Source organism: Phoxinus phoxinus (assembly GCF_949152265.1).
Source record: "Phoxinus phoxinus genome assembly, chromosome: 13".
Lineage (NCBI taxonomy): Eukaryota > Metazoa > Chordata > Actinopteri > Cypriniformes > Leuciscidae > Phoxinus > Phoxinus phoxinus.
Genome location: NC_136888.1, coordinates 9,138,274 through 9,199,221, shown reverse-complemented (window position 1 = coordinate 9,199,221; position 60,948 = coordinate 9,138,274). Strand labels below are relative to the sequence as shown.

At 43.7% G+C, this 60,948-nt stretch overlaps 1 protein-coding gene across 1 annotated transcript; it reads right to left on the bottom strand.

The window, feature by feature from the left end:
- Positions 1-231: 231 nt before the first annotated feature.
- Positions 232-19,217, bottom strand: cdc5l (CDC5 cell division cycle 5-like (S. pombe)). The gene is made up of 16 exons (XM_079633211.1): positions 18,912-19,217; positions 17,493-17,596; positions 17,180-17,341; positions 16,809-16,936; positions 16,611-16,710; positions 15,779-15,997; positions 15,552-15,696; positions 13,133-13,321; positions 12,899-13,047; positions 9,762-9,924; positions 9,489-9,653; positions 9,288-9,368; positions 5,940-6,182; positions 5,202-5,399; positions 2,216-2,428; positions 232-1,041 (listed from the first exon to the last, which is right to left on the bottom strand). Exons 1-16 carry the CDS (start codon positions 18,954-18,956, stop codon positions 937-939), a joined length of 2,409 nt encoding a protein of 802 aa, XP_079489337.1. The 5' UTR covers positions 18,957-19,217; the 3' UTR covers positions 232-936.
- Positions 19,218-60,948: the final 41,731 nt, after the last annotated feature.

Here is a 60,948-nt window from a genome sequence, read left to right as displayed (position 1 = left end):
GACCAAACACATCAGATACTGCAGATGAGCTCACATCAGCATTCACAAACAGATCTGATCAGTCTAATATACAAAGTGTGGTTTGTTACACACCATAATGCCTTTTATGATTGCAATGAAACGTTCTTGTACAGGTGTTTAAATTAAACAAAAGCCAACTTTGTGTTTGATGATATTTAATCAAATGTAATCTCATGCAACCATGATATTAGTTTTTGTTTTGAACTGAACTGAACTGAAGCTGTTTTTGCACTGATACCAGACTGAAAATAACGGAATAATGTCAAATAATTTGTGTATTTTATTTTTAGAATATTACATTAAATGGAGTACCCAGTAAAAAATGTGTAAAAAATAACTGAAATATAAACTACCTAGTAAAACAATTTAAAAAAAAATGTTAAATATAAAATAAAAATAAAAATGAAAGTCGAAATGTCGCATAGTCGATCACAGAAGGCCAAATTTGAAGCACACGTAAGATTTGAGAATGAAAGAACGTAAGATTTGAGAATGAAAGAACGTAAGATTTGTCAACAAATGTGCCACAGCTCAGAGCAACTCAGCGCTGATGATTTATTTTGTAAATGATGTACATTTTCAATACCAGACATTCCAATTTACACCTGAAAAGCAGCAAAAGCTTCTTATATTCAGAACAAACCTAAAAATGGCTTGACATGAGAAAAACGTACTGAAAAACAGACGATATTTACACTTACAACATTGTATTTGCACAAGTAAAATGAAAATCATTTTTAAAAACAAAAATCTGTGAATTCGATCCCGGTGGGACATTAAGAAGCTGAAAGCAGTTGATGACAGCAGAAAGAGAAGGATCCACACAGTACAGATGTAAAACATGCTGATGTGCACACTGAAGCGGGACGGGGAGGCTAGGCTTTAGGATACTGACTGCAGGAGGTGCAGAGACGCTCAGAACTTCTGCGAGAGCGTCTGTTTCTCCAGGAGCAGGTCAGCGAATCTCTGCTGCAGCTCTTTTTCTCTGTCCTGCTGCCTCTGAACATCCTCTCTCAGGGCCTGGATATGAACGACAGTGGTGGTCAGTGAGAATCAACTATTCACTTTGTAAGCAATTTCATTTCCATTTCCCCCCAGGTTTTTGTTTTCAACACCACACAAAAAAAATTACATTAAGTAAAGTACAAAATTTTACTGAGTGAGACTTGAGGGACCAATTAATGTATTCAAAAAAATGGACCCTGTACATTATTTCCTAAACTTGTGCAAGCAACTGAATTTTAGGGCTTCTTAGAACACAAATATATATAATATTCTTTCTTTCTTCAAAATGTAATATTTTATATTAATAAAATGATATATTGCATATAACAAATGCATATAATTCCTCAGATTTAATTAAAGAATAATATATGCATTATTTACATAAAAATTGTATATATATATATATATATATATAAATATATATATATATAAATATAATTGCAATTTACCCATGTCATTTAACCAGCAAAATACCGGAAGTGGTACATTTCACGGATAATCCAAGGACTGCATTATTAGACAGGTTTCTAAGGCTGCACGATATATTAAAACCATTTTATAATGTAATTGTGGAAACAAAGGCTGCGATTCAATTAAATAAATATATGCACTGCGGGTTTCGGAGTGATTTGGTGTTTAAGATTAAGTGGATATTTGAATGAAATGTTGTTTGGCCAATATTAAACAAGGATTTGATCAAGCTGTAAAGTGTAGCAACAACAATCACCAGGTCAATGACACCCTCTGCAGGCATTTATTATAATACATAATCTACAGAAGTTAGACTGTATTTTAGTGTTGTTCAATAAAACCATATGATTACTTGCTTTTGATACTTTATTTCAACCAATTATCATTGCCTCGTTGTTGTTATATATGCATTGTAAATCATTTTAAAGGTCTATTTTAATAACCACAAAAAATATTACCAGATTACTCAAAATAATCGACCGATTACCAAAACAACTGTTAGTGACAGCTCTAGATTAGTTAAAACATTTCAAAAAGCACCTGCATGGTTTTGCATTTTGTGACTTTCAGTCACATATTTTGTCACTGAAGATTTCTTAAAAATAGTGTTAAAATATTGTCTCGTCTCATTCTCATGAACCCAAAATCGTGTATCGTCTCGTCTTGTGAGCAAAGCGTTTTCACACGCCTAATCACAACATCTAATAGAGTTTTTCACCTCCTTTCTGCGGGGAATGGCGAGGTCTTCCTGCTTCTTCAGCTCCTGGAAGGTGTGGAGCTCCACGTTGGCCTGTTCCACCTGATCCCAGAGTTCACTGAGCTGTTTGAGCAGTCCCATGGCCCGAGACTGATACCCGCCCAGAAGAATCTTCATCTTCTTCTCCATCTTCGCCGCTCGCTTGGCTTCTGTGGTCATGTGACCTCTGTTAATCTGTCAGACACAGGAAGTGAGGGGAACTGTTACAAACAAGACTGCAATTAGAATGATTTAAAGACTATGATTTGTGATTGAATAAACCACATGCAAAGCCTGAACAACCTGCTGCATTAGTTTAACTGTTGAAAGTGTATCATTGAAACGGTTTTTGCACGTAGCCAGACTTAATTTGTCTAGATAAAAAGAAAATAATGGATGAGGTAAAATGTATAAAAAGTACATTAAAAAAAGAAATAATACTTGAATAAAAATGTTTAAATATCAACTAAAAAAGAAAAGCTCATCAAAAACATAACTATATATATATATATAACTATATATATATATATATATATATATATATATAACTATATATATATATATATATATATATATATATATATATATGAATTTAAGAACTTTTGATTTGTGTAAAGGGCGAAATAAGACCTGCAGAAACCCTGTGAGTGTAAAAAATTTAAATCTAAGAAATAAATAGTATCCAAAAACAACACAAAACCCCCACAATAAGCAACATTTAATCTGTGCTAAATTGAAACCGTTCTTGCTCTTGTCATGATGCGATGAGAGGTCTAAGAAAAATCAGGATTCAATTCTTGCCTTCAGACACTGGCACCAAGAAATATTGAAACCATCGCAAACGTAAACTATTTTCAGACGTTCAATTTTGCAATAATGTGTGACATGCATAAAGGCAGTGAATTCTAAAAAGTTATGAGATGGAAACAAAAACAATAAACCTCCAATGTCAACACAGGCCTCAGAAACACACGCCATGTCTTTGGGCTTTAACAAACCATTATGCAATTATAATGGATCTGTTTTCATTCGAGCGCCTGACGTTTTCCAGCAAGCGTCCAGCTGCCAGCTGAAAGCCCTGACTGGGCATCTCTGGCTGGGTAAAACATCCAGACGAGCCGAGGCAATGACACCAGCACAACATCTAGACAACAGCATCTTAAAGAGACTATCAGCTGATCAACTGAAATATATTATGAACATTCAAAATTTTGAAGAAAGAAAAACTTCCTTTATTACTACATTTCATTTTAAAGGTAGGGTAGGTAATTTTCAGAGAGGCTAGCAATAGCGATCCCACCCTCGCTTCAGAGCGTCTCTAAAGCCACTCCTCGTCCAAAACACATGAACGCGTGCCACCAGAGCAAACAAAAGCATCACGAGACGCCATTATACTACCTCATGTCTCATAGTAAATATTACAATAATAATCAAACAAACAACTTAAAGAGCTTTCGTTGTACCACCTGACTGCTGCATTCATTTCGGACCGAATTCAATGATTTTTCAATTACTTTTATGGCCTTCCACATACAATATATATACACATATAAATAGATTTAGACCACTTAACTTGTGTGTTATGTGAAGAGACTTTCAATCAGCATAAATAATAATAATAATTCATTACATTTATATAGCAGTTTTCTCTGCACTCAATGAGCTTTACATAGAAGGGGGAAACTCCTCAACCACCACCAATGTGTAGCATCACCTGGATGATACGACGGCAGCCATATTGCACCAAAACACCCACCAGGCCATGATGGACAGAGGCCAGGGGGGGAAATTTGGCCATTTTTGGGATTTGGGACACAATTTGAGATTTTGAATGACCACAGAGAGTCAGGACCTCAGTTTAACGTCTCATCTGAAGGACGGATAAATGTTTCTGGAACAAATAGCCTACCCTGCCTTTAACAAACTTAAACAGAATTGTGAGATATAAAATAAAAGTCTTTTTTTATTATGTGGCAGCATTTTTTTTATGTTAACTAAAATGTAAATATATAATTTTATTTCTCATATTTATATATATATATATATATATATATATATATATATATATATATATATATTAGTATAATTTTTTTGTATACAATTACTATATACATTTTATATGTAAATGCATACATTTCTTATATTTTATAAGTGTATATATAATATATATAAAACGCGTATATTAAATCTAACTACAGCTGAGGTCTGTTCATAAATGTGCAGTGCAGATGCTGCCGGCATAAATCTGGTGATTCTGTGAATGAGAGCCGTGCCACGGCTTCCCTCTTCCTGCAGGAACACCAGCTCCCCCACGGCTCTGAACGTGCTGCTGTGTGAATCGCCTCCAAGTTTCCGCCACACACTCCCAGCCAAGACATATGAACACAAACGCAGTCTTTGTGGAACAGTGGGAGGGGGTCCTAATGAACTGAAGCTCTGCACATGAGCACGAACTGAAACTGCAGGCAACTGGCTGTCTGTCTTACTGGTGGCAACCATTTCTGTTTGTGTTAAACAAAGCATTAATGCCCAGGAGAAGTTTAGAGCCATCCTCATTAAAACAGAATTAACGGATTTATCACAGTTTCTTTTAACTGGTTAATTACAAGGTTAACACTCTGGATAGCATTTAAGAGCACTAAGAGGAGATCGGAAATTAATGGTCTCTTGTACTAAAAGCAATAAGACACTCAAGTGATTTAAACAAAACACTAAAGTTTACTGAACATACAAAAACAAAAACAAAAGAAATTTAAAAGTTAAAAAAAAAAAAAAAACGGATAAAGTAAAAGATTAAATGTAAAACACGTATATTAAGAGCATAGAGAATGGATTGGAATAAACTGTCTCTAAAAGCAATAAGACACTGAAGTGATTTGATCAAAACCCTGATTAGTACTTTAAAGCCAGACGACGCCATCTACTGGACGCAAAGGGAGTGCACAGAACACACGGATGATGATCTTACCTCCAGCTTCTTCTCCATAGACTCGATTCGGTCCTTCTTGCTGGCCAGATTGGCTCGGGTGTAGCGGCTCTGTCCGGGCAGGTACAGGACCTGACTGTAACACTCCTCCCACACCTGATTATAGGCCTCCATAGAGAGATCTCCATGACTCATCCCATGTTTCACAACCTCCATCTCCTGGCCCAGCAGCTCTCCTGCCTTCAAACGCACACATACAGCTGAGTCTTCTGACGCATTGGGTTTGAATACATAAGAGTGATGTACTTTTATGACTGAAAAGAACTGATGCTGAAACGGACATTTTATTTGCAAGGTGACATTATTTCTGACAATTAAGCATATTTACTCAAAATTTTCAACACTGTAAAGTAAAGAAAATCATCTTTACTGTTTTTTTTTTTTAAACTCAGCATATTATGACACTTATTCTTAATTTGTACATACATTTGCAACCGCTAATAAAAAAGCATAAATACTTTTTTTCTTTACACTTTTGTGAGATTCACCCTTCTAAATAATTTGGCAGGCCACACTGAATCTGTACCGCAGAATGACAAAAGCTCCAGAGATACACACAGAATTTTAATGTCATGTTTAAAATTCTAGACCTCTCCAAAGCCCTGTGTGTTCCCAAGTATAATTTAATGAAATCATTTTATAAAGCACTCTCAGATTTTCCACCCAGATTAAAAAAGTGCCTATGCAATATGGGTCTAATAATTAAGCAAAGCAGCAAACCTTTTTGAGCTCTTCCTCTGAGATCTTATTGTAGGGCGTTTTCTCCAGGTAGGAGATGTGCTCGGCGTTGTTGGAGCTGGATCCCACTCCTTTACCCTTCCTGGCCTGGATGTCACTGAAGGGGTTATGCAGACAGTCGTAGTGGATCATGGTGATCATTTCCTTCTTGACGAGTTCTTCTGCCAGCTGCAGGTCCGTCAGAGGCGGCTCCACATTATGCGGCCGGAGTATCGTCTCATTCACCTGAACACACAGATACAGACTTCATCTCATGGTAGTATACATCACTTTTTTTTTTTTTAAGTACTATTTCTTTATCTATACAACCTAATGAAGCAAAAATGACTAGATGCACTTTTAAGAACTAGTGTTTAACAACCCATCAACTAGTCAATTTTTAAATTATGTTGTGTTGCACATCCCCCAGTTTGGCCCCACATTACTGTATTTTCCGGACTATAAGTCACACTTTTTTTCATAGTTTGGTTGGTCCTGCGACTTATAGTCAGGTGCGACTTGTATATCAAAATTTATTCTGACAGATGAACCAAGAGAAAACATTACCGTCTACAGCCGCGAGAGGGTGCTCTAGTTGGCGGAATTGTTCAGAAGCAACACAGAGGATGAAGAATTCAGTGTTGTGGAATGAGACATGGGAGCTTGGTGAACTTGCTTACCGGTAACTTGTTGGACTGAATGGACTCGCTGGGTTATGTTAACCCCCTGGGGTCGGCAATCACGCCGGCGTGATTTGCACGTTTTTTTTCACATAGCAGCTGAATAAACTTAAAATACTCTTATATACTCTACTTTTGTATGTGTCCACTTACAATCAAAACAAAACGCTGTGCTTTTGTAAAATAAAGAAATTAAACAGGGTGTGCATTCTGCCTCTCCGTCTCGTGAACTTTTTTTTTCTTGAGCACGTCTCTAAACATTTAAAAAACTCAGCGAATACTTGTCACACATTTGTGAGCTCTATATATTTATAATCATTTAAGTGTGTAGTTTTAAATTATCTGATTCAAAACGAAAACAAATATTCTCTGTTTAAGTAATTTGTATAAAACCAACAAGATATTCAGTTTCTCTAACCCTTCCTCATTAGTTTTAATGTGACCACACCCACACGCGCAAAACATATAGACATGCAAATCGTCCATGTGTCGCGCGAACGCCCCCATTACCTCAACAACAAAGCGGCAAACTTTATCAGTCATCTGCAGGCGTCGAGTTTGGAAGACATGCTGTGAGATTATTGGGTTTACATCTGAAGAAGAAGATCGCGATTTGAAGACAAGAACGATTTTAAGGTAAGAAATAATTCTGAATTATATTAGTTAGTGTTATTGTTGCATAAACTTCATATTGCCATTGAACTGTTGCTCGATGCTTCAGTGAATGTTCCCTGCACGCGCTGTGAGAGTTTGAGTCATTCGCGCGACGTGCGTTTGAAAAGCAAAACGCACCATGATTTTACTCCAATCTCATTTCATAACGTCATATCGATTGTAAACATTTGAAGTAATATGATAATCAATATGTTTTTCTCTAGTGTAGTGTTACTGAAGTGTTCCTTTTAACTATGCCTGCTATACTATTGTTCTTATTATTTGATTCAGCCCTGCAGGTATATGCCTACAAGGCACAACAAATGTATATATATGTATATATATATATATATATACATATATATATATATGTGTGTGTGTGTGTGTGTGTGTGTGTGTGTGTGTGTGTGTGTGTGTGTGTGTGTGTGTGTGTATTTTGTAAATTTTAAAAAGGAATTTTCACCAGAAATCTAAAATGTATTCCCACAATCATGCAGCCCTGGTTTCTTCTTGATATCAGCATGTTCACAGCTTTTTTATATATATATATATTTATTTTAGGTAGCTACCCGTCCTGCTGACTTCAACATGAGCATGAGGAGGTAAAGTGAAAAATCAAACACCTTGGAAATGACAGGTATGCACTATGTTTCAGGAAAGGAAAGGTGTGTGACTGGTTAAGTCTCTGTCTTTAGTTCAGTGTGTTAAATAATGTGCTTTTTGCCATTTGTTGTGTATCTTTGGATTATGTTGTGTTGTAAATAAATTCAAATAATCAAAAAGCCGTTCTTTTTTAAATCTCCTCATTCTTTGTGCAAGGTAATGTGATGATAGTGCCTGAGAGCTCCTAATAGGGCCATTATGGGAGGCTCTTTGTCTTTTCTCAGGTGTGAAACACTCAATATTCATGGTGGTTTACGCCTCCTCGCATAAAGCTTTCTTACACAAAACATGTCATACAAATTTTAAATCAATATATTGTCTTATCTGAATGAGTATTCAGGATGATTTTCACATAGTTTTGGAGCAAATATTCAAGGCTACGTGATACAATTTTCAAAAGCCTTGCGAATAAATAATTAGTTTGTATTTCATGACATTATTTCAGTGACTTTTTTTGGGTCATTTTCACAAACCACGCATAAATGTTATTATCTCAAAACTACAAACTTTTACATACATGCTGCTGACATATTATTGTAGCAGAGTTTGTGCTGAATGCAGTGTAATAAGACCTTAGCCATGAAAATATCACAAGTAACAGAAATAAGCACAGATGTTAGAGCATGTCAGAACACCTCCAGGACCCAGAAAACACCTCAGACCCCAGGGGGTTAATTTAGCCTATTCAGCCTCCCAGGTATATGTTCTTTATGCTATTGTGTAGCTGAATAACTGTTAATGTGTTACGTTAACATACCGGACGGACACCTATTCAGCCTGTTGTTCTGTGTGCTACTGTGTAGTTTAATAACTTGCCTGTCTGTTCTTGGATTTTGTGAAATAAACTTCTAAATAAATTAGACTTATAGTCCAGTGCGACTTATATATGTTTTTTTCCTCTTCATGACGCATTTTTTGACTGATGCGACTTATAGTCCGGAAAGAACGGTACTTCCCTCTGAAATGTGTAGCAAATCTTTAAGACAGTATGTTGCTAAAAAGTTTATTTAATTTATATAGCATTTTAAAAAAGAAAGCAAGGCTGATCAAAGTGCTGAACAAACCATAGATACATTATGTGTATTTATATAATAAAAAAAAGTATGTGCCAGTGTTGCTATCGCTAACAAAACTAAAACTATAATTACTGAAAACTAATTTTTTTGAATTAAAATTAATATATACAACTTAACTTTAAATGATGCCTTCATTTTTATATTTTGTCATCTTAATTTCCTAATTTTTGCAATTTAGTTTTGTATTTTTAAATGTCTTCAAATGCTGCAAATATATATTATTTTATTTTAGTACAATAATCCTGTTGGGACATATCAGCAAGTATGGATGTCCTCACCTCTGAAGGTCTTGGTAAATCTCTCTGAACTGCCGTGTGTCTCTGACGCAGCTCCTTCTCCCTCTCAGCATCTCTCACGGCCTGTGGAAATGTCACGCAAGGTAAATAACCAAAAACAAACAAACAAACACCCTCTGGGTCTTGAGCGACCACTTTATGAACATCCGTGTGTTTACAGATCACAGCGTTTAGTCAACGGACCTGTTTACGCAGTTCTATCTCGGCCGCATCCTCCACAAAACTCTCGTCCACCTCAGCTTCCTCCAGCTCTTTCTCAGCGTTTTCAGGAAGAACAATCTCAAAGTCATTTTTGGGCACCGGCAGAGACATCAAGCCCAACTTGAGCTGCTCACGGGACTCCCTTTGCTGGAACAAACAGAACAAATCTAACCATGATGCAAAAACACACTGCTGACACATCTGTACTTAAACAAAACTGCATTAAATCCACTGAAGGACAATAATTTAACGCACCAAGTGTTTGGCAAATGACGGGTCACTGTAGTCCACACTCCCCTCCTCTGTGTTGATGTTGAGTTTGTCCCGCAGCGGGGTCCTGCCCGGGGTCACACCCACCGAGGGTTTAGGAGTCATTCCACCTTGAGGGGTCATGCCCTCGGCTCCGTGGCTGGGGGTTCTGGGAAACCATATTCATAAAGGCATTATTCACACAGCTCATTAATCCAAAATTTAGCATATACTTTAAAATTATGATATATTAGATGCTAGGGCTGTAACGATTAATCAAAATCCAAAATAAAAGTTTGTGTTTACATAATATATGTGTGTGTATTGTGTATAATTATTTTGTATATATAAATACACACACATGCATGTATATATTTGAGAAATATTTGCATGTATATACTGCATATATATTTTTATATGATTTATATTATATATAAATAGAACTATTTTATATATAAATAACACATTTTTATTAAATATATACATGCATGTGTGTGTATTTATATATACAAAATAATTATACACAATACACACACATATTATGTAAACACAAACTTTTATTTTGGATTTCGATTAATCGCGATTAATCGTTACAGCCCTATTAGATGCAGATAATAGATCATATCTGATTTAAAAAACAACAATGTTCAAAAGTTGGTAAGAATTCGTTTTAAAAAGAAATCTCTTCAGCTCACCAAGGTGCACCAGCTGCATTTATTTCAATGAAAATATAGTAAAAACTGTGATATTGAACATTTTATAAAATGTAATTTATTCCTGTAATGCAAAGCAGAATTCAGCATCCTGACTCCAGTCTTTAGTGTAACATTGTCTGCTCAATAAACATTTCTGATTATTATCAATGTTGAAGTTTTTTGTAAACTGATACAAGTTAAAAATAACTTTAAAAATCTTTTATAACATTATCATGTCTTAACTGTTAATTGAATGCATCCTTGCTGAATGAAAGTTAATTTTATTTAAAAAAATAAATGCATAAAAAACCCAAACTTTTGAATGATAATAATATAGCTAACATTATAGCTCCAGCACTAAAATCTGAAATCTATACTAATGTGCCCAACCGTAACTTAACCATAACTTACTGTGTAGAAGGTTTATTGGTTTAATCTTTACTATTAAATATTTAATAATAATTTTAACTTAACACTGTTGTCTTGTTGCTGTTGGTGGAATTTTATTTAAGCAATAAGCTACTCAAGGACGTGTGATACAGTGATTTTATTTGCATCAAAAAAACAGAACCATAAGACCAAATCACTTGTAAAGCACTCTTAGTGGCTTAAGCTGTTCACACTACCAGTGACTTTGTTGCTGCATGCCACCAGCGGCTGGCGGTGAGGTCACTACTGAGTGTTCCCACTACTGGTTGCCAAGTAATGTTTGAGAATGACATTCACGGATGTTACTCCATGATGTAGACAACCAATCAAATTACCGCTACAAACAAACGTTTCGGAAGGAAAATACTAAATATTAATGGAATCCGTACATAAAATGCTTAATTTTAAAGATGACCGGGAAACAGCGAGTGCTTAAAGTCAGCATGGAGATTAACCCAACATGTACAGAGTTACATATAGGAAAGTTGTTGAGCACTAAAATATGATCTTGCCTCGACACTACAATACAGTATGTCATGATATACTGTAGTACTGACATACTGGATTGCAGACTGCGCTCCACTGACTTCTCTCCTTATTGGTTGTTGCTTCTGAAAGTCACTGTTCATATGCATTAAGTGAAACATATCTCAACTTTATTCAGGGTTCTTGCAGGTTTCAGTAAGTCAAATTTAAGACATTTTTAAGACATTTTAAGACCATAAAGATTTAAATTTAAGACCTACACGACGCATTAACCAGTAAATAACAAATACAATTAGCATTAATATGCACTTTTTGTTTACATAAACATTAAAATAATAACGTAAAAAATGATGGCTAGATTTTAAAAGAGTGTCTTGCAACATGTTATCTACTAACATGTACAAGTTCAAATAAAGTTTTGACAAAAAAGGTTTTATAAAAAGATAAACTTCACGTATTTCAGCCTTTAAATAATCTTTTATAGAATTAATGTGTCAAAAAAAAGATAAATGACTGACATTTACAATGCAGATTAGCTTATCTTTTATTATTAATAGTAAGATTTGGTCCGATTTTCCCGTTGCGTCTGTCGTTGCTATGCAACCATGCACTGCGCTCTCCACAACGACAAAGAAGTTTTAGTAGCTAGCTAATGGATTTCCACTGATAAACGCTTGCTGTAGCCATTATTTATTTACGGAGAAGAGAAAAACACCTGTAGTGTTTGGGTGCACGGTGCACCCCCATCCTTCATGTTGACTGAGCTTTCAATGTTGTTACGGAAAGGGTGAAGCTGATTGGTTGGTTCTTGTCACATGACCTGCGGTGCGCTTGCAGAATTCTGAAAAGTTGAGCTTTTTTTTTTTTTTATCTCGCTCCGCCTGGAAAAACGGCCGCATTGCTTCTAATATGAGTGCGCGCGGCTAAATAAAATAAAATAAAACGAACTTGAGCGCGCAAAAGACGCAATATGTGAACGGCCTCTTGGCGAGCTACCGCCAATCAGGCCACGAGCTGCTGGTAGCTCGCGAGCGCCGTGTCGGAGACCCCTGCTACAGCTCCGCTTTGAAGGCTACGGCTCGATACTTTTTTTGCTACTTTGTAATAACTTTCTGTGGCCAGCATTTCAGGAAATGAACGAGGGTAAAACCTTTTTAAGACCTGAATAAATTAAATTTAAGACCTCGGCTGAAAATCTGGCCGTTTTTAAGACGTTTTAAGGCCTTAAATTTAAAGTTCAGAATTTTAGACTTTTTTAGACTTTTTAAGACCCCGCGGGAACCCTGTTTATTACGTTGCTGGACACACCTACATCCCGTCATCAACGGTCGCAGTCGCTAGTCTCCGGAAATCGGCAGCTCTCCATTGAAATAAATGGGATGGTGTCACTTTGTCGCTGCCAGTGTGAACGCAGCTTTACCGTTTTAATATGGTATTTTATTTTTGAAGATGTTTTACAAAACTACTATGATTATAAATATGCTAACCTACATTTTCCATTTAAAAGTAGACATTTTCATGCATGATGGGTACCTGAAGGGAGTAGACAGCACGGTGTTGGGCGTCTGGACCACCTGTCTCTGTGGAGTGACACCAGAGAAGTCGCTCTCATGGAGGGGGGTATTCAGCCCTCCTTTAAGAGGGGTGTCCACGTTCGTAAGTGCCATCAAGTTCTGGGCTTCCTGTGGGGGAAAAAGAACGGAGCAGTGAGACTCAGGGCAGAACATTAAACAACCAGTTTGAAAAGTGTGTGAAACTGCACAACACCTGCAGGATCTTGTCCTGTGCCGCAGGAGTTTTGGGTGTGCGCAGGGCCATGGAGTTATTGGTCACGTTGTATTCAGACAGGAGGGCGCTGGAGGCCGAGTTGGTGATCCCAGACTCCTCTGCGGTCTGACGGGCGATTTCGCTGGCCTGACCCAGTTTGACAACCTCCTCCAGCTCAGCATCAGAGATCTAAAATCAAAACAAATCCATCAAATGTCATTATTCAACAAACTATCTGCAAATCTATAATAAAACACATTGAGTGGCTAACGTGTTGTGATTAGTGTTATTTTAGTATTATTTATATACTATTATAATTAGTGTTGTCAAAAATATCGATATTTCGATAAATATCGATACTGAAATATCTGAACGGTACCAATACTAATTTCCCGAAGTATCGATACTAGCCGAGCGGTCACTTTCACTTCTCTCCAAAGGCGCGTTGACAAACACCACACGTGACGCACTCGTCTCATTCGCTCTGGTTAAATAGCAAAAGTGAAGTGAATGGAAAGATGGCGAGGGCGGCGCCCCCGCGACTGGCTTTGGTTGATTGATAAAGAACATCGCGAGCGGGCATGTCGGAGAATAGCGCGGACACGCGTAGAAACACACCGCGAGCGGGCATGTCGGAGTTGGAGAATAGCGTGGACACGCGCTACACACCGCGAGCGGGCATGTCGGAGAATAGCGCGGACACGTGCTTCACACTGCGAGCGGGCTCCGGGCACCCAAAAGATTGTTTGACTATCAATAATCCCTCACATCACTCATTTTTAAAAATTATTTTATAGGTGAAAACAGACTTAAGGAACAGGCTCCATGGGTACCATTTAGCAAGCATAGGCTACGCTCAGCATCAGGGGTGTTTGTTTGTTGTTTGGACAGACCTGTCCCCACTGCTAAAAAAAATCCTAAAGGAAACACTAACTCTTCTCATTTTAACTTTTCTGAAACATTAACCAAGATGGCCTAGTATTGTTGTTGATATGAGTCTATGTTGTCTCGTTTTTTCACCGTAATTCTTAAAGTTAACATAATCTGACTGAGGAATCTTAGACAAGTAAATATTTTAACTGTGGTCAAATGTAAATTAACTTGTGCCTATTTAACTTTATTCAGAAAATTATTATTTAATTCTGCAATTTGCCTTCATTAGCGATTATCATCAATTTGATTACACAGTTATTTACTAAACAACTAAACAGCTAGACAATGGCATCTCTGAATTCAATAATGAAATGCCTTTAACTGAAAATTGAATGTTTAATCTTATTATTATACATTACTGACACTCTATCCACCAATTTGATACTGTTAAGTGCTTTTTTGTTACAGTAAGCTATATTTTAATCTTTGATAACAGTAGGTTATACAAATACAACGGGTCATGTTAGCCCTGGTCCAATTAAAAAATATTAACAGATAGAACTCAGGACATTTGTGTTCATGTAAAATATACCTCATTGTCATGTTCTAGACTTGTTATATTTAGCTTTAAATAAAAAAAATACCCCCTTAATATTGTGGCAGTTTTTTTCTCTGTGGTATCGAAAATGGTATCGAATATCGATATTTTTCAAGGTATCGTATCGAAGTTAGAAATTCTAGTATCGTGACAACACTAATTATAATATTTATAAGCAGCTCGTGAGCAGTCGCGTGAGCAGCAGAGAAGCAGGGGATTCGGTGCATAGTCTATTTTTTGCTGCGCTGCTCACGCTCAATTAAAGTGAAAGCACACTTTTGATGGACAAAATAAATATGATTTCACACAAAAAGTGCCCAAAATGCACATAATTTGCATGTCTAGTGTGTTTTAACAAGATCTGGAGTAGGCTATGTCAGAAAAGAAAATGAATATTTATAGACAATTTACTCAAATTTAAAAATGTACTAATTTAAACTTTTTTATTATTATTCAGTTTAGATAAAGGTATATGGTGTTTTATAAAAATTAAATAAAAACGAGTAAACTAGTCAGAATATACAATATAAGCTTTCTTTTAGTTTAATTTTAATTAACTTTTAATTTCCCACGGCAGGAGTAATTTATATAGTTCTATTTTATAGCGATTATCTGTTCACAAAATGTTCTATTAAAGAAAAGATAGAAAATAAATATTTGTGTGTGCTGTAAAGTGGTTAGAAAAAATTAAATCGGAATTGGCTAAAATCGGTATCGGCAGGTCAAACTCAATGAAAAATCGGAAATCAGAATCGGCCAAGAAAATTGTAATCGGTGCCTCTAAAAATTATTATTAATATTTTTAGTTAACAATAGGACTGGTTGCGATGCAGTTACTGGAATGACTGGGTGGCTGAGAAAGCGTTTGCATTTTGTGTTTAAGGCAAGAAACAGAGAAGTTAGTGATTTTTACCACGGTTAAGGTGCTAATGTTTGTGCTGAACTGACCTGTGGTGCCGGAAGCACCAGTTTGCTTCTCTTCTTTGTGAACTCTGACACTCCACTGGTCTGCAGGATGGCTGAAGGCAGATCGGACTCCTTCTTCTTCTTGATCTTCTGTCTGTCCTTCTTTCGGTCGCGATCCTCCTTCTCACTATACACAAAACAGCAGAGGGGTGATCAAAAAAATGTCCATCCGAGCCACTGAAGTTCCTGCAGAAACACGACCCGCTCACCTCCTGAGATCTTTATCCAGATGCTGCTGGCGCAGTCGTTTGAAGTCAGGCTCCAAAGGATCATACAGCTCCATGGACGTATCGTAGAAGCCCTGAGCGGGTTTCTTTTCAAACGGGATCTCAGCATTATAGTCGACACCTCTCTTCTTCTTGCGCTTCTTCTGGATGTCGATGCCTGCTGCTCGCAGCTCCCTGCGCTTCTGAAGTGCTGCCAGACGACTGCGGAAGACAACGCAGGGAAGAATGAACAGTGAAGACGGCTTTATAATTAACAACCAACACTGTGAGAACTAATAAAATCCTCATTATGACACTATCAATTAAAGGTTTTTTAGATCATAAAAACAACAATTAGAGTTCTTTAGTTAACTAAAACTAGTGATATTTGGCATTGGCCGATCAGTTTTTCAGTTTGGTCGATGTGTTGCAAGCGAAAAAGTATTACAGCATTTGCTTTTCTATTTAAACTATGCTGCACTCTATCCAGTTGGCCACGGTCTTATATTCATGTCACTTTCACTGTGTGTTGTATGTAAAATTTGAGTATATATATCATTCCCAGTGCACACAAACTTAGCAGATTACTAAGTGCCCTTTTTGTTACAGTGTTTACTTTTTATTCACATTTCTTAATTTCTTTTATAAATAAATGATAAAAAAAAAACTATACAGACATTTTAAATTATTACAAAATACACAGCAAAATAACAAAAATAAAATCTAAAAATAAAAACATTCAAAATATATATATATAAAAAAAAAAGTATAGTACTCTCTCAAAAGAATATTCAATATTACCCCCCAAACCTCTCCTAATGACACAAGATCTTACCGAGCTTCCTCCAGCTGTTTCTCTCTGGCCTTCCGCTTCGCCTTCTTGCCTTGTGTGTTGGCCAGTCTAGCTCTGGCTTCAGACAGCATCTCCAGCTCATCTGCACAAGCATTTGTGAATGGTATGCTTTTTATCTTTCATTGTAGTGTTAAAGTGTTTTTTTTTTCTTTCTTTCTGACATTAAACAGACACCCTCACCTTCATCCATATCCACAGGGTCCGGTCTGGCTGGTTTGGTCTCAGGGTTTGGGTCGATCTCTCCTGGTTTTAGTTTGCGAGGGTCATCGCCCACATCATCTTCATTCTCTCTCTGAGCAGCTTTATCTCTGCGGTCATAAATAATTAATTCAAGCTTATCTTATAAAAGGTGCATGCAAACATACAAAATGACATTGCAATTGCACAGCATTACATTTCCATAACCTGACTAAGACATTGAGGATTAGACTGAATTGTGAAAGGTTAACCTATAACATTAATGATTTATATTGTCAAACCATACAGTACAAACGGTTTGAATGGAAGTTATTACATGTTGTTTGTATTCTGCATCAAACAAATGTACTTACAGCAGATATTCATAATGCTCCAGACACTGAGCAGCCGTTCGTCCAATGATGGGGGCGATTGTTCTCCACTGAGTGGGCATCAGTTTGGCCAAATGAAGAAGTTTCTCCTCTTCCTCACGTGACCATTCTGTTTTCTTAATGCTGGGGTCCAGCCACTCATACCTGTATGAAACACATCATAAGTGAAATATATATGCATTCATTACAGTTGCTCCTTAAGGAGATCATTTAAATGCACATAGGATGTTCAAAAATGACATGATCACTACGTTGAGAGATCACCCGAATAAGACAGACTCAAAGATAAACTCACCATCTGGCTTTACACTGTTTGGCTGATTTGCGGTGCAGCAGGGATGCGATTCGAGACCACTGGTTTTTGCCATATTTCATTACAGCTGCTTTGAGAATCTCATCCTGTTAACAAATCACACAAAAGACTTGACTAATTAAAGAGGTTTTACAAAGAGAGCCCATGAAAATGGACAACAACAACAACAAGAGTCAAGACTCAAATGACAGATTATTTTACTATTACTAACCTAACTTGAACTTTCAAAAGCTGAAAATTGTAAATCAACTCTCAAAATTTTCTCCACCATAATAAAATAAAACGACCTGAATACATTTCACTCAAAAGTTAGAATACTTGTTTATAAAAGAAACATCAGTGTCAATGAAAAGCAAGGCAAATGTCACTTTTGAGCAGAATATATTTTTATGCGTGCGGTGAATTAATAAATAAAATAAATATTAAATAATAGGGATGCATCATATATTGGCCACCACATCGGTATCGATAGATATATGTTAATTTTAATGTCATCGGCCTGATAAGAAAATTTGGACAATATATTAAACATAATGGATTATATCCTTCAGCCGAGACATTTCAGATGCACGCTGTTTGAAATTATGGTTTTGAATTGCTTGAAATATGATTCAAAAAAGGAAAATACAGTAAGTGCCAAATCTGCACTCACTGTATTTACACCTACAGCACAAATCTGTCATATCGGCTACATAAAATTATAAGAACAACATTATAAATGTGTTTGGGGCATGGCTTTTAATGGTGAGACTTTTGTTTTTGTAATCAGGCTCTCGAAAATTATATAAAAATTTGGATTTAGATTTATCGGCCAATATATCGGTTATCAAATATAAATATTTATTGATATGGGCCTACATTTTCATATCAGTGATTCGGTGCATCCCTATAGTCTACACAAAAGCCATAGTTGAAAAACAACTATAAATTAGAGATATCTTGACAGTTAATACACTTGCAATTTTGATTATGTTATTTAACCCCTTAAGTGTCATAATGTTATATGATTATTAAAACAATTTATTGTTTGTGTTCAATCTTGACGTATAGCCTAATCATGTCACCCAATATTTATGTTGTGTATAATTAATAATCTTGCCTAAAACAATCTAAACGTTGTGGGTATATTACCTTTTTGTAAAACTACGGTGATTGCATTCATGTTTTGATATTTTATTAACTCAAAATACAATTCATAAAAACGTACAACACAACGCGAGCTGAAATCATTCTAACGTTACACCATCACCCAAAACATAAAGAGAGAAGTAAATGAACCCACAGCAGCGCGAATATGTATAGAATTCAGAAAATTAATACCTATTTGACGTTTGAATGCATTTAATTAACAAAATGCTCATGAGTTTTAATGATACAATACTGTGTGTTTTCTAAACAAACCTCAGTGTTGCGCCACACGCCTCCTTTAATCATAATCCGCGGCATATTGGCAATGTAAAGTCTTCACAGGAGCTCGCGCAGAAAAATCTTGTTCTGGAACCTCAAATATGTGCAATTCGAAACAAAATTAGAGAAATACACTGTGTTTATGCTGCAGCACGTTAAACTGCAGATGAGAAAACTGAAATGGCTGCGAGCGCACAGAACTGTGGGAAGCAGGCTCTTCTTCTATTGATTCATTCGGGATCTGTCATGTCTCTTAAACTCAATATCGCCCCCCACGTCAGAGAGGCGAATGACATGCTCAACAAATTGTGCGTTCAATAATTGTTTTAATTCCATAACATCATTCGCTTTAATGACAGAATTTGGATAATCTCATTTTGTGAATTAAAATGCAAAATAAATATCAAAGTTTCTGCATCTACCAGAACATATTGATATTTTTAAACATAAAATACTCGTGTAGTGACTTAGAAGTATGTGATTATTTGTTTATTTTATTTGTGTATTTACATTTAATTTATTTATATTCTATGTTGCTTTATCTGCCTTTTATTGTGTTGTTTTTAGTTGCTTGTCATTTGTGTCAGTTGCTTGTTATATGTAAAGCACTTTGCATTGCATTGGATTTGTTTCAAAGGTGTTATAGAAATACAATTTTAATTAATTGATTGATCTGTATAGGTTCCACTTTGAAATAAGTTCCATAGAAGCTAGCGGAGCCGTTCTTTATGGTCCTTCTTCGAGATGTGGATCTGCATTTCCTGGAACATCTAGAGGAAATCAAAAGACACAGTGTGACATCTGATGTTTCACTGAATGATTTTAGAAACTTGGAATGATTTTGATGTTTTTCGAATGGAAGAACCTCATGTTGAGCTTTCAGAACAAGCTAGATAGGACGCCCGTCAACTCTGAAACTTCTCTTTCTATGGAATCTCATTTATTCTGAACATATCATTTTGAAAGTCAGGCCCAAAAGTACCAGGAATGAAACCACTACAAACATTTGGGGACCACACATAAGAGGATATGTCCCAATGCTAAATATGCTGTTACATTCTTGTAAAGTATTAATATTTATTACTTAATGAGTGATATTTATGTCTTTAAATTGCATATAAAACTTCCATCCAGTTTTAAAGTTCACCCAAAAAGTTTAAATTCTGTCATCGTTTATTCATGCCAACCAGTAAGACTTTCCATCCTCTTCGAAATACAAGTGAAAATATTTTAAATCAAATCTGCCAGATTTCTGTTCCTCCAGTGACAGACCACAAAACTGACACTTTGTCTCTTTAAAAAGGTCATAAAAAGGTCATAAAGAGATCGTAAAACTAATCAAAGCGTTTTAGTCCAAATTTTCTGAAGAGACAAGATCACTTGATGAATGGATTTAATTTAGTTATTCTTCAACTCACAGATCAGTCATGATAAACAGAAGCTTAAGGGTAATTGCTTTAAAAACCAATGAGGTTCATTCTCGTGTTATGCAGCACGTTTGATCTCAAGTCCCAGGTCAGGTGATTATGCTGTCGACAACAACTCAGTGTATAATAAATGTCAGCATTATCACGAGGGTGCTTCTCTTCTTTCTTTCTTTTTGCACCTTCATCTGCCTTCACTCCAACTAAAGGAGCAATGTGCTCTGCATGCAAGCACTGACGAATGCAAGACATGGGTTATGTTTGCAGTGTAACATTCTTGCTCATGGTCATGTCTCCTGCACTTCAAGAAATCTGTTAAATGATGTTAGAACTTTATTCAGGAAATTCCTAAGTCAACTTGAATAACTTTTTAATCTGTCTAATTACAGTGAGTAACAACACAAATCAAACGCAAATAAGCATCCAAAACAAAGGAACAGAGAAATAATGTAGATGCACCATTGTATGAAACTGTGCTAGAGAAGTCATGTAAGCAGTGGCGGACTGGGACAATAATTCAGGCCGGGAATTTGACTCCACTGCCAGGCCACCTCTGCTGCTGCAGTCACCACCACCCTATTCATGTAATCTACTGGACTGATAAACTTGTAGGCTAACCCTATTAATGTAACAGGTAGACTACCAGATGCAATATAAATGAATAAAAAAATAACCCTTAAAAACGTACTCGGTTACTAACGTAACCTCGGTTCTCTCTAGGAGAGGGAACGAGTACTGCGTCGAAGACGCAACGGGAAAGATATTTCTTTTTCGAGATTGAAGCCTAAAAATTAATCCTTAATTTTGTAAATATTGTAAAACGCTTTTCTGTAGCATACAACCTTAGGCGGAGCAATATCGCTCACCCATTGGCTGCTCCGCCAGAAAAGCACAGCCTATGCGAGGCCAGTGACGCTGTCCAATGAGGGCGCTTCGCGCCCTTCTGCGTCATCTCCCGCCGAAACAGGCGTGGCCTAGGCCTATAAATACGAGCATAGCTGTCCTCCACTCTGATTTTCGTCACAAAAGCGACGCAGCGTGGGTACGCACGGCCTGAGACGCAGTACTCGTTTCCTCTCCTAGAGAGAACCGAGGTTACGTTAGTAACCGAGTACGTTCTCTTACGTAGAATTCTCTCGTACTGCGTCGAAGACGCTACGGGAACCCCTGTAACTCGCCGTGCGTGCTCTTGGATCGACACAGACACCTGAGGGCGCGCACGCCCTGGCATACAAGCGCCTACACCAAGAATGTATAGGGAGAGCGGCTAAAACTAGCATCATCCCTTTATAGTAGTGCCTCTAAGGGCATAATAACATGTATATGAAATATATATGTATATGAGGGGTAATAGCAGGCTCATGGGACACATTGTCAGTGAGTGATGCTTAAAACATTGAAGTGACCTGGGCCGCAGCGCGGGGCAGGAACACTAAACATAGTCTTCTAGACCGAGAGCAGTTTAGCCTGCAACGCAGGAACCTCTAGGTTATAGAACCGTATAAATGTAGACGGGGAGGCCCAGCCTGCCGCCATACAGATATCTTGTAACGAGATTCCGCTATACCAGGCCCATGAAGAGGCCATGCCTCTCGTAGAATGTGCTCTGATGCCCAGGGGGCATTCCAAACCTCTAGATGCGTAGGCTAGCACAATGGCATCCACTACCCATCGAGATAGACTCTGTTTCGTCGCAGCTCGCCCATTAGAGCGCCCACTGAACGAAACAAAGAGCTGCTCCGACTGTCGAAAAACAGCAGAGCGGGACACATAAGCTCTTAATGCCCTGACCGGGCAAAGGGAGCTATTTCCGTCCTCCGAGGCCGGCAGGGCCGACAGGGAGATGACCTGAGCCCTGAACGGTGTGTTGAGGGACTTAGGTACGTACACATGCTTCGGTTTCAACACGACTACAGAGTCGTTGGGCCCGAACTCCATACAAGAGGCTCTAACTGAGAGCGCTTGCAAATCCCCCACACGCTTCACTGAAGCGAGAGCCAAAATGATGCATAATCAAGCCCTTGGCCTGCGAGAGGGGGTCTCTCCTCACTGGAATCGGCCACGGGGCAGTACTCTTCAGTCGCATTAAAACTGGGAACCAGGGTTGATTCGTCCAGTATGGAGCGACAAGTAGCACTGAGCATCCGCTTTCCCTGATCCGCTCCAACACTTGGGGTAGGAGTGAGACAGGAGGAAAAGCATAGAGCGGACGGCGGGGCCAGATACTGGCCAGCGCGTTCGTGCTCTTCGAAAAGAATTCCGGGCAGTGAGCGTTTTCCTGGTTTGCAAAAGAGGTCTATTTCCGCTCTGCCGAACGTTTCCCACAGCAGACGCACTGTCTGTGTGTGTAGGGACCACTCTCCTGTAGGAACGTTGTTCCGTGAGAGTCTGTCTGGGCCTACGTTCAGGTGGCCTGGCACATGCATTGCTCTCAGCGAGCGCAGGTTGTGCTGGGCCCATACCAGTATGCGTTCCGCCAACCTGAATAGGTTCCGGGATGTCACGCCACCCTGGCGGTTTATGTAGGCTACTACCGACGTGTTGTCCGAACGGACCAGGACGTGGTGCCCTTTTATCCGAGGACATAAACGCCTCAGCGCAAAGTCCACCGCCATCATTTCCAGGCAGTTTATGTGCGGTAGTTCGGCTCGTTCTGCCCACTGGCCAAAGAACGGTCTGCCGTCGAGCAGCGCTCCCCAGCCTGAGGTGGACGCATCCGTGGACACCACCTTCAGGCTCGAGGAAGTCCCCAGGCTTACACCTGACCGGTACCAGTCTGACGCTCTCCATGGTGTCAGGGCTGAAATGAATTCCTGATTGACCTTGAGGCGATAGCGCCCGTGAAACCATGCTCGGCGCGGCACGCGCGCTTTCAGCCAGAACTGTAGTGGGCGCATGCGCAGCAGGCCCAACTGCAGTACTGTTGAGGCTGAGGCCATGAGGCCTAGCATTTTCTGAAATCTCTTTAGCGGCACTATATGGCCGCTGCGGAAGGATTTCGCCATTTGCAGGGTGTTTCGCCTGCGCCGTGCGAGTTCAGATCCAGTCCTAAAAAGGAGATCCTTTGACTGGGAAACAGTGAACTTTTCTCCCAATTGACTCTCAGACCTAAGCACTCGAGGTGATCGAGTATTAGTGTCTTGTGGTGAGCGAGTTCTGAAGGCGATTGGGCCAGAATCAGCCAATCGTCCAAATAGTTCAGAATTCGAACGCCTTGGAGTCTCAGGGGTGCCAGCGCCGCGTCCATGCACACTGTAAATGTACGAGGTGCTAGAGACAGGCCGAATGGCAGGACTGTGTACCGATATGCCCGGCCCTCGAAGGCGAATCTCAAAAATCGCCTGTGACGTGACGCAATTTGTATGTGAAAATACGCGTCTTTCAGATCTATTGCCATAAACCAGTCTCCTCGGCGAATCTGCGCGAGGATTTTTCTGGTCGTGAGCATTCTGAACCTTCGCTTTGTTAGCGCTTTGTTCAGATGCCTCAGATCTAAAATGGGTCTGAGACCCCGTCTTTCTTCGGTACCAGGAAATATCTGCTGTACAAACCCCCTTCGCTCTGAGCTTGAGATAAAGGCTCTATGGCCCCTTAGCTCAATAGCTTCGCTATTTCGGCTCGAAGTAGATGTGCTACTTCTGTTTTTACCGTGGTTTCGACTCTCTCCGTGTGACGGGGAGGGCGTTGATAAAACTGTAGCGAATAGCCTCTTTTTATAGTTTCTAGCACCCATTCTGAGACCCCAGGAAGTCTTTCCCATGCATCTGCACGCGTGACTAGGGGTTGAATGTAATCTGGGCCCTGGTCGCGAAATGGCGGCGACACGAGAGCAACCGTGTGCTGTAACATGGACGCTGTGGCGTCTGAGGCGGGGGGCATGCTTAACACAGTGTGCATCCCGCGCGCGCTCGACTCTCTGAGTTGAGAGAGAGCGCGCGGGGCGAGCCCCGTAGGGCTCGTTATATTTGTGAATAAATGTGGGCGCGTGGTAGCGGGCACATTTATAACACCGGGAGTACTGTGTTTGTGAACTGACTGACCGTTCGTTGGTTTCGTTTTTACAGAAAACGCGGAACGTGCAGTGTGTAGTGGTTGTGGGCACTGGACAGTGGGCACGCTCACTACATGTAAAGCACAATCGACTTGAGTCGATTTTATGTGTGCAGACCCTGTGTTGTACGGGGCTGTGCTTGCACGGGTTGAAAAACCGGGCTCTGGTCGCGAAATGGCGGCGACACGAGAGCAGTCGTGTGCTGTAACATGGGCGCCATTGCAGCGTATGATGCGGGGGGCGCGCTTAATCGAGCGGGCAGCCCGCGCGCGCGCTCAGCTCTCTCAGCTGAGAGAGAGAGCGCGCGGTGCGAGCCCCGTACGGCTCGGCATGTTTGAGAATAAATGTGGGTGCGTGAACGCGGGTACATTTATAGCACTGGGGAGTACTGTCTATTAGAACTGACTGACCGTGCATCGGTTTCGTTTCATAGAAACCGTGTGACATGTAGCTTGTAGTGATTGTGGGCACTTGAAAGCGGGCACGCTCACTACATATAATGCACAATTGACATGAGTCGATTTTATGTGTGCAAGCCCTGTATTGTGTGGGGCTGTGCTTGTGTGTACGAATGGGCACTGGGTCGTGGGCATACAGTTACACACATTACATCATCGGCCGTGGCCGGGACACCATGTAGCACAGAGAGTACTGTCTATCAGAACCGACTGACCGTGCATTCGTTTCGTTTTTACAGAAACCACGGGACATGCAGTGTGTAGTGATTGTGGGCACTGAAAAGCGGGCACGTTCACTAACTTACATGTGATGCACAACCGACATGAGTCGATTTTATGTGTGCAAGCCCTGTATTGTGTAGGGCTGTGCTTGTGTGTACGAATGGGCACTGGGTCGTGGGCATTACGGATACACACATCACACCATCGGCCGTGGCCGGGACACCAGAAAATACATTTTCAGATTTACCTGGGGCGTCGTGAAAACGGCGTTTGTGTGCAGGCAAACGGGCATTGATGCCGATTTGGTGACTGCAAAATACACTGGCACGGTCGCGTATGTTGGGACTGTGCGAGCGAGACATTTTAGTGAAATCCGGCCGCGGCGGGATTTTAACACTGTAGCTTTCCTCGAAGCAGAAGTGCGCATCCTGGCTGAAAACGGGGCTTTCCGGGACTCCGCGATTTCTTCGTGAATTCAGGAAGAAAAAGGCGCGGGTCGTGAGGACGGTAACGTACGTTCCTCTGCAGAAAAGCAGCCATCCAGCCGGTAAGCGCATCGATGCTGGTCTTTCTCTGTCGACGCTCACGAGCGGCGGGGGAGGGGAGATCCTCGGAGCTCGCCCATCCCTCGCTACCCGAAGCGAGGAGAGAATAGCAGTCGTCCTCCACAGACGCGGCTTCACCTTCCTCGTCCATGACGGACGCGGCGGCACACAGCGGCCCTTGTCCGTCGGTCAGAGAGTCCAGCGAAGCGGGCAGAGAAGCTGGCGGCAGCAGCGGCGAGCACCTCGTGGTGGAGGGAGGTTCCGGGCTTCGCTGAGCACGGCGCTTTTCACGGCGCGGCACTACAGCGGGCAGAAAGATGCAGCTTCAGTAAATGAACCCCAGGCGAGTCCGCAGAGTCACCGTAGGCATCAAATCACAGTGATGGCAGCCGCCATCGACGAGAGCTGAAGCACGTGGTCCCCGTCGCTGAGCGGGGCTCTACACGAGCCACAGGAGGTGCGAGCCATCTTGAAAAAGACGCTCGGCTCTTTTAGTGGTGGAAAAACTGTGTGACGCGACGGCGAACACACACACAAAACACACACACATAATGTAAAGGATATTCCACGCCGGAGAAGCGTAGCAGGGAACAGCGGCTGAAGGCGGCGAAGGCGGCGGCTTCAGAGAAAAGGCTCGTCCTGCTGAAGTGCTTGTTCCAAACGGCTGTGGCGGCTCGAATCCGATCCAACGATGCGTGCAGCTTCGTGAATTTTAGAAAATCAGAGTGGAGGACAGCTATGCTCGTATTTATAGGCCTAGGCCACGCCTGTTTCGGCGGGAGATGACGCAGAAGGGCGCGAAGCGCCCTCATTGGACAGCGTCACTGGCCTCGCATAGGCTGTGCTTTTCTGGCGGAGCAGCCAATGGGTGAGCGATATTGCTCCGCCTAAGGTTGTATGCTACAGAAAAGCGTTTTACAATATTTACAAAATTAAGGATAAATTTTTAGGCTTCAATCTCGAAAAAGAAATATCTTTCCCGTAGCGTCTTCGACGCAGTACGAGAGAACTCTACGTAAGAGAACTCACTGTCCACCACCTCTAGCTCAACAGCAGGAGCATTTGCAGCTCTAGTGCTACTGTTGCTTCCTTCGTCACATTTTCAAGATAAATAAATAAACAAACAAACATTGTAGGCTACATATTGTAGACTAGAAATGAAAAATCTAAATAACTAACACTGCATTCTTTTCCACCATCTACTTGATTTATTTATTATTTAAACAATTTGACCCACTAACACTATTCTGTCTACTTTTTAAACATTTTTATTTATTATATAAAAAATATGCTACATGTAGACGAAACGAGACTTGACACAGCACCACTTACATATTGTTGCTCGTTTGTTGGTTTAATTTTATCTATTGTGATTATCTAAGTGATTTGTATGTAGTGTTAATTTTGTCACCTATTTTTAATTTAGTCTTAGTCTTGTGCCAAATGTCTTAGTTAGTCTTAGTTTTAGTCAACTAAAAGTCTCGTCATTTTATTCTAGTTTTAGTCAAAAGAAACTCAAGGTATCTTAGTCAAGTTTTAGTCGACTAAAAGTCTCGTTATTTTAGTCAAATTTTAATTAGTCGTCTAATTTTAGTCAAAAGAAACTCAATATTTCTAAGTTTTAGTTAAAACATTTTAGTCTTTTTTTTAAATAACAAATTATTTCTGAGATTATTTCTGATAACCATTTCAGTCAAATAGTGTTTCACACATCTCAAATATTGGTTAAATGTCATAATTACCTGAAAAAAATTTAATAGATTTTTTTAATGCAACTAGTTTTTAACATTAATCTGTTCATAACAGATGAATATTCTATCTCCTGATGATGGCAAGTAGAGACGATTGGAGACGAAAATGAAGAGAGATTTTATCTTAGTTTTTATTTTATGCAAAACATTCTCGTCTTTTTTCGTCAACAATAATGCATGTTAATTTAGTCTTAGTCAGCGTTTTTGGACATTGGTGCAGTCTCGTCATCGTCTCGTCTTAGTCATGGAAAAAAAGGTAGTTGACGAACATTTTTAGCCATTATGATTCGTCGATTGAGAGATCCGTCAATTAATTCGTAGTTGCACACCAGCCTATCACATGCCAGGCTGATCGTCTGCACTTTTTTTTTTTTTTTTTTTTTTGGCAGCCGGCAGGCCAGAACGACCGTCAGGCCACCGGGAAATGGTGCTCCCGATGGCCAGTCCGCCCCTGCATGTAAGTATGTCAGGTGCTTCAACAAACAAGACTTCTGTATAGGATACACCTATGTTTTGTCTCTAATGAGGAAGCACTGAGTGCTGCATTTGATACCATCGACCACAACATTCTTTTAAATAGACTCGAAAATTATGTTGGCATTAGTGGAATTGCACTAGCATGGTTCAAATCATACTTATCTGACCGTTATCAGTTTGTAGCAGTAAATTATGAGATGTCATATCTATCAAAAGTTCAATATGGAGTACCACAAGGCTCAGTACTAGGACCGCTGCTGTCCACCCTGTAGATGCTACCTTTAGGAGATATCATTAGGAAGCATGGAATTAGTTTTCACTATTATGGTGATGATACTCAGCTCTATATATCATAGCTCGACAGTAAACAGGAGGCTACTGTGGGGCGGGATCTCCGTCGGTAAATGGTAAATGGTAAATGGACTGCATTTATATAGCACTTTCACAGACCCAATGGCCACCAAAGCCACATGCTTTACATTTAGCCTCACATTCACCCATTCATACACCGACGGTTATTATTATTAATTATTATTAAGTATAATTTCTCCTCCTGGACTCACCCCTGGCTCCCATTGTCCTCGATCACCCTTGGCTGGTCCAACATAACCCGAGGGTTGACTGGGCACACCATTCTGTCTCATCTTGGAGCACTCAATGTCATGAGTCTTGTCTTGTGTCTGCCTGTTCGTCTGTGTCTTGTTCTGTTTCTGTTGGAGGCAGTGGATTTATCTAACGTGCCCGCAGAGTACCTCGACCTGAAGGAGGTGTTCAGTAAGTCCCGTGCTGCTTCTCTCCCTCCGCATCGTCCCTATGACTGCTATAGATTTACTCCCCGGTAAGTCTCCGCCTAAGGGCAAGCTTTACTCACTTTCTGTTCCGGAAAGGGAGGCCATGGAGAAATATGTTTCTGATTCTCTAGCCTCCGGATTCATCCGCCCTTCCTCTTATCCAGCAAGGGCGGGGTTCTTTTTTGTGGGGAAGAAGGACGGCTCTCTGCGACCGTGTATTGATTACCGAGGGTTGAACAACATTACGGTAAAGAATACTTATCCTTTGCCGCTGATGTCTTTAGCCTTCGAGTGGTTACAGGGATCCACCGTCTTCACAAAATTGGATTTACATAATGCCTATCATTTGGTTTGCATCAGGAAGGGGGATGATTGGAAAACTGTGTTCAACACCCCAAGGGGCCATTTTGAATACTTGGTTATGCCGTTCGGGCTATCCAACTCCCCAGCGGTTTTCCAGGCACTCGCCAATGACGTGTTGAGAGACATGGTAGATCAGTTCATATATGTCTACCTGGATGACATATTGATTTTTTTCTTCGTCTCTCCAGGAACATGTTCAACACGTCAGACGAGTGCTTCAGAGGTTGCTAGAGAATGGGCTTTTTGTCAAGGCTGAGAAATGCGCTTTTCATGCACAATCTGTTCCTTTCCTAGGGTACATCGTCTCTTCTGAGGGAGTGCGTGTGGATCCTGACAAGGTTAACGTTCTTCCTCAGACGACAAGATGCACCCGTGCACGTTTTTGTCCCACCGTTTATCATCTGCCGAACGTAATTATGCCATTGGTAACAGAGAGTTGTTGGCCGTCAAGTTAGCGTTTGAGGAGTGGCGTCATTGGTTAGAAGGTTCGGGGGTACCTTTTATCGTTTGGACCGATCATAAGAACCTTGAATATATTAGATCTGCTAAAAGACTCAACTCCAGGCAGGCTCAATGGGCACTTTTTTTCGGACGTTTTGACTTTTCTCTCTCGTACCGCCCTGGGTCCAAGAACATCAAACACGATTCTTTATCTCGCATTTTTGATCTATCCGAACATCCGGTTACTCCCGAGTGCATTTTGCCCGAGAAGATCACAGCTCACAACCTCACACTCACATGGGAGGTTGAACCGAAGGTCAAGTTGGACTTAAGGGGTAACGCCTCCGCCCGATTGCCCACCGAGTCGATTGTTTGGTCCGGAGGAGTTACGGTCCGAAGTCATAGAATGGGGTCACTGCTCCAATATCGCTTGTCATCCAGGAGTAAACCGGACTAGCTGTTTAACAAGGCAACGATTCTGGTGGCCATTAATGGCTCGTGACATTCCCAGTTTGGTTTTGGCTTGCTCAGTTTGTGCTATGGGTAAGGCGTCTAACCGACCTCCTGATGGGTTACTCCATCCGCTCTCTGTCCCTTCGAGACCCTGGTCCCACATAGCGCTAGATTTTGTCACCGCCCTCCTGCCCTCTAATGGCATGAAGGTTGTTTTAACCGTAGTGGACCGGTTCTCGAAGGCGGCACATTCCATCCCCTTGGCCAAATTACCTTCAACCAAGGAGACAGCGGTGGCTGTTGTAGATCACGTGTTTCGTTTACATGGCCTCCCGATGGATGTGGTCTCAGACAGGGGGCCCCAATAGTGTCCAAATTCTGTTAGACAGGGGGAATACTGTCTAACAATTGATGGCTGCTCTTTCAAGTTTCCGTCGTCATTAAATCTAGACTAAAAACACATCTCTTTCACCTGCCATTCATATAGAACATTATCAATTTCTATTATTCAACTCATTTAAATGATTATTAGGCTGCATAAATTAAGTCAGCCGGAACTGGGAACACTTCCTATAACACCTGATGTACTCGTTACATCATAAGAAGAATCTACACTAACTGTCTTTCTGTTTATTCTGAGGTTTACTGATGTAATATATGCCGTATCCAGATCAGATGGAGGACCTGCGGCTGGACCCATCCACCACGCATCCCATAAGTGCCAGCCTCGTCGGCCCTGTGAAGGCCTCATCGACACGACAGCCTCAACAAACTCGTCTCCATACTGGCGTGATGACACATACTTCCAACCAGATGAAACTGGATAAATACTCTGAATGTTCTGGTCCAAACTGATTTCTGACCTGTAATGCTGCCCAAATCATAATAATATACTGTTCGCTCATTGGCCAGTGGAGTAATGGCCCCAGACTGAGCCTGGATTCTCCCAAGGTTTTTTGTATCAATGTCACCATGCTATCTGGGATGTTATCTATGAACTCCAAAATTCGCTTCCTATTTGTTAATTTACATTACATTTTGCTAACTCTGTGGCACATTATAATATTATAAGAATTTTGAAGGTTATTCTCTTAAACTCACTAGTAGTGTACTGGAAGAAAAGAAGTTTAGAGGAGTAATAACAGGAATTCCCATGGACGTTACAGAGGAATCAATCAAAAATAATCTGTCAGGAGCAGAGGTGATGAGTATAAAATGTTTGAAGATGATCAAGAATAAGCACTAGATGTGGTGGAGAGGACGAATATGGTAAATATGGACATCCGAAATGTTGTAATTGCGGAGGCACACATAGTGCTGGGTGGATGCCAGGTCAAGAAAGAGGCTGAAGAAATTCAGAATAAAAAGTTCTGGAGGAAATGACATATGACTTATGCAAGCAAAAGTTTTCAGTCTCGGAGGACAGTTCAACAGAAAGTACAAGAAAATACTGGTTCAGCAGAAATGGAGAGGAGTAGCAACCAGAGTGAAAGAATAGTCTGATAGTAGGTTTCCTTCGTTGCCTTCACTGTGGAAGTGATCAACTTTTCAGCGCAAACTGATAGTAGATCTGAAAAAAATTAGAATAATAATTATAAGGGCAGCTTGGAAAACCTTGAATGTAGAGGAATAACAGTCGAGCAAATAAACAAAATACTAAAAGTTCAGACTGCAAATTCTCAAGCTGCATGTGGTGGTTTGTAATGGTATTAAAAGGGTCTTTAATCCACTTTTTTACCTTTAGTTAGTGTGTAATGTTGCTATTTGAGCATAAACAACATCTGCAAAGTTACGACGCACAAAGTTCAATGCAAAAGGAGATATTTTCTTTTACAGAAAACGCTTTTTAAGGACTACAACAAATGGCTGGTAGGGACTCAAGTTTCTTCCAGGGGCGGTGACATCACAAACCCTAAAGTTCAGTAGCTCAGCCCACTGATTCGAGCACGACAAGTAGTAGTAGGTAAATAACAGACGTGACACTAACACTGGATTGAGCAACTAAGGTATAATCATGCCTTTGAAGAGAGAAAAATGTTGTGCAGAGCCAGGTTGTGGGAAAATACAGTAGCTGTACTGGATTTGCAGAGAGCCTGAAATTAAAAAACGATGCTGTGCCTTCTTCTATATTGGATCCGACAGGAACAGCGCAACACACTTATGCGAGTGAAAACGTTTTTTCTGTCACTATTGCTTTTTCACTGATCATTTGATATGTACAGATTATGTGTACATGTCTAACCAAAATCACCAGAGACCAGTGATTTCTGTTACTGAATGAAATTATTCATGTAGGGCTTTTATTTATCAAAATCATTTATTGTCAGTAAATCAAACCAGTGACTAAACTGTCAACTTTGCCTTGTTTCTCTTAATAGGAGGAAAATAATTAAATTATATATAGAAAGCAATCAAATAAATGTTTTGTTCTGGACCTTATTTGTTCTGGACTCTCGCCAAAACTCTCTTTAGAATCAAGGAATCTCTTATTTACATTGTGTTTGCACTGTTAGTTATGATCGTTAATATTTACTGAAGGGACTGGACATTTTCCAATCACAACACACTGGGTGAGCTAACCAATCACAGAAAATTTTGTATTTCTGAAAAGGAGCGGAGGAGGGGCTTCTTCGAAAATGACATGTTCAACCAGACTGGGGAGAGAGGAGCTGTAATAATGTAAAATATGTGAAAATTTAGTTTTTCGAACAATCAAGCATGAAACCATATTATAGTACACACCAAAAACAAAATCAAGACTTTGTAAAAGGGCATAATAGGACCCCGAAATGAATAGATGATTTGGATGAAAAACTTCCAAATCAAGAAAGAAAGAATCATGTCTTAAATCTCATCTGCAGTTTGGGGTGCGAATGGATAAGAAAGATGGAAATGGTGGTGAGGTGATAACCTTCATTAAGCTACTGTAGGTATAAGATTAAGAGCTTTAGATGTAAGCACGGAGTATGAAGCAGTATCGGTGGAGATATGGGGTGGGAATCAGAGTATAAGAGTAATTCATTTTTATAACCCATGTGAGAAGTTGATGTCACGGGGTGACTTTTTCCTGGGGCGGCACCATAGGGGCGGAACCATAGTGGCGGAGATTGGTTCCGCCCGGATCAAACACCACCACTTCCGGTTCCCTTCCCGGCTCCAAAATCAGGGTTAATCGGCGGCAGGTGCACCAATGAACAGCGCGATCTCCGGATTGGATGAAGGGGAAGCAGGAGGAGTATAAAGAGGGCTTCCAGAATTCAGTTGGAGTCAGTTGTTGCAGCGGTCATACACAGCCGCAGCTGTTAGTTCCGGGTCGGGCTCAAGCCAAGCGTGGTGGTAACCGCTTCCAGCCGTCGCGGCGAGAAGATCTGGGCATCTGGACAAACACGAAGAGAAAGAAAAGAGACGGGGCTGAGTATAATACAAACCGTGTTTTGCATTGTGATTCAAGTGTCAAGTGTGTGTCCGCTACTGAGAAGTTACATGCAGGACAGCTTCCCGGAAGTGCTGATAAACGAATCCCTTCGGGAGAGAGAGCACAGCAGCCAGGACGCGAGCCGAACACTGCAAGGGAGAACAAGACGAGAACACGGGTTGGTCAACGTGTGAGTACCCTGAGAAACTTATGCAGTAGAAAATTCATCGGAAGTGTCTCATCTGTGAGCTTTGTGAAGTTGGATCTAGGAACACGAGTGGCCCCACTGCGGAGAGTGAGCGTGGGAGAGCCAGCGACAGTGGACAGGAAAGACGCCGGGGTGGTGCGGCAGCGACGTTCTCCCTTGCTGGTCCTTCGCTATAACAGCGCTTCAGCGATTCCCCCCTGAGATAAAACGACGTGGAAAGTGCACCTGGACTGTGTGTGGAGTGCCGTGGGTGAGTCAGTGTCTTGACTGTGAGAGTGTACACTTGGAATTTTCCGTGTTGTGCTGTGTTGTGTGCGTGTCGTCACAAAGACCACTTTCCAGGCCGACCCACCCTCTGGGGAGGATAAGATCCCGAAGCTGGCGGAGCCACTAGCCCATAGATTTATGCTGTATACATCACCCTACCCTCTGTCTCTACGACGATTGGACGATCGGAGCCAAGTAAGAACCCCTTGAGTACCTGTATTGATACGTGGCTGTGTTGGAGGAAGTTGTGTGTGTGCAGTGCCTGAGTGGAGAGGAGGGAAACGCTCCCGCACGCTCTGAGCAAACGCGTCCCGGGCGGATATACTTACCTGCACTTACCTGTGTGGAGTCGCCTGGAGAAGCGCTCGATCCAGCACCACCGCCGTGTTCGAGCCCCCGAGCCATCGCTATCACAGAGCCCGAGACGAGGAGAGAAACGGACGTACCGTGCCTACGAAGTCTGTGAGTAATATCCATTGAGCGAAGTTATACTTACCTGTATACCAAACGAAAGTCCCAGTGTTGACCCAGATCCAGCGGATGCCCTGGAGGTGTTTACCTTTATACCGCCGGACCGCTGACCCATCCCTCAAGGAAGCCGCCGAACCACGCCCGATGACAAGAGGTAATCCTGTCACCCCTGACCCCAGTACTTCTTTGCTATATCTCTGTGCCCAGGAGAAGGAGCGCACCGTGGCGTGAATGTCCTGGAGGCGCTTACCTTTATACCGCCGGACCGCTGACCCATCCCTCAAGGGAGCCGCCGAAACCACGCCTGAGGCAAGGAGTGCGACCTGGGAAAGAGAAGGAGAGACGAGTAAGCAAATAGAAGGACATTGAGGCCAAACATTGAGTCCAAGAACGAGACAACTAATCTGAGGTTCCCCTGTGCCCGGGACAAGGAGTGAGCCGTGGCGTGGACGCCCGGAAGGTTCGACCTAGGAAAGAGAGGCGAGTAAGCGCACAGAAGGACATCGGAGCCAGACATTGAGTCAAAGAACGAGACGACTTATCTGAGGTTATCCTGTGACGGAGAAAGCTGGCTCCGAGGCGGCGTCCTCACCCTCCAGTCCCCCTGGATTTTAGCCCCTTCACTTCCCCCTCCCCTATTTTAAGTAAATTAATAAAGAGTTGTATTTTAAAATTCCATTCCAGTGTCCTCGTTGTGCCTGGTCGTCTGGGGTATCCCTGGGAACCTCTCCGAGGTGGAAACTAAGGGAGGAGCGGTACTCACGCGGTCCGCTCCGACCTGTGACAGATTTGGTGCAGTCGGCAGGGTTTCACCTCGGGTTGAGCGACCAGGGATCCTCAGATGGCCGACGACGAGGCACTGGAGGCCCCACCCCGAGTCATGCCAGTATTTATGGGAAACCCCTGGGTCCAGAAATATGGAGGAAGTGAGTCAGAGATACGCCTCTCCGAATGGCGGGCTCAGATCGAGTATCTGGCCGGGCTCCAGGGACTGAGCAAGATCCAACAGCTATAGTTTGTCCTCAACTCCCTTGAAGGGGAAGCACGGCGGGAAGTCCAAGCCGCCCCCGAAGCCGTCCGAGCCACCGCCCAGTCTGTGTTTAGATTCCTGACGGAAAGGTATGGTGACGCCACTCCAACTGCGGTTCTCCGGGCCCAGTTCTTCAGCAGCAAGCAGGGCCCCCGCCAATCCGTCAGAGCTTTCGCCCTCCAACTACGAGAGCAAGTTACCAGGCTGCAGGGACGCCCGGACCATGGTCTCGGCGATGGCGAGACCCTGTTGAGGGATCAATTCCTGCTGGGGCTAAGGGAAGGCCCAGTACGCCAGGGTCTCAGTACAATTTAGAAGGGAGCCCGAACTTACCTTTGAAGATTTAAAGAAAGAAGCGGTGGCGTTGGAGATCGACCAGGCTGAGGTGAAAGAGCCCCCTGTGTGCGCGGCCGTAAGTAGCTCCGTAGCGGCTGTCCCCGACATGGCGGATTGGAAACAGACTCTGAAGCTCGAGCTCCTAAAAGACGTCCGGGAGCAGATGGCGGAGCTATCCAAGACGCTCGTGGACGAGCTACGCCTCGGGACTACCAGGCAAGAGGTGAGGCCCATCCCCCGGGACCGTGCATACTCTGATGGGAACAGGGACCCAGGGAGGCGACCTAATCGGCCCAACCGACCCCAGGTCGAATGGGACGAGCAAGGGCGACCTATCTGCAACCGCTGTGGCCAACCAGGCCACTACAGCCAACAGTGTGGCCCCCGAAGAGGTTCGGAGGGGGGGTTTTAGGTCGACCAGCCACAGTGGGTCGTGTGGTGGGGACCCCCTTAGATGACCCATCCGTCAGAGCAGGCTCCAAAGACAGGCTGGTCGGGCATAGCCCAGTGGTGGAGGTCCAGGTGTGCGGCGTGAAGGTGCCCTGTCTCATTGACACTGGATCCCAGGTGACCTTATTCGCAGAGAGCCTGTCTAAAGAGCTGTTCGGAAACCAGAGGATGCATGGGATGGAGGCTCCCTGGCTCACCCTGAAAGGAGCCAACGGTCTGGACATTCCCTACATTGGGTACAGGCTGGCGGACTTGGAGATCCACGGAATTGTCGTGCCCCAGAAAGGAGTGATCATCGTACAAGACCACTGCTTGGGGAGACACCGGGCCCTACTAGGTATGAACGTGTTATCAGCGTGTTGGGAAGAATTATTTGGGAATACTTGACTTGTGCCTGGTCGTCTGGGGTATGCCTGGGAACCTCCCCGAGCTGGAAACTAAGGGAGGAGCGGTACTCACGCGGTCCGCTCCGACCTGTGACATTAAGCAATGATTTATTTGGAAAGATAGGGAGTAGAGTGGTGTGGTGTGGAGATGTTAAAGGATAATTCCGGTATTTAACACCTGGGGCCCTATTTTGACGATCTGAAACGCAAGTGTCAAAGTGCAAAGCGCAAGTAACTTTGTGGGCGGATCCCGGCGCTGTTGCTATTTTCCCAGCGCGATAAATGACTCTTGCGCCCGACGCAAATCTAAAAGGGGTTGGTCTGAAGTAGCTTCATTATTCATAGGTGTGGTTTGGGCGTAACGTGAAATAAACCAATCAGAGCGTCATCTCACATTCCCTTTAAGAGCCGGCGCGCTTGTTCCGTGGCGGATCGCTATTAACGGCGGATTTTCCGGCGCACGCCAGGAGCAGTTCACAGCCGAGGAAACCGACGTTCTCGCCAGGGCCGTAAAACACAGAGAAGTGACATTGGGGATGATGGGAGAAACCCACCCAAATTAGCTTCGGTTAAACAGGCGTATAATTTGGGTAGTAAATGTGTAGCCTAATCTAGATTTTTATTTTTTTTATTTTTTATCTAGATAGATTTTTTTCACATCTTCACGGACACAACAATGATTTCCCTCGTGTGTTAATAATTTTCCTTGTAATAATGCATGATTTGCAAAAATGAAAACTGCTGCATCTTTTTATATTAGAGAATCAAAGTGGATGCGCGTTAACATTATGGCCAAGCACGCGCCCTTAAAATACCACATCACTAACGCGCAACGCGCCACTGTCTTTAGACTGTTTTTTTCCTGGTCAGTGGCGCAATTGCTTTCTAAAACTGGAAAATACCACCATGGAAGTTTTGCGCCGGAACACGCCTCCTCTTTGCGCTAAACCACCCTCGCGAGCGCAAGTTCATTTCCTAATTTACCGACGTGCGTCTGTGGAGGGAAGAGTCCGCTGTGCGCGGGTGCAAAATAGGAATGATACATGCGTCGGTGTTCAAAGTCAATTGCGCTGGGTGCAAGATAGGGCCCCTTGAGTCTATATTGTAGTTTGTTTTGGATGAACAAGAGTGGTGGACAAACATTTTTAATGACATTTTCGGACATGCCCATTGATTCCCATGTTAAATGGGTCCATGGCCAATTCTATTATAGTCAAAAACTCGAGAGAGGAACCATTGTCAAAAAAATGTTGTCCACCACTCTTGTTCATCCAAAACAAACTACAATATAGACTCAAGGTGTTAAATACCGGAATTATCCTTTAATGCATATAGCACATTATGGGGCAGTTCAAACACTGATAGTTATGGATTTGTAATAGAGGAAATACTTGACACAAGCAGTCTGGTTTGTATAAATGGAAGTTTTAAAATAATGGATGGAGTTAAAAGGCATTATTCTGCAATTGATTTGACAATTACAGGTGCTGGTCATATAATTAGAATATCATGAAAAAGTTGATTTAATTCGCCTTTGGCTAAGCCACGCCCTAGAATGTAGATTGACCAATCACAGCGCAGCCAAGATCGAGCTCCCACAGAGGGTCCGACACTTTTTCACGGCGCTCCATTGACTTCAACGCAGGCGGCTCATATTTTGGGTCTCGGCAGGCTATTACGTCGTCATTTTATAAAAAATATGGTTAAACGTTGTGCCTGGGGCATTTGTAAAACAGATACGCGTTTCCCTGAGAGGTTGGAGGGGGTGTCCGTTTTTTCCCCTTCCCAAAACCGAAGTTAAATACTGACAAGTGTCGTCTTTGGATTAAACTGTATGGACGTCCTCAGTCAGCGAAACCCCTCAAGGATCAACAAGCTCACCTTTGCTCTAAGATACATTTACCTTTTAACCTTACTGTGTGTGAAGTTAAGTTATACTAGTTAGACAGTTTTATGCTGTTTAGGTTATGATTTCGGTTCTCTGCCCTAATTGTTGATACGCTAGCACACGCTGCTAATAAATACAACTTTATACTCGCGTAGTCCGTTTGCTTTGTAAATAATAACGATTATAGAAGTGAATAGAGACTAGCTTTGTATGACAGTGTTTCTCCTGATATTGTTAGTCACAGCCTCCGTCTCGATTAGGATATGCTGTGGTTCATTTTTTGACTGTGACCGTTATGCTTTTGCCTCTATTTGGATGCCTTGTTGCTGCTTGCGTTTCACCGTATGTCTTGAATAAAGCCTTCAAACGCATACTGCAGACACTTTTGCCTACTTCTATCGGACACTTTATTTGCTGCTTTATAAAAGTTTGATAAAATTTCAGCAGGAAGAGCCGTCACAGCATAAGCCATGTTGATACCAAACCAGAGCCCAGATGAAGTTGTCGGAGGTAGCAACAGTAACTAAGGGGGGCGGGGCTTAGCCAAAGGTGAATTCAGTAATTCCATTCAAAAAGTGAAATTTGTATATTATATTCATTCATTACACACAGACTGATATATTTCAAATGTTTATTTCTTTTAATGTTGATGATTATAACTGACAACTAATGAAAATCCCAAATTCAGTATCTCAGAAAATTAGAATATTATTTAAGACTAATACAAAAAAAGGATTTTTAGAAATGCTGGCCAACTGAAAAGTATGAACAGTATGAAGGAGCATGCATGTACAGCACTCAATACTTAGTTGGGGCTCCTTTTGCCTGAATTACTGCAGCAATGCGGCGTGATGGAGTCGGCCAGTCTGTGGCACTGCTCAGGTGTTATGAGAGCCCAGGTTGCTCTGATAGTGGCCTTCAGCTCTTCTGCATTGTTGGGTCTGGCGTATCACATCTTCCTCTTCACAATACCCCATAGATTTTCTATAGGGTTAAGGTCAGGCGCGTTTGCTGGCCAATTATGAACAGCTTCAGCAGTGGTCATTCTAAATTAAAATATTCAATAAGTAAAAGGACAACAAATAATTGATTTGTCTACACGACAGAGATGATTGCAATTATGTTGGCAATTCAGTGGGCGGAGGACATGAAACCTATTAATGTGGTAATTTGCTCAGACTCATATTCTGTGTTAAGTATAATTGTATGGTTAAATAAACATTCAGACAACATATTTAATTTTAAATCTTACAAACAACATACAGGTTACAAAATCAATTAACAAATATTTTTTTAGTATGGGTACCATCTTTTGTAGGGGTAGAAGGTAATGAGAAAGCATAAGCTTTAGCCAAGAAGACATTGGACAATTTTGAAATAGGATTAAATATTACATTAAGCAAATTCTAAATCAAAACAGCAGTACAAGGAATGTGGCAAGAAATGACAGCTTTAGCGTAGGTTCTGCCAGGAAGACTCAATCAGCGTGCCACGTATTACTTCTCTTCTAACCAATCATGTGCTAACACTCACAGTATAAAAGATCGGTACTTACATTCGTCTGAGTTCGCAGATGCTGACGCTGCCAAGTACCTCCATCCTCCCCAACCACCACCAAGATGGTACCTTCCCCTTCATCCTCCCCACCACCACCAGGATGGTCCCTTCCTTAACCTCCAGGGGGGGTCGGCTACGCCCCTGCCTTCGTCTTCAGGCAGGATATGCAGATTCCGCTACCCTCGTGTCACGAGGTGACGAAAGCGAAGCGGAACTGAGTTCCCGCTGGAATTATGTTCCGCCCGGACCGGTGTTACGGTAACACCGGCCCACTTCCGGGTTGCGCGTTATGTCACCATAACAACCCTGATTTGACCGATTGACATCTGGTGCGGAGGATGTGATGTGGCGATCTGCGAGAGGATTATGGAGGCGGGGCAGCTCTATAAAAAGGAAGTACAGAGGCCATGGAAGCAGGCAAGGAAGCAGAGAAAGGAGAGGAGAGGAGAGGAGAGGAGAGGAGAGGAGAGGAGAGGAGAGGAGAGGAGAGGAGAGGAGAGGAGAGGAGAGGAGAGGAGAAGGGGTGCGGACGATTCTTCCTGTGTGCTCTCCCCTCGGAGGGGGGTGGACTCCTCCTGTGTGTTCTTCCCTCGGATGTTTGATTTCTTCGGATGGGCTTTTCCTTTGGACGTGTCCCTCGAGAGAAGTGGATTTTCCCTTGCAACTGAACTGATGTGTGAAGGTAACTGAGGATTATTGTGGGGTTGGCTGTGCGGCTGTGGAATGGATCTAGTCACGATTAAATCGTCCTGAATGGAGATGTGGGAGAAGGAATGAGATGTTGCTGTGAGAGAGTCAGTGAAGACTAAGCTACGCTTTATCCTTGGAGGACCGATAAGTACCAAGATCCGAACATTGTTTGCACATATGTACCTGCACCGAGACTGAACATTGACTAAAGCGAACTAAGCACGAGTGTCGCACCGCTTGGGAGAGCGGGTATTGAGTGAGTCATTGAACCCCTGTCTTTCTCTTCTGAGTGTGAGTGAATAAGTGCTGATTCCCCGTGCTAGTGACGGAGTACCCTGACTGCCTCGCTACTGGGTGTGACCGGAATCCAGCTCGACATGGGAGCTGGCGATCGTGGGGTGAGTGCTGGCCTTAATTCACCGAGTGTGGTTATGCAGTGTCTGAAGTGGAGAGTTTACACGACGATTGCTTGAAGTGGGGTGATAGAGTGGATTGAAAGTTTCATTGTCTTAATTCACCGTACACTCATCATTCTGAAAGCCTACCCCTGTCTCAAATTAACAACCCGGAGCCCAGTAAGAAGAAGTTTTTATTGTTATAACTTGGAGAGCTGTGCATGTTGTGTTGAATCCTGTGGTACAGAAGACGGATCCTTCTGCGGAGACTTCCTGTAACTCCTACGGAGGACAAAGAGGACATTAGCAGCATCTTTCATCGGTTTTGCCGGAGCACCCCTCTCAGCCGTAAGCCCCCACCAACGAATAAAGAGTACGTACCTGTCTTGATCCTTCCTTTTGTCTTATAGACGACTGATCTCTCTGCCGAGACGTCCTGTGGCGCCTGTGGAGGAAAAAGGGGACGTTAGCAGCATCTTGCATCGGGTGCGCCGAAGCTTCCCTCTCAGTCGTAAGCTCCTCTTACCTGATTGGAATATACCTACCTTCGGGGTAGAAGGCCCCGTCCGGGCAAAACGGCCGCCTGCACAGTGCTACATCCCTCCGGCCCTTCGGCAGAATCCAGTTCTGCTGGAACCTCGGGAAAGGAAGACTGACCGGAATACGCTCCCACCTAGGAGGACCGTTGATCGGCTCCGCATCGTGCGACAAGGCCCGTGCGGCCCGAAGAGTGCTTCACGCTTTCCTGGGTGTCCAAGGCCCGTTCCCGTCCTGGTGTGGGGAACACGGAAGAAACTTTTGAGACTTTCCTTTTAGACTGATTTTACTAAATAAAACTTTGTTTTACTTTTATCCTCTTGTCGGTCTGGTTCCTTCTGGCACGCTCCCCGGGGTGGTCCTTGGTCTCAGCAGGGGAGGGCGCAGCCTGGTTACGGCCCCCCCCCCCCGACCTGTGACACTCGCATTGCTCTCTAAGGACGGGGCCTATGCCAAAAAACTTTATAAATTCATGCTTGCTGGGCTGTTAATAAATATACGCTGTTATATCAATTTATCTCCCGAGTCTTTCTGGTAGAAATGTGGGATAACGAGGAAAATGGTAGACACTCGTATAGTATACAGAGGGAAGTAGGCCATAAGAGAATGGTCATGTGACATACAACCTTATCACATGCAGAAAAAATATATGAGTGACAGGTGCACTAACACCTCATAGCATCAGTAACTCAACTCAACAACGCGAACGGTTTTCCTCAGCGTTTGCCATGTTTATAATGTATGCACAAAGGAGACGTCGTGCAGCTGCTCAAAGATCTCGCCGTTGGAGAAGACTGTTGATTTTATACTCAAAAAATGTAAGTATCACAACTTAAAAATTAAGATTACCCCAGAATGAATTGCGTTGCTAGCCCACCCCATGTTGTTATGCGGTTGCTAGGGTTTTCTAGATGGTTGCTAGGCAGCCGCTTACCCAGTTTACAAAAGTTCTCAGAACATTTTCTATACATTTTGGCTGTATGAACAGTGATTTGAAATGTTTGTGGTTTCTAGATATGGCTTTGTTTTATTTGACTCAGTATGTGTTTTACAGCTGCAGCTTCAGGAAGACATTTCCATGACAAGTAGGTCTCTTGTACTTTGAATTCCCCTTTGCTTGTGTTTGATGCTATGTGTTGGAGGAAGTAGGCTACTGTAGTGAATTGGGATTTGAGATTACAGTGAGATGATGCGATTTAGAGCTTTGAGATAAGGGGCCCTATCTTGCACCCAGCGCAATTGACTTTGAACACCGACACATGTATCATTCCTATTTTGCACCCGCGCACAGCGGACTTTTCCCTCCACAGACGCACGTCGGTAAATTAGGAAATTAACTTGCGCTCGCGAGGGTGGTTTAGCGCAAAGAGGAGGCGTGTTCCGGCGCAAAACTTCCATGGTGCTATTTTCCAGTTTTAGAAAGAAATTGCGCCATTGACCAGGAAAAAAAACAGTCTAAAGACAGTGGCGCGTTGCGCGTTAGTGATATGGTATTGTAGCGACCGTCAAAGGCTGTTATCTGCTATGTGTAACCCCGGGCGTGCTGTTGGTTGGTGGTCTGGGGAAAGGGGGCGGACCCCCTGGGGATATAGTGTTTGAGTTGAGGAAGTTCTGTCTCTTTGCTGTTCTGGGCGAGACACAGCCCTGTGTTTGAATGCCTGCACGTTGTGCTTCTGTTCAATAAACCAGTTAACTGAACTCTGGCCTCCTGTGAGATGCTACACTGGTGTCAGAAGTAAAAATGAAATAAAATAAAAAATAGAAAGATCGAGGGTGCACCCCGCACTACGAGTTAGGGACCAGTTTAGTAAGTTAACAGTTAGATAATTTAGCGTTAGCGAGACCGCGTCGCCACAGTGTGCGTGAGGAGATGAGTGACGGAGAAGGAGCTAGAGCCGCAGAATGGACGTTTGGTGACTTACAAAGGGAGCTGCGACGGCTGGAGGACAGCAGAGGACATCTTAGGGGCACGATGGAAGCGATGGCATCCGAGGCTGGCTTTGACAGAAGAGGACATGCAGGCTTCGCGACCCGCAAGCCAAAAGCGGAGAGGGGCGCAGACACCAACGTCATCTCCGGCGCGGGAAAGTCAGATGTAAACAACAATGGCGGCGCCCAGTCCACAATAACAGCGGTAGCGGCTAGCTCCGTGAAAACTCCAAAGTACAATGGGAAGGTGAGCTGGGAAGCTTTTTATGCGCAATTCGAACTGCTTGCTAAATCACAGAACTGGTCGCAAGAGACCAAAGCGCTACAATTGGCGATGTGCCTTACGGACGAGGCTTTAGCATGCTTGCTACTCTTAGATGTAGATGACAGAGAGAACTACGTCGCACTGGTGGGGGCTCTCCAGCGACGGTTCGGGAACTTTACAGGAGCGGAGCTGCTATGCAATGAACTGAATAACAGATACTGAAGACACGGCGAGCCGCTACGGCAACTAGCCAATGACATTGAGAGCCTTACCTGCAGAGCATATAGCAGCATGCCCACGATGGTACAAAGTGAGTTAGCCCGCGACCGGTTCATGCAAGCCCTCTCGCCGCCCGAACTGCGTGTGGAGGTACATCTGACACACCCACAGTCCCTGCGGGAGGCATTGGAGAGGGCATCAGAGAGGGAGACGGCCCGTGCCTGCATCACAATGCCCACACAGGAACACAACAGTCCCCAGGTCAGGACCCCTGCATTCTCGGACTGGACTTTTTGAAGAACACGGGCTGTCGGCTGGACCTGGCGGAGGCCACCCTGTGCTTTCCAGGGGAACGTCCGGTCAACATGGCTCCACCCCCCCTGGGCACCAACTCTACAACACCCCAGGTAACCACTGTGTCAGCAAACACCGCTGAAGCCAACAGCGACCCCATTGTAGGGACCGGCAGGCCCAACCCTCGTCGAGACCCCCGTAGCCCCCCACCCCCCCACTCACAGCCGAGCAGAGGCACTTTACAGCCCTCGCTGCTCGGAACATGCCAGCCGCCACCCCCACTACCACCCTCACACCATCTAGCCGCCCCACCTGCGCCACAGCCAACACACACCACACAGATTCCTAAGAGTGGGGTCTCTGACCCATTAGCAGCCCGGCTTCCCCAAACGGAGGAGGGAAGCGTTGTGTCGGCAGTACGAGGCATATGGCAACAGAACTGTTCTCATCTAGACCCCCAACAGGGTGAAGAATTGTGGCAACTATTGCTACAGTACAAGGACATTTTTGCATTTAATGAAGGTGATGTGGGGCGTACACACCTAATACAGCATGACATAGATACGGGTGACAGCCCGCCTATCAAGTTACGCCCACGTCGCCTCCCACTGGCACGCCAGGAAGCAGCAGACAAGGTGTTGTGGGAAATGCAGCAGGCGGGCATCGTGGAACCGTCTGACAGCCCGTGGGCCGCCCCTGTGGTCATGGTCCCAAAGAGGAACGGTCAGTGGAGGTTCTGTGTGGACTACAGACGGCTCAATGGGGTTACAAGGAAGGACTCCTACCCCCTGCCACGGGTTGATGAAGCCCTAGACCAGGTAGCGGGGTCAGCCTGGTTCACGTCGCTGGACCTGAGGTCCGGATACTGGCAGGTGCCTCTCTCTCCCGCTGCCAAACCAAAGACAGCGTTCTGCACAAGCCGGGGCCTCTGGCAGTTCAAAGTCCTCCCATTTGGCCTTTGCAATTCACCAGCCTCATTTGAAAGACTGATGGATAAAGTGCTGTCAGGAGTCCCTCGGTGTGAGTGTGTGGTGTACCTGTATGACATTCTCGCCCACGGCCCCACTTTCCAGGCAGCTCTCCAGTCCCTGCGGCATGTTTTGAAGCGTATAGCAACAGCAGGTCTCAAACTCCACCCGGAAAAGTGCCACTTCATGCAGAGAGAGGTGTCATTCCTTGGGCAGAGGCTGGGCAGAGATGGCATCGGCACAATGGAGGAAAAGGTACGAGCGGTCAGAGACTGGCCCACACCAATGGACCAGCAACAGCTGAAAAGCTTCCTGGGCTTAGCCTTCTATTACAGGAGGTTCGTGAGGGGGTTCTCCTGTGTGGCGGCACCGCTGTTCAGGCTACTACACAAAGACCAAGACTTTGTGTGGACCAGTGAGTGTCAAACAGCATTCACCTAGCTACAGAATGCGCTGGGGGAGGCTCCTGTGTTGGCTCCGGCTGACCCCTCCCTCCCGTTCATCTTGGACTGTGACGCGAGTGGTCAGGGAGTGGGCGGGGTCCTAGCACAGCTAAGCACAGAGGGTGAGAGAGTGGTGGCGTATTACAGTAAGACTATTAATAAGCACGAACGCCGCTACTGTGTCACACGCAGAGAACTCCTAGCCGTGTTATCGTCCATTCGACATTTCAAATACTACCTCTGTGGGCTACCGTTCACCGTCAGGACGGACCACTCTGCCCTCCAGTGGCTCATGTCCTTTAAAGAGCCGGAGGGCCAGGTAGAACGCTGGATGGAGGAGCTACAGTCCTATGACTTTAAAGTGGTGCATAGAGCGGGAGCCCGCCACTCCAACGCCGACGCCCTGTCCCGCAGACCCTGTGCAGAGGGAGGATGCCGTCACTGTGATCGGAAGGAAACACGAGACAGGGAGTTACAGGGTCAGGAGGCAGCCACCGTCAGCTGGGCCGCGGTGGCCGAGTGCTGCGAGCTCACGGAAATTTCAACAATGCAGTGGAGACAACAGCAGGAGGCCGATATGGATATACAGCCAGTGCTCCAGTGGGTGGAGATGTGGACACGGCCACCATGGGAGGAGGTGGCCCCGCTCTCCACAGCGACAAAAGGGATGTGGGCAAAGTTCCAGGCCCTGCGGCTCACCGATGGGGTGCTACAGCGGGCCTGGAAGGACCCAGCGATGGGAGAGCTGAGGTGGCAGTTGGTGGTCCCCAGAGCAGAGAGACTGACTGTGCTGAAGGCCGTGCATGGGGCCACGGGGGCCGATCACTTCGGAGTCACCAAAACTCTCCGTCGCCTACGACAGCGCTTCTACTGGGGGCAGTTCAGGAGGGACGTAGAGGACTTCTGCAGGCGGTGTGACAGCTGCACGGCAAAGAAGGGCCCCCCTGAACAGTCACACGCCCAGCTCCAACAGTTCCCTGTCGGCGCACCCATGGAAAGAGTTGGGGTAGACATAGTTGGTCCACTCCCGGTCACTGACAACGGGAACAGGTACGTGCTGTCAGTCATGGACTATTTCACCAAGTGGCCCGAGGATTATGCCCTCCCTGACCAGGAGGTAGAGACAGTGGCTGAAGCCTTACTGGAGGGCATGGTCTGCCGTTTTGGGACGCCACAAACCATACACAGTGACCAGGGGCGAAACTTTGAGTCACGAGTATTCACCGACCTGTGTCACAGACTGGGCATAAACAAAACTCGCACCACCCCTCTACACCCGCAGAGCGATGGCTTAGTAGAACGCTTCAACAGGACCCTGATCCAGCAGCTGGCCATCGTCACCGCCAAACACCAACGCGACTGGGACAAGCACCTCCCGCTGGTGCTGATGGCCTGTCGGTCCGCTGTCCAGGAGTCTACAGCCTGCACGCCAGCTCTGCTCATGCTGGGTAGAGAGCTCCGTACCCCGCCAGCAATGGCCTTTGGCCTCCCCCCTGACACCCCAGCTGTGCCCCCAGGACGAGAGTATGCCAGGAGACTACAGGACCGCCTAGAGACAGCCCACGACTTTGCACGTGTGCAGCTGCAGAGCGCAGGTGCAAGACAGCGTAGAAACTATGATCTACCTTACAAGGGTCGCCATCTGGAACCGGGAGAGCTGGTGTGGGTCCACAGCCCGCAGAGAAAAAAAGGCCGTTGCCCTAAGCTGGACAGTGACTGGGTAGGCCCTTGTAGAGTGTTAGAGCGACTAGGGGAGGTGGTATACAGAGTACAGCTACCCCCATGTGGCAGACGAGTGGCCATACATAGAGATAGGTTGGCCCCCTATCACGGAGACGCTACCCCCCAGCTCCCACACAGGCCCTCACAGACCCCCCCTAACAGCCCCCACCCGGACACAACTCACCCTGCACTCACTCACACAGACACACACCCAGACACACATCCAGACATTTCCACCACACCCCCCTCCCCAGGGCTACTCTCTCCAGCTCATGATATTACAGCACCTGCACGGCCCCGGAGGCAGACAAGACCGCCGGCCCACCTGAGAGACTTTGTGTAAAGTTGTTGCTGTGTTGTGTGTAGTTGCTGTTCCCTCTGGGTCGAGGAACTTTGACGCGGGGGGGTAATGTATCGACCGTCAAAGGCTGTTATCTGCTATGTGTAACCCCGGGCGTGCTGTTGGTTGGTGGTCTGGGGAAAGGGGGCGGACCCCTGGGGATATTTACATTTACATTTACATTTAGTCATTTAGCAGACGCCTTTATCCAAAGCGACTTACAACTGAGGACTACAGCAAGCGAGTCATCGTGAAGAGGCAAAAAATAACGCAAGAAGTGCTCAAAATACAAAGTTCTGGCATTGCTCAGAGTAGCATAAGCCAAAACAAGGGAGGGTAAAGGAGAGGGTTTTTTTTTTAATTTTTTTTAATTTTATTTTTTATGTCAAGTTTTCAGTTGTCTTTTGAATGTGGTCAGGGATTCTGCATTCCGGATGAGGGTAGGGAGATCATTCCACCAGCAAGGAACCGTGAATGAGAATGTTTTGGAGAGTGATTTTGTGGCTCTCTGTGATGGTACCACGAGCCGTCGCTCATTGACCGATCGCAGGCTTCTGGTAGGGATGTAGACTCGTAGGAGCGAGTGAAAGTAGGAGGGAGCTGAGCCTGTGGTCGATCTGTAAGCGAGCGTCAATGCCTTGAACTTGATGCGAGCAGCGAGTGGTAGCCAGTGCAGAGAGATGAACAGAGGAGTGACGTGAGCCCTTTTGGGCTCGTTGAAGACAAGACGGGCTGCAGCATTCTGGATCATTTGTAGAGGTTTAATTGCACATGATGGAAGACCAGCCAGAAGAGCATTGCAGTAATCAAGCCTAGAGATAACCAAGGCCTGGGCGAGAAGTTGTGTTGCATGCTCAGTCAGGAAGGGCCTGATCTTCCTGATGTTGTGCAGTGCAAACCTGCATGATCGAGCTGTCTTTGTGATGTGGTCTGTGAAGGTCAGATGCTCATCAACTGTTACTCCAAGGTTTCTGACCGACCTTGATGGGGTGATTAAAGTTGAATCTAGCTGGATAGTGAAGTCGTGCTGTAGAGACGGATTGGCAGGGAGGACGAGAAGCTCAGTCTTTGCCAGGTTGAGCTGCAGGTGATGTTCCTTCATCCATGCCGAGATGTCCGCCAGGCAGCTTGAGATACGTGCAGCTACTGTGGGATCATCAGGTTGAAATGAGAGGTAGAGCTGGGTGTCATCAGCATAGCAATGGTAAGAGAAGCCATGTGCCTGTATGATGGGTCCCAGTGATGTGGTGTAAATGGAGAAGAGGAGCGGTCCAAGAACTGAACCCTGAGGAACCCCTGTAGTCAGTTGATGTGCTTTGGATACCTCGCCACTCCATGCGACCCTGAAGGACCTACCTGTGAGATAGGACTCAAACCAGTGGAGAGGAGTTCCTGTGATGCCCAGTGATGAGAGGGTGGACAGGAGGATCTGATGATTCACGGTGTCGAGGGCAGCAGACAGATCCAGGAGAATGAGAACTGATGATTTGGAGGCAGCTTTTGCGATCCGTAGGGCTTCTGTGACTGACAGCAATGCAGTCTCGGTTGAATGCCCTTTCTTGAAGCCAGATTGGTTTACGTCTAGTTGGTTGGTCAGAGAGAGGAAGGTTGTTACTTGGTTGAAGGCAACTCGTTCAAGTGTTTTCGCAATGAATGGTAGGAGAGAGACAGGTCTGTAATTCTCTAAGAGTGATGTGTTTAATGTGGGTTTCTTAAGCAGTGGAGTTACCCGAGCCTGCTTGAATGCTGTAGGAAAGGTGCCAGTGTGGAGGGATGAGTTGATGATGTGTGTGAGTGCTGGTAGAAGTGTGAGAGAGATGGCTTGTAGAAGGTGTGAGGGGATGGGATCTAGAGGGCAGGTAGTGGGGTGACTGGAGAGGAGAAGTTTAGATACTTCTTCCTCGGTTAGTGGAGAGAATGAGGAGAGAATGTGTTTGGGAGTGGGAGGGGTTGGACTGGGTTCCTGTGTGTGTGGAGCTGAGAACTGATTGCTGATAGTTGTTGTTTTGTTGGTGAAGAAGTTAGCAAAATCATCAGCAGTTACAGAGGAGGTGGGTGGTGGTGGAGGTGGACAGAGGAGAGAGTTGAATGTCTTGAAAAGAGTTCGTGTGTTAGCGGTGCTGTTGATCTTGTTGTGAAAATAAGAAGATTTTGCAGCATGAACATCAGCAGAAAAGGAAGAGAGCAGAGATTGATACATACTAAGGTCAGTTGTGTCTTTTGATTTGGGCCATTTCCTCTCTGTTGCCCTGAGTTTAGTCCGGTGTTCACGAAGAACCTCAGATAACCAGGGGTTAGAGGGAGTAGTACGTGCTGGCCTGGAGGAGATAGGGCAGATATTGTCTAAAGAAGAAGTTAAAGTGGAGCATAAAGTATCTGTTGCGGTATTAACATCCAGAGATGAGAAGTGTGAGTGTGAGGGAAGAGAAGATGACACAGCAGAGAAGAGATGGGAGGGAGAGAGTGAGCGCAGGTTTCGTCTGAAAGTAACTGGTAGGGGGGTTGGTGGAGCATGGGTAGTGAGTTGTAGATTGAATGTAATGAGGAAATGATCAGAAACATGGAGAGGTTTCACCAAAATGTTGTCTGTGATGCAGTTGCGTGTGTAAACCAGGTCCAGTTGGTTGCCTGATTTGTGAGTACCTGAGGTGATGAGCCGTTTGAGATCGAATGAGGCTAGGAGAGCGATGAAGTCTGTTGCATGCGGCTTCTCTAGATGAATGTTGAAATCACCAAAGACTACAAGTGGGGTGCCATCCTCAGGGAAAGAAGACAGCAGCACATCCAGCTCCTCTACAAAGCTTCCCAGTTGACCTGGGGGACGATATATGACTACAATATGGATCTTAATGGGAGATGTAAGTGTAATAGCATGATATTCAAACGAGTAGTTATTGCAGAGCGAGGAGAGAGTTGAGTAATTCCAATTGTTAGAAATGAGAAGACCTGTGCCCCCACCCCTCCCAGCCTGGCGAGGAGTGTGAGAGAAGGAGAAGTTGTTAGAGAGAGCAGTCGGGGTTGCTGAGTCTTCTGGACGAATCCAGGTCTCAGTCAAGCCTAAAATATTAAGAGTAGAGTGAGATGCAAAGGCTGGAATGAAGTCAGCTTTGTTGACTGCTGACTGACAATTCCATAGACCCATAGAAATAGAGAGAGGTGTGTGAGAGGATGAGAGAATGGGACGCAGATTAGCAGGAGAGCGTCGTCGAGAGACAACAGGAATGTATTGAAAACACATAATTAGTAGGGAAATACTATACCAGTGTGAAAGGAAGAGGGAGAATAGGATACTTAAGTGCCTTGTCGGTGTCCTTGCTCGGTGGAGTCGCGCAGGTAAAGTCGATGGTCTTTACCCGAGTCGGTCTTCACACGAGGAGAGCTGAACGCTTCCGCTGACGCTTGCGCGACAGCGCGCACACTACAGAAATATAGTGCTTTCAACGCCTGAGTGAGGACAGCTGCTAGTCCAAGCAATTAACACAGCCAAAGCAAATAATCTGAAAATGGGAGAAAATCGAAACTGCCTCTATGGACAGCTACACTTAAGTGCTATAAAAATTAAACTGCAATAGCCCACTTCTCAGACGCGGCTGTTATATAAAGTAGTCACGCGTCTAATTAAAATACAGATTTGTTTGAAGGTAAAAATGTACAAGTAACCACAGAATCGAAAATAGCCCTACTTTCTGGAAAATAATACACTAAACAACAAGAGAACTGAATATTAAGAAAAAACCTCTTGCGCGCTCCTGCGTCAGTCTGCGTAATATAGTGTTTGAGTTGAGGAAGTTCTGTCTCTTTGCTGTTCTGGGCGAGACACAGCCCTGTGTTTGAATGCCTGCACGTTGTGCTTCTGTTCAATAAACCAGTTAACTGAACTCTGGCCTCCTGTGAGATGCTACAGTATTTTAAGGGCGCGTGCTTGGCCATAATGTTAACGCGCATCCACTTTGATTCTCTAATATAAACAGATGCAGCAGTTTTCATTTTTGCAAATCATACATTATTACAAGGAAAAATATTAACACACGAGGGAAATCATTGTTATGTCCGTGAAGATGAGAAAAAGATCTATCTAGATAAAAAAAAAAAAAAAATCTAGATTAGGCTACACATTTACTACCCAAAATTATACGCCTGTTTAACCAAAGCTAATTTGGGTGGGTTTCTCCCATCATCCCCAATGTCACTTCTCTGTGTTTTACGGCCCTGACGAGAACGTCGGTTTCCTCGGCTGTGAACCGCTCCTGGCGTGCGCCGGCAAATCCGCCGTAATAGCAATCCGCCATGGAACAAGCGCGCCGGCTCTTAAAGGGAATGTGAGAGGACGCTCTGATTGGTTTATTTCACGTTACGCCCAAACCACACCTATGAATAATGAAGCTACTTCAGACCAACCCCTTTTAGATTTGCGTCGGGCGCAAGAGTCATTTATCCCGCTGGGAAAATAGCAACAGCGCCGGGATCCGCCCACAAAGTTACTTGCGCTTTGCACTTTGACACTTGCATTTCAGATCGTTAAAATAGGGCCCATAGTATGCTTATAGTCATATTGTGCCACTGTGCCGAGCTCATTAAACCAATAAACTTTAAACCAATAAACTCAAAGTGAAATCCAGCAACCCAGGAGGAGAAATTAATCTGCTCAACCAGACGGCATGAAGATACTGAGAGAGAAACTGAAAGTAATTATATTTATTAACTTATTATTATTTGAAAAAATATGAGATTAGTTATTTTATACTAATAAAATAAACTACTGTATGCCACAGTACTGTTGGTGAAATACACAAATGCCGAGCTGTGATGAGGCAATAGCTGTATAATTGCATATTGTGATTAACTGCTTAATTCCTAATTACTGTATCCCGTTTATTTTTATTTTACACTGTCAGGCACAATGTGGCTCTTATTGAACTAATTGAAATTTGAACCTTTAAAGACCTGGTTATGATTGGCGTTCTGCCTGTCATCTACTACAGTACTCTTTGAAGAAAATGTTATATATAGAACCTTAAAGGGTTCTGTGAGGCACTTCATATATAACCTATTAGGACTTCTTTGAGATTAACCTCATGTCTCCCCCTGGATATTGCCATATGCCAAAACCACATCTCACTGGCAGGGGTGGTGGCCTGGCAGTAGTAATTAAGAGCAATTATAAGATTACCAAATGTGACTTCCCTTTTGTTACAAGCTTTGAATGCTTGTCATTTAAAATAGCTGGACTCTTGATTTTCCAGAGGCCCGTTTCAGAAAGGTGGTTAAGTGGTTAGGTAGAAAGGTGGTTTACTCTGAGTATGTTAAATCTGAATTGAGGGAAACTTTGAGTTCCCTATCAAGGGAACTTCGGCTACGTTTTACGCTTGTGGGAACATACCCCTCTGGGGGCTACTTCTCTGAGGAGAGATCCTCTTATTAATCGTTTTCTCCATGGCACATTGAGGCTTCGGCCTGCACTGCACTCTAGAGCACCGGCTTGGGATTTGGCCATTGTACTTGAGGGTCTGGGCTTGGCTCCCTTCAAACCTATTGCAGAGGTTTCAGAAAAGTTCCTTACACTAAAAACTGTATTCCTACTTGCTATTTCTTCGATTAAGAGAATTGGAGATTTGCAAGCCCTGCCGGTTGCTCCTTCATGCCTAGAATTTGCATCTGGTATGGTTAAGGCATTTCTTCACCCTAGGCCGGGTTACATTCCTAAGATTCTTACCAATGTTGCAGGCCCAATTGTGCTGCAGGCCTTTTGTCCTCCACCTTTTAATACCCCAGATCAGGAAAGACTAAATCTGTTATGTCCCGTTAGGGCTTTGGATGCCTACGTTCACAGAGCTGCCCTGTGGCGTAGATCAGAGCAGTTATTTGTCTGCTTCGGCTCAACCAAGAAAGGTTGCCCTGCATCGAAACAGGTTATAAGCAAGTGGGTAGTCGAGGCTATCTCACTTGCTTATGAAGCGGTCGGACAGCCTTCAGCTTTGGCTGTCCGGGCCCATTCTACAAGGAGTTAGAGGAGTTAGTCCGGGCCCATTCTACAATTTCGGGAGTTTCCCTTCATGACATTTATGATGCGGCAGGCTGGTCCTCACCGCATACATTTGTCAAATTTTATGATTTAGACATCTCCACTCCTGGGGCGAGGATGCTCGCTTCTTAGTGTGCGCAGGACTCACACAGAACGGCACTTGTCATTATGGCGTAGTGGGTATGGGGTTCCCACAAGCGTAAAACGCAGCGGGAGTTCCCTTGATAGGGAACGTATCTGGTTACGTATGTAACCTTAGTTCCCTGAGAGGGAACGAAACGCTGTGTTCACCTGCCATACTTCCTGCATGCCCTGATTGACTTGCTTCAGGTTTATCAGAAGCTGTCATGCACTGCGTTCAGGGGTGCTTTATAGTTTCCTGGTCTATGACGTCACCTATGACGTCCCGCTCATTCATTGGACTGATTATACACATGCTTCATGACGCAACACTCGGAGGTGTTCCCACAAGCGTAAAACGCAGCGTTTTGTTCCCTCTCAGGGAACTAAGGTTACATACGTAACCAGAGACGTTTTCCGTTTCAGAAAGGGAGGTATGTCAAACCCGAGAAAGCAGTAAGTCAAGCCAGTTTCTGAAAGAGAGGTTATCTGCCAGTGGGGTAAGAAAAATAATCTTAAAGCAATAGTTCACTTTAAAATGAAAATTCTGTCATCATATACTCACCCTCATGTTGTTTCAGACCTGTATTCATTTATTTCCTCTGCTGCACACAAAGGAAGATATTTAGAAGAATGTCAGTAACCAGACAGTTTCTGGGTCCCATTGACTTCTATAGTATATTAAAGTAGTCATTTTAAAGTGAACTATTCCTTTAATCTTAATGCAAATGGGACACTGCAAAAATGGTTTTCTTAATCAAAAAAGTAAGGTATTTTTATGGTATTTTTATCGTCTCAAGTCCAAATATAAAAAAAATTCTTAAATCAAGATGCATTTACTAGATGAGTAAAATTACATAAGATATTATGTCCTGTTTTCTGGGGGAATTAAACAAAATTAAGTGAGTTGATGCTGGAAAATTATCTGAGAATGGGGTTAGAAAAATAATCTTAATTCAAACAGAAACAAGATTATTTTTCTTACACCATTGGCAGATCATTTTGCTTGTTTTAAGCAATGACTAACTTAATAACAAGCACAACTAGACCTAATATCTTATGTAATTTTACTACTTTAGTAAATGGATCTTGATTTAAGAAATGTTTGATATTTAGACTGGGAACAAGACAAAAATACTAAGTAAGAGAAGTATTTTTTGCAGTAAAACAAGATTATTTTAGACAAAAATACTAAGGAAAGCTTTTTTTGCAGTGCAGGTGCATTCATTCATTGCGCATATGTTCTATATAACGTTGCGGATGGAGAGCACATTAGTAAGGCCGCTGTATGCAGAGCGGTAAGGAAATTGTGCATCGCTCTCAAGCTCTTTCTTAGGATTTTTGTGTTGTTTCCTTGGCACAATCTTGTGAGAGCCAACAAGGAGGAGTTTCACAGGATTGCAGGTCAGTTGTGTAGAAATTGAAATGAGGCTAATCTTATAAATGACATTCACTTGACAACATCTTGATGCGATCTCTGGAAGTAACATAATAATTAGAATTTCCATTGAGATTTCAAATGTGGTTGGATGCATTGATGACACGTATATTCCCATCATCGCACCTTCCAAAAATTAAATGGATTACTGTATGGAATGAAAGGATGCCAGATGGAAGGGTCTGGCAGTTTTCTTTACCTTAACGATATTTCGTCCGCCCCCGCATTTGTGTTGGTTTTGGCCGTGATTCCTTTTGGCTTTTCATTAGCAATTAGGCTGGTTTTGTTGTGCAGATCTGGCAACCCTGGGCTTCGACAGCCTGTGCCCAACATTATAAAATCATTAAGCTTGGTGACTTAAATATTCATGTTGACAATGATTGTACCTTTACTAAGGATTTTATGTCTATTCTGGAATATTTTGATATATCACAGCACATTGATTGTATGCATTTTATGCATTCTATGCATACTCATTCTCATAACCTTGATTTATTTTGCTCTGCTAGTATCAACAATGTTTGTGTCCAGGGTCTGGAAGTTGGCATCTCTAATCATAAACTCATTGACTTCAGTTTTTCTCTCACACTCATGAAATTAAAATCAAATCTACTATAGCCTACCGTAACCTGTAATCTATAAACATTGATCAATTCTCTACTGCTATTGTTGCTTCCTCAATGTCACTCTCTCTCTCAATCTCTCCTGTCCCAATGAGATCCTTTTCATACATAATGACACTATATCCAATGTCTTGGAGGAACTTGCCCCATTTAAAACTAGAACTGTCCCCTTGCAACTTGTATACTGGTTTTCATTGTGGTTTTGGTTCTGCCCTGTAACCAAGTTTACCTCAGTCTGTTTGATTTGAGCATTATACTCACCTGTTGTCCATTAATTATCTCAATATTTTCTTTTGTTTGGCCTAGTATGGACCAAACAATACATATGTAAGGGATGATAGAGTCTCCTTGAATGATTCCTTGTCTTTGCTAGTTTCCTGGCTACTTATCGTAACAGAAGAACCGACCGAAACCGATCAGCATGGATTCACCTGCTGTGCTGCTGCTTTGAGCAGGAGCAGGAGCAGGATCAGAAGAGCCTCGAGGCCCATGTGGATTCCTTTATCTGGCGAGCCTCACACACTATCCAGACTGCTCCCTGTTTTTATTTGGCCAGTTTAAACGAGCGCACAAAGGCTCACCTGCCCGGTGTGTGTCCTCGACGATCATTTGCTGAGTTCATAGAGTGGTTGTTGGTGAACTGCAGTTCAGGCTACACCATCGGCCATGCTGAGGCTGACATCGTCACCAGCTCCACTTAGAACACACTGCCAGAGATCAGCCATCCACAATCAGTTACTAGTGCCCACCACAGACCATGGAGGCCTGCCACGATGGATGAGCCCGAACCGAGGAAGAGGTCGGAGGGAGTCATTGTCCTGGAACCTCTCCCACAACCAGCGTCTGACCAGGTGCTCGAACCGGCAACACCGCAGATAACTGAGGGAGTACTAGTGGAGTTCGATGGGATGGAGGGAAGCCCCGGCCACAACCTCGCCACAGTGGATGTGTTAGTTAAGAATTCTGGACAGTATTAACAGTGACAAGATGATTGACAGGGCAGTTTACATTGACAGGGTGCACGTAACTAAGCAACAGAGCTGTCCGTTAAAGATGACGAAGTATGTCCCAAAGCTTGCCTACTCTTTTGCTAAACATTCAGAAGTATTTGCTTTTTATATATACAAAAAGAGTACATACTTTTAGGGCGTAGAATAAGCAGGCGAATTGGAAAAGAGTTCTTGCCAATGGTTGGCCCCTGGCAACTGGGAGGAGGATTGCAGGCAAATTGCGGTTCAGTCAAAGCCACTAGATTAGAGGATGGATACCCGACCCGAGCCCGACGGGACCCGCCGGTACCCGACGGGCCGGTCCGGGCTCGGACAGATATTTAGAAATGATGTTCGGGTTCGGGTCGGGCTCGGTCACATCAGCGCGATAAGGCATTGAACATTTTAAATTTAAAACAGCTTATGTAGGTAGCTGATGTGCCTGATGCTTTCACTTGATGCAAACGTTCGTTTTTGTGATTAAAAACATGTAAAATATTACCATAACATCCGTCTTCCTGTGTGCGGACATTTGTTTATGTAGCCGTGACAACGAAACGTGTGCATAATGTGCGCGCGCCAGGTGTTAAGAGCGCTTGTTGCTCCGCGCGCTGATGCGCTTGTCCTGTTGACATTTCCGAATGCCTTCCTACAGTTGCTTAATAAAAGCGGGCTTTCCACACAAACAAACGTACAATTGTCATTAGTATGAGAAAAAAAATGGGATTTTAACTGTCGGGCTCGGGTCGGGCTCGAACATAAATATCTTTATGCCTGTCGGGCTCGGGTCGGGTTCGGTTACTGCTCTGTCGGACGCGGGCCGGGCTCGGACTGAAAAAGTCGGCCCGATCCGCACTCTACACTAGATGACAAGTCTGCAACCTTTAGCCAAAAAAAAGGTTGGCCAGCGCCGGCGGGTTAATGCGAGAATAAAACATGGGTTTTCATTTGGATACATGAAAGACGGAATTAATTTAAATTAATTAATTAACGGAAGTTTGAGTCGGACTGCCACCGGACTAAGGATCTTGATGACAGTAAACGGGCCAATAAATTTGGGAGCTAGTTTGTTAGAGATGGAGCGGAGTGGAATGTTCTAGGTTGAAAGCCACACTTTTTGACCAACAACATATCCGGGAGGCTTTGACCGATGGCGATCGGCCTTAGCCTTGGTGTGCGCCCAGACCTGGAGCAGAGTCTCACGGGCTCTGGTCCATGTGCGGTGACACCTCTGGATGAAGGCTTGGGTGGAGGGGACCGTGACTTTGGATTCCAGGCTAGGAAAAACTGGTGGTTGGTAACCTAAGCTACACTCAAACGGAGATAGGCACGTGGATGACATTGGTAGCGAGTTGTGAGCGTACTTCACCATTGAGAGCTGCTGACTCCAGGAGGAAGGATTATTGGATACCAAACATCGCAGCACTCTTTCCAAATCTTGGTTGGCTCTCTCGGTTTGGCCATTGCTTTGGGGATGAAACCCAGAAGACAGACTGACACTAGCTCCTAGTAATTTACAAAACTCTCGCCAAAATTTGGACACAAACTGTGTCGGAAAAACTTTGCCATGTAAGCGAAAAACGTGATCTACAACCGTCACCGCTGTCTCCTTGGCAGAGGGTAATTTCGGCAAGGGAATCCACCTTTGAGAACTGTTCCACTATGGTCAAAACGACCGTCATGCCCTGGGAGGGCTGGAGGGCGGTGATAAAATAAAGCGATATGTGGGACCAGGGTCTCGAAAGGAAAGACAGCGGTTGGAGTAACCCATCTGGTGGTCGATTGGAAGTCTTACCAGTGGCTCAAACCGAGCAAGACAAAACTGCGAATGTCACGAGCCATTAATGGCAACCAGAATTGTTGCCTGACCAAAAAACTGGTGCAATTTACTCTTGGGTGACAAGCCACATTAGAACAATGCCCCTATTGAAAAACGTCAGACCGTAATCCCTCCGGCACAAATAATTGTTTCGGTGGGCCACCAGGCTACCCCTTATAAGGCCCTCTTGACCTTCGACTCGATCTCCCATGTGAGTGTGGAGACAAATAGGGTCTCTGGTAAAAGGCACTCTGGAGTGGACGGGCGTTCGGAATGGTCAAAAATGCGCAATAAAGAATCGGGTTTGATGTTTTTGGAACCCGGGCGGTACGAAAGAGAACAATCAAAACGACCGGAAAAAAAAGAGCCCACCGAGCCTGCCTGGAGTTGAGTCTTTTGGCAGTTCTGATATATTCCAATTTCCTGCTGATTGGTCCAGACGATAAAAGGTACCCCCGACCCTTCTAACCAATGACGCCATTCTTCTAATGCTAACTTGACTGCCAAAAACTCTGTTACAAATGTCATAGTTCCGTTCGGCAGGAGATAAACGATGGGGAAAAAAACATACACGGATGTATCGTGTCGTCTGTGGAAGAACGTTGAGAAAGAACGGCGCCTACCCCCACCTCCTCTGACGCGACGACCTCCACCACAAACTGACGTGATGGATCAGGGGCTATGGGAGCCGAAACGAACCAACCTTTCAGTTTGGCAAATACAGCCTCAGAGAGTCAGCTGATATGAGCATGCGTATCTATGGTCTAACGTGACCAGCCAGAACTAATGCTACGCTTGATTTCCATCTCCATCTCCGTAAGAAGAACTATTCCAATCAGCACCTGCACACCGCTCTCCAAAGTATAATTGTTCAGATCACTTACCTGCATACTCTCCGCTCTATGTTGTCAAATAAACTCCTGTTATATCTTCATTAACATCTTTTGAGTCTGCTTCCGTAACAGTTGTATAATTAAAACATTATTATTGTTATTATTATGTACGGTAATTCTACAACTACGGTAGTTCTATTTTATTTAGCTCGTAAACATACTTTATCCCTTGAAACTATTTAAAGGTTCAGTAAGCGATTTCTGAGTAACACTGTTGATATTTGAAAGCGACACCCAAACAAACACACACCCCTTCCTTCATTCCTCCGCCCCCAAAATAACAAACATGCTATGCAACACAGTAACAGCTGACGGAACGGGCAGCTTGCACAAGTATGGATGAGAAAAAACAATGTTACTCACATATCAAGCACAAACATGTTTTTTTTTTTTTTAAGCTTTTCTAATATTAACACTGGTCCTAGCTCTTGACTGATCGTAAACCTTCTTCCAATTATATTCCACTATTTGGTAAAATCTCACCTATCTATTTTTCTACAGTCTTTCTGCAAATGTTCTGTTTATTCACTCGCTCTCCACCCCCAACCTGAGTGGATATGCCCCAATTGCTAACAAAAGTGTTTTGGTGCTCCATGGATTGGTCAGATCCATATTTTTTTTCTCCTATTTACACAGACAGGAATATTTATAAATATATATTTTTCAGCACACACACAGAACAGACATCTAGCAAATGTTAGCAAAATGTATTGTTTAGGTGTTGATTTAAACTTTTAACAGCGTTTCTCAGAAATTGCTTTCTGCACCTTTAAATAACCCACTAATCATGAAAGTATTATGCAATCATTTAAGACATTTCTCCTTACATAGAACATTTTTGGCTATATAGAACCCCACTGAATTATTATTAATTAATTATTATTATTATTATTACTACCATAAAAGTGCCATAAAAATCATGCATAGGATATAGCCTATAACTTTTTTGCTCTATCAAATCTATTGTTCCTTCTGGGCGGCAGTGGCTCAGTGGTTCATGTAGGTTGTCTACAAACCGGAAGGTTGCTGGTTCAATCCCCAGTTCCACTTGACCAAGTGTCGAGGTGTCCATGAACAAGACACCTAACCCCAGCTGCTCCCGACGAGCTGGATGGCACCTTGCATGGCTGACACTGCTGTCGGTGAATGAATGGGTGAATGTGAGGTAAAGTGCTTTGGTGGCCATTGGGTCTGTGAAAGCGCTATATAAATGCAGTCCATTTACCATTTAGAAAATAATTCATAATAAAGCTTAAAAAAAAATGCAACTACAGTACATACATTTGTAGAAACACAACTTTTGCAAAGTGGATTTTTTTTATCTTACAGTCTTCTCTGTTC

Bases quoted from the DNA above. Each gene is read 5' to 3' on its own strand.
- cdc5l (XM_079633211.1), bottom strand. From the start codon at position 18,956: ATGCCGCGGATTATGATTAAAGGAGGCGTGTGGCGCAACACTGAG. The intron at 9,925-12,898 runs GTACCCATCATG...ATGGTTTCCCAG, and splicing joins GTGCTGTCTACTCCCTTCAG to AACCCCCAGCCACGGAGCCG. The intron at 1,042-2,215 runs GTGAAAAACTCT...GTTCATATCCAG, and splicing joins CCATTCCCCGCAGAAAGGAG to GCCCTGAGAGAGGATGTTCA.